The sequence below is a fragment of the Pistacia vera genome, unplaced genomic scaffold, assembly GCF_008641045.1.
Source record: "Pistacia vera cultivar Batoury unplaced genomic scaffold, PisVer_v2 Contig150, whole genome shotgun sequence".
NCBI lineage: Eukaryota > Viridiplantae > Streptophyta > Magnoliopsida > Sapindales > Anacardiaceae > Pistacia > Pistacia vera.
This window is the reverse complement of record NW_022195577.1, coordinates 44009-103696: the sequence shown is the minus strand read 5'-3', so window position 1 is coordinate 103696 and position 59688 is coordinate 44009. Positions and strand designations below refer to the sequence as shown.

The following is a 59688-nucleotide window of genomic DNA, read 5'->3' as shown; positions in this document are numbered from 1 at the left end:
ATTGTGTGATAGGAGCCATTCGGTAGCTCAACAATTGGGTTAGGCTGTGGGATTTTCATGGGTTTGGATAGAACTCTCCTTAGAGGATTGACTTGTCAAGGGAGGGTGCTCAACCCTTATAACCCATATGCCCACACCTTTTACTTTCAATGTGGGATTTTAACATTCCATCACGCTTTTGCAATTGATGTCAATGTCATCCTCTTTATCCTTGTCAGCCTCTTTATCCCTTGGATGACTACGCACATCCCTTTTTCCTCGAGCCTCTATGCCCTTTCTCATGATAGCAACTCGGGCCCAAAGTCAGCTGGCCACATGTGCGAAGGATCATACTCTGATACTAATAATAATTGATAAGAATTCTTGAGGTATTAGCCTGGGCCCAAGGTTAGGTTGTCACGTGTACGCATGATCATGTTCTAATACCAATTGATTGAAACCTATTTGAATAACTTAATAATTGGATTGGATCATGGGTCTTTTATGGGATTAGATAGAACTCTTCTTGGAAAACCAGTTTGTTAAGGGAGGGTGTCCAAGTCCTTATAACCCACATACCCACCCCATTCTCTTCCGACCTATTTAAAAACTCAAACAATTGGGCTAAGCAGTGGGTCTTTTGTGAGTTTGGGTAGAACTCTCCTTGAAAAACTAGTTGCCTAAGCCTTTTATACCCCCTGCCCCTCCCTTCTTTTTCCCTTCCTATGCCGGATGTTAACACTGTGCTTGTTAAGTTGATATTTAATTATCTTTGCATAGTGAAAGAAAGGTGATTTTATTTATTTGATCAAAAACTTATTCAATCATTAGCCCTTGGTGCATCATCGGGGGTGTCACGCCCCTTGACAGCGCCAGCACACCCCCAGTGCTTGCTTGTCATGACAGCATCCTAGGCCAACAGCAGGTGAGGTGAGGTGAGGGCGCCCACAGACTACGGTCCGTAGAACCAAAACAAAGCACAATCGTGTACGTTTGCTATATGCAGGCATGGAGGAGACTCTGGATTTCTCGCGTCTTTACTACTCAACTACCTCACACGTGAGTTGATTGTCAGGTAAGACCATGTACTTATATTAAATACAGCACTTTGACTACAACACAGCACAATAATCTTTGATCTTCCGATTAGAAACAAATTGAAGTACAGTCAACACTTTGAATAATCAAGAAATGGAAGAAGAGGGAAAGAAGAAGGTGATGGTACAATTGATGAGAGCGATTGTACACTACGCTCTCAAATGGGCTCTTGAAACTCTCGGTTACCATCTCCAATTCTCAATTTATCTCTTCACCGCACAGCCTGCTGATTATTTATTTTATCTTCCACTTACGGTGCTGCTCGTACGTTTTTCTCTCTCTCTCTCTCTGTCTCTTGCGTTGATTTGTTTTAATTAAGTATGCTTTCAAATGATTCTGATTATGGATATTTACTGGGGATTTTGATTCTGTTTTCTCTTCTTTTGCAATAGTTATAATTTTTGTGAATTGGGGAGAAAATTTTTATGATCCAATTTCATGTCTTTCAGCTCCGGACTTGATAACTTCGATGCAAGAAAATCAAAAGAAGGTGCAATTGCTCTACTCAACAGAGCGAAGGAGATCTGCACCACACTGGGGTATATATTTTTTACGCTGACGCTTGGTCTAAAATTTTCATGTTGGATATGATGATGAACTCTTGTTTTTACAATTTTATGGTTGTTTAAGAATGAGAATTGGCAAATGTAATGATCCTGGAATGGTTTTAGCAAAACATTAACAGAAATTGATTACTTACTATAAATTGAGGCGAGACATTGACAGAACCTGGGAATCCAAAGAGTAATTTGTGCACTGCTGAAAAGCTCAATGTCCAATTGCTTATAGTAGCAGCCACACCGTGAGCAATAAAGAGTTAGTCTTAACACTTAGGAATCAATCGCTATCTCAATCGTGGCATGTTGTGTTCATCACAATAGGATTAGTATTCTAATGATAAATTTTCTTGACAATTCTTATGGGCTAATGTGTGTTCATTGGGACAGGGCTTTCCTGGGAAGTGTCAGCAATTACTGTGTTCATAATGCTAAGTGCCCTGTACTTGGTGGTGAGGAACCACTTGAAGATTAAGAAGCACTTTAAGAGCTGAAGCTCATGCAAAACAGCTCAACTCCAGTTCTGAGAAGATCAGAAATCGCTGTGTTTTCGATACCTACTTGTTATTTGTAAGTAATTGTTCAAAGCTGTTTGATATGTTGTATAAGTTCTGTAAAAAGAATTGAATTTGTAATGATAAAATAAGTTAATGTGGCTTCGTCATTTTATCTTCCTCACTTTTAACTTCATCTTCTTCAACTTTTCTGTTCTCAATCTCAACAATAAGAAGAAACTCCCTCTTTAAACCCACGTTATCATCATAATAGATCAATCGGCCCTTAATTCAAATAGTAAATGTAAATCTAAGGCTATCATTATCATAATATTAAAAACACGAAATTTTTTGTTCTTACAACCAAAGATCACAAAATTGGCCATTTCAATTTGACACACAACTTGTAGTAGATGGTAATCAATTTCAGAAATAGGGTTCTGATTTGGTTACTAATGTTTCCCCTTACCTTTTCCCCTTTTCTTTTTCTTAGCTTTCTTTTTCCCATCCCTTTGTTTTTAATTTCCTGATCCGGACAATTGGCTTGTTTGGATTGGGAACCAGAAATTATAGGAACTGCCAAACCCTCCATCTTACTGTCAATGTTTCCCTCATACACTTTCCTTCTGATGCCACACCCTCGCAACGCCCACGGCCGTCTCTGTTGCCTTGCCTTTAACACTCCTACTCTACTGCAAGAATAGCTGATTCAAGTGAGCTCACGGTTTGCCTTGTTGATTGCATCCTCTTGCAAAATTCTCTAACTGAAAACTGGGCATGCCATTGCTGCAGAATAACGACTTGCCCCCCAACCAGGGTCCATCCTCTAACACTTGGACACTGTCTTCATCCCGAAACTGGAGATTAGAAAACCCTCGACCGTAGACTAACATCTTCTAAGCCATAGGTTTTCCATGCTCGCAAGGCAATAGACTTGGCGGCATGGAAAGCAAATGTAGCCCGAAAAGAAACCCAAATGCACCGGTACCAATAAGCGGAACTCTCAGCAATCAACTCATCTGGAATCAGTGTATCGGCTCATCGCCCACCACGTCAATGTTCACGAAATCAATCTGAGCAGGTTTCTGAGTTTGTGATTTCCACCCTATCAGCCCAAGACGAAACAGGTGGAGGACAACCTGTTTGTCATCCCCCATTGGGGTTCTAGAAGCGGGACCCTCAGCCGGGCGCCTCTGACCATGCGGTGGCTGCGGCGGTAGACAGACGGCTGCGTAGAATGCAGCAGGGGCTGCCTGCGGCGATAGTTGGCAACCTTGGTCGTCTTGGCAGGTCGGTACCCATGGCGACTGTGGCGGCGCGGCGGTTTAAGAGAACAGCGTTTAATAATGGAGAAACTACTTCCCACCCATTTCACTTTAAGATACTTCCCCACCCGAAATGTTTCAAAACGACACTTTCCCACCCAGATCTGTCAGTGAAAATGTAAAATCCATTAACCCATGTAAACGTACAAAGACAAAATAGGATTTTCGTCTCTTTTCTCTCTTTCTCCTTCGCCACCTCTCTTCTCCTCCTCTTTTCTTATTCCTCTCTCTTTTTCCCCCGCAGTCTTTTTGGCTATATTTATTTGGCTCCGATGACCAATTTACCTTCAAAGAAGACATTTTGTTTAAAATAGTTTAATAGAGTCACCTCTTTTTTTATGGTTTACATAACAAGCCAACATTCCCATTCAAATAAATAACTACAACAGGGACATTATGTTTAAAAGTAATCCGTAATTATGCCTGTTTCTATACAATGATCACCATAGCCTATATAAAGATATATGGCGGAGCACCAGAGCAAGGAAGATGTTTATCTTACTGACTTGTTTCCCTATCCCAAACAGTTTTGCCTTAAGTCAGAGCAATTTGTAATCACTGTCATTCTTTGTAACACCAGCTGTAGGGAGAGGGAAAAAGAACAAGAATATTGAGTTTTGTAAATAGTATAACCATAAGCAGTATCACGAATTTTTTCATTTATACTTAGCCAAATTTGATTAGCATTCCAAACAAAAGAAATTTGAGATTTCAGTTGGGACTTTCTGTAAATCGATTCGTAGATACACTAAAATTTAGTATCTCCACCAGCTCCAAACCTGTCACCATGACCTTCACCCCTGCCTCCAGTTACTCCTCTGCCACCTATGCCTCCACCAGCTCCACCTTCTACACCCCCAACAACGCCAAAGCCACACCCATGTCCAGATCCTTCACCTAATCCACCCCCAAGTCCCCCAACCCCACGCTCAAGAATGGCCTTGAGAAGCTTCAACATCGAAACATAATCCTAATATCTCCTTACATCTGCTGGCTTTCATGTCAACAAAAACTGCATCTTGACACCTAAATCTTGAACAATTTCCCCCCAACTCACAATTACAAGTAGATTCCTGATCTTTTTAATGCTTCGGCAATCACATTAACACTCAAGAATTAGACCACCACCATCTTCTGCAAAGGAATCCACAAATTCCCGAGGCAGTTTTTGTAAATATTGTTCCTGCCAAGCAAGCCAAAGAGCAAATTTTCATAGTTCCCAAATTTCAAATGAGCAAACACACTATTACAACCAATCTCAAAACAACAAATAATGATAATGTTCCACACTTGTATGAGAGTTTCTGATCCATTCCATTGTGTCCTCCTCATGGTAGAACTGCGAAACAATGTGGACAACAAAGTCAAGTACATGTCTCAAGGATTGTTGCACATCAATCTGTATCTTGAAGCTGGTGTTGTTTTCCCCTCCTGGTGATAAGCCAATCCACAAAATGACTGTGTGGTCAAGATATACCCGTGCCGCTGGATGCTAACAACATAATCAAAACCGCTCAATAAGATACAGAAAATTAGAAGGTGATATATAGCCTATCCCCCAGTTGGCATCATAAATATCTTTCAAGCCCCCAAAGAACTTCTGAACAAGTTCAATGTTATAGCATGATCCCATATTCCCAGAGAGGCTTTCTACAAATTTCTTCCATGGTGTATTTTCATTAAAACTTTTTGCAACATTCTCAAAAACCTCATTATTCGGCTTACCAGACCCGAGAATCATAACTACCACACTTCCAATCTGCCCATAAGATAACTGACTTCTCAAGCCAATATTTTGAAAAATAACTTCTTTAATTATATTCCTACAAGTATCAGTTCCTCTCAAAGAAATCACATTCCCTTTCAGTGATTCTCGCCAGTCTAGAGGAAATATGATAGTTCAACAAAACTTTGTAGTGCCTCAATATCATAATACTGGTGATGCAGAAATTTGGAATTCAAAAGAGATTTTGAAACTTCATAGATGTAAGTAGAACTTCTAACTTTGCAGAACACAGACGATGAATTCTCAAATGACTGCTTACGAAAGGCATGTAGATTTTCCAACACCTTCATACCAACAAAAAGTAACTCTGAACTCCAATAACTTTGAGCAGCAGAGACAAGCTTGCTGACATCAATTGAAACCAACTTCTCGCATGTTTGAGCACACCTTTTGTCCACCTCTCTAATCCACTCTGCGTTTGGGTTCAGCAAAAGATACTTGGTACCAAGATTGCTGTATTGCCTCCATACACTAAGGTAGTTCAAGCAGAAGTCACCATAACTTCTGCAGTTGTTAACATCTCGTGTTTGCAAATGCTCAAGATACTCAAGTATCTTCACAATCATATTGTTCCAGCAATTCCAAAAGTAGACAAGGGTCTCAACAGAAACTTGGTTTCTATGAATTGTGTCTTTTGAATATGCTACGAGATCAGAAACTAATTCGTCTTCCCAACCATATTCAGAGGTGCTTAAATGAAGATGGAAATCCAAAATGGTTCGGACAGATAATATTTCACCTCTGATACTCTGATGTCTCTTCGAAGCATTAAATTGATGACTCAGCATGAATAGGTTGCACTGCTCATTTGATAAAATGTCAGCTTCATTTCGAACAAATTCAGAAAATTGGTTCGAGTCATTCTCCGCTAATGACTTGGCTTTCCCCAAAAGCTCCTCCTTTTCTCTAAACTGCTTCAAAGGCCAGCCTTTGCTCCCCGGTGACCATAGAGAGTTGGAAAGCACGTAATGAAGTATAAGTGCAGATGCTTCTTTGAAATTCCCAGCTTTCTGTAGCAAATCAGCTGCACGAAGAATATCTCCTCTCATTTTTGCAATATTTGCAGTATCCACAAAGTTTCCCAACTCTTCTTCCAGCAATAGAAGTTCATTAAAGCAATTCAATGACTTCAAAAAGTTACGTTTCAAATCCATTGAATGAAAAGCTTTGACAAATTTCATCATGGATTTGCTATCTTTGAGCTCATGATGATGAAAAGCGCACCTCTCCAGAAAGTCTTGTACAATTTTGTTCATTTTTTCACTTCTTTGGACAGTACCAACATCTGTACTGGCATGTTGTTTCCAATAATGGATGTACTGCAATCCAACATCGAAAAGCTTTCCTTCAAAGCAAACAGTCAAACAATCTAGAAAAAAATTGCCCCGCAAGCTCATAGCATCCTGCAAGACAAAAACATTCCCCCGCCCTTTCCAGCTCTGGTTCCTCACATTTTTGAAGGTGATTATAGCCATAACCGTTGGCATCATAAAATCTTTCAAAGCCCATTCTGAGATTTGGTTACTAATGTTTCCCCTTACCTTTTCCCCTTTTCTTTTTCTTAGGCTTTCTTTTTCCCATCCCTTTGTTTTTAATTTCCTGATCCTGACAATTGGCTTGGGTTTGGGATTGGGAACCAGAAATTATAGGAACTGCCAAACCCTCCATCTTACTGTCAATGTTTCCCTCATCACATTTTCCTTCTGATGCCACACCCTCGTCAACGCCCACGGCCGTCTCTGTTGCCTAGCCTTTAACACTCCTATTCAACTGCAAGAATAGCTGATTCAAGTGAGGCTCCACGGTTTGCCTTGTTGATTGCATCCTCTTGCAAAATTCTCTAACTGAAAACTGGACATGCCATTGCTGCAGAATAACGGACTTGCCCCCAAGCAACCAGGGTCCATCCTCTAACACTGAGTGGACACTGTCTTCATCCCGAAACCGGAAGATTAGAAAACCCTCGACCGTAGACTTCACATCTTCTAAGCCATAGGTTTTCCATGCTCGCAAGGCAATAGACTTGGCGGCATGGAAAGGCATAATGTAGCCCGAAAAGAAACCCAATATGCACCGGTACCAATAAGCGGAACTCTCAGCAATCAACTCATCTGGAATCAGTGTATCGGCTCATCGCCCACCACGTCAATGTTCACGAAATCAAGTCTGAAGCAGGTTTCTGAGTTTGTGATTTCCACCCTATCAGCCCAAGACGAAACAGGTGGAGGAGCAACCTGTTTGTCATCCCCCATTGGGGTTCTAGAAGCGGGACCCTCAGCCGGGCGCCTCTGACCATGCGGTGGCTGCGGCCGTAGAACAGACGGCTGCGTAGAATGAAGCAGGGGGGCTGCCTGCGGCGATAGTTGGCAACCTTGGTCGTCTTGGCAGGTCTGGTACCCATGGCGACTGTGGCGGCGCGGCTGTTTAAGAGAACAGCGTTTAATAATGGAGAGAACTACGTTTTCCCACCCAAGGTTCACTTTAAGATACTTTCCCACCCGAAATGTTTCAAAACGACACCTTTCCACCCAGATCTGTCAGTGAAAATGTAAAATCCATTAACCCATGTAAACAGTACAAAGACAAAAATAGGATTTTCGTCTCTTTTCTTCTTTCTCCTTCGCCACCTCTCTTCTCCTCCTCTTTTCTTATTCTCTTCTCTTTTGCCCCTCCGCGGTCTTTTTGGCTATATTTATTTGGCTCCGATGACCAATTTACCTTCAAAAGTAAAGAACATATTGTTTAAATAGTTTAAATAGATTGTCACCTCTTTTTTTTATGGTTTACATAACAAGCCAACATTCCCATTCAAATAAACAACTACAAAAGGGACATTATGTTTAAAAGTAATCCGTAAATTATGCCTGTTTCTATACAATGATCACCATAGCCTTATATAAAGATATATGGCGGAGCACCAGAGCAAGGAAGATGTTACTATCTTACTGACATTGTTTCCCTATCACCAAACATGTTTGCCTTAAGTCAGAGCAATTTGTAATCACTGTCATTCTTTGTAACACCAGCTGTAGGGAGAGGGAAAAAGAACAAGAATAATTGAGTTATTGTAAGATAGTATAACCATAAGCAGTAATCACGAATTTTTTCATTTATACGTAGCACAAATTTGATTAGCATTCCAAACAAAAGAAAATTTGAGATTTCAGTTGGGACTTTCTGTAAATCGATTCGTAGATACACTAAAATTTAGTATCTCCACCAGCTCCAAACCTGTCACCATGACCTTCACCCCTGCCTCCAGTTACTCCTCTGCCACCTATGCCTCCACCAGCTCCACCTTCTACACCCCCAACAACGCCAAAGCCACACCCATGTCCAGATCCTTCACCTAATCCACCCCCAAGTCCTCCAACCCCACCGCTCAAGAATGGCCTTGAGAAGCTTCAGACATCGGAAACATAATACCTAATATCTCCTTACATCTGCTGGCTTTCATGTCAACAAAAACTGCATCTTGACACCTAAATCTTGAACAATTTCCCCCCAAACTCACAATTACAAGTAGATTCCTGATCTTTTTAAATGCTTCGGCAATCACATTAACACTCAGAGAATTAGACCACCACCATCTTCTGCAAAGGGAATCACAAAATTCCCGAGGCAGTTTGTTGTAAATATTGTTCCTGCCAAGCAAGCCAAAGAGCAAATTTTCATAGTTCCCAAAATTCAAATGAAGCAAACACACTATTACAACCAATCTCAAAACAACAAATGAATGATAATGTTCCACACTTGTATGAGAGTTTCTGATCCATTCCATTGTGTCCTCCTCATGGTAAAGGAACTGCGAAACAATGTGGACAACAAAGTCAAGTACATGTCTCAAGGATTGTTGCACATCAATCTGTATGCTTGAAGCTGGGTTGGTGTTCCCCTCCTGGTAGATAAGCCAATCCACAAAAGATGACTGTGTGGTCAAGATATACCCGTGCCGCTGGATGCTAGACAACATAATCAAAAACCGCTCAATAAGATACAGAAAATTAGAAGGTGATATATAGCCTATCCTCCAGTTGGCATCATAAATATCTTTCAAAGCCCCAAAGAACTTCTGAACAAGTTCAATGTTATAGCATAATCCCATATTCCCAGAGAGGCTCTCTACAAATTTCTTCCATGGTGTATTTTCATTAAAACTTTTTGCAACATTCTCAAACACCTCATTATTCGGCTTACCAGACCCGAGAATCATAACTACCACACTACCAATCTGCCCATAAGATAACTGACTTCTCAAGCCAATATTTTGAAAAATAACTTCTTTAATTATATTCCTACAAGTATCAGTTCCTCTCAAAGAAATCAAGTTCCCTTTCAATGATTCTCGCCAGTCTAGAGGAAATATGAAGTCAAAGAATTGCTTCGTTGATAGTTCAACAAAATTTTGTAGTGCCTTAGTATCATAATGCTGGTGATGCAGAAACTTGGAATTCAAAAGAGATTTTGAAACTTCATAGATGTAAGTAGAATTTCTGACTTTGCAGAACACGGATGATGAATTCTCAAATGACTGCTTGCGAATGGCATCTAGATTTTCCAACACCTTCATACCAACAAAAAGTAACTCTGAACTCCAATAACTCCGAGCAGCAGAGACAAGCTTGCTGACATCAATTGAAACCAACTTCTCGCTCGTTTGAGCACATCTTTTGTCCACCTCTCTAATCCACTCTGCATCTGGGTTCAGCAAAAGATACTTGGTACCAAGATTGCTGTATTGCTTCCATACACTAAGGTAGTTCAAGCAGAAATCACCATAACTTCTGCAGTTGTTAACATCTCGTGTTTGCAGATGCTCAAGATACTCAAGTATCTTCACAATCATATTCTTCCAGTAATTCCAAAAGTAGACAAGGGTCTCAACAGAAACCTGGTTTCTATGAATTGTGTCTTCTGAATATGCTACGAGATCAGAAACTAATTCGTCTTCCCAACCATATTCAGAGGTACTCAAATGAAGATGGAAATCCAAAATGGTTCGGACAGATAATATTTCACCTCTGATACTCTGATGTCTCTTCGAAGCATTTAATTGATGACTCAGCATGAATAGGTTGCACTGCTCATTTGATAAAATGTCAGCTTCATTTTGAACAAATTCAGAAAATTGGTACGAGTCATTCTGCGCTAATGACTTGGCTTTTCCCAAAAGTTCTTCCTTTTCTCTAAACTGCTTCAAAGGCCAGCCTTTGCTCGCAGGTGACCATAGAGAGTTGGAAAGCACGTAATGAAGTATAAGTGCAGATGCTTCTCTGAAATTCCCAGCTTTCTGTAGCAAATCAGCTGCACGGAGAATATTGCCTCTCATTTTTGCAATATTTGCAGCATCCACGAAGTTTCCCAACTCTTCTTCCAGCAATAGAAGTTCATCAAAGCAATTCAAAGACTTCAAAAAGTTACGTTTCAAATCCACTGAATGAAAAGCTTTCACAAATTTCATCATGGATTTGCTATCTTTGAGCTCATGATGATGAAAAGCGCACCTCTCCAGAAAGTCTTGTACAATTTTGTTCATTTTTTCACTTCTTTGGACAGTACCAACATCTGTACTGGCATGTTGTTTCCAGTAATGGATGTATTTCAATCCAACATCAAAAAGCTTTCCTTTGGAGCAAACAGTCAGACATTCTGGCAAAAAATTACCCTTGGCATACACCTCTACTGCAAGCTCATAGCATCCTGCAAGACAAAAACATTCCCCCGCCCTTTTCAGCTCTGGTTCCTCACATTTTTCCAAATAAATCCTGCCTGTACGAACAAGAAATTGAAATCTTAACGTCAAATTTAGTAACCTCAAAGTGGAACATTATATAACATCTAGCACTTTTTGCCATTGACTACTATAACAAGGGCGAGAAGTTCCTGGAGAAAAAGAAAAAGAAAAAATTTATTATGGAAGAATATTATTGCAATAGGTCACACTCCGAAAAACTGGAAATAGGTCTCCAGTCCATTTGGAGCTCTCATCTTGGTGCAGAAATGGAACTAGCAATAAAGAAAGCTTCTAAACTCATTTCACACTAAACCTTCTGATAAGACTGCAACAATTTTACAGTAGATTGCATACCAAAACCTTCTTATAAAACAACAACTGCATCTGGAGAACATCTAAAAGAAATCTATGGTCTACTCTCAACAGTAGGTATGCTAAACATATCAAATTCCTGACGTCACAAAATATATCAGCAACAAACCATCAGATAGGAGAAACTTCTGAGATGATATCTAAATTTTCACAGTAACGATAATTAAGTAAAGAAGTATATCCACAACACTGCAGCACATAAAGACAGCAAGTTATATTCCATCAAAATAATCAATATCCAATTCATACCTGCTCTTTCATACTCTTCCAGCTCATAAAAACATTTGGCAGCAGAATTGGCCTTGTGTATGGCTTCAAATTTTATAGCAGCTTGCCTTAGTTTATTATTAGCCTCTTCAGGCTTCAAACTGCGGATGCGGTCAGCGTCAGCTTTAAGGGCAGTAGCTTTACACCTTTCTACCCAGTAAAAATCTTTAGCTCTTTCGAAGCATTTAGTTGCCATTTCATAGTTACGCTCATGAAACAGCTGGAAGTAACAAATAATTGCCAAAAGAGAAAAAATAATATTTAGTATCACCAAGAAAATTAAAGTGGCTCATGACTGAGATTTTTCGATGCAGCGTATATGATGCAGTCTATATATGAATGTCAAATGGCTCAGCTAGGAAAAGGGTACCAGAATTGGAGAGATGAAGATGAAAATAAATATTGTTAGCAGTAATGGAAGAGCAAAACGTATCAAATAAAAAGGTTTCACAATTTAAAGCGTGGCACTGACAGTAGACAACAACGATGAAAAAAAAAAAAAAAACCACCTTGATGCCCTGCGATTTCCACTCCTCTGGGGTACTCGCAACTTGCATTGCATGTGCAAATGAATCATCCAGCTGTTTGACTTCAACAAGAGACTTCTTCTTCCAATAGTCAAACATAGGTTTGGAGACTTCCTCCCTATCCTCCCAGATCCATAACCTTTGCCTTGTACGAGTGATGGCGACATACAGTTGCTTCAGTTCAGCACACAAGATGTTGTGTTTAGCTTCATTGAAGCTTGACCTAGGTGAAGTGGAGTCAAGCAAATTTTGTTCCTTCATATATTCATAAATCACTCTCCATTGATTCTTAAGATGTGATGAACCAAAAAAGTTGAATAACAGTACATCCTACGAAAGAAATAATACAAGTCATTAATGAAAAAAAATTAGGATTCATAGAAGTTACTGAAGAATAAAATAAGGACTTGGATAAATGAAGTGAAATCTTTTCAAACCAATCAATTTAGCAGTATTTAGCAATCAAATCCCCTCGTAAATTTTGAGGAGGGGATTTGATTCTAGATAGAAGTTCAATCTTATATTTCTCTAGGAATAGTTGCCAGAAGTCGCGATCTTATATTATTACCTGCATATGCCTTCTTACATTGTCCACGCTGAAGATGAAATGAAATGACAATTAAGGAAAATAGTCTGAAACTTACAAGTTTTAAGTTTTAACTAGATCACAAATGACCAATTCAGTAATAAGATCAAAACAGATTAGAAGAGTACTTAAGGGCATAGCATGAAGAATGGTATATCAAAAGCAAACTCTTTGTTTATTGCTCCAATAATAACAAAGACTTTTCAATAAAAATGAATCACCTGAAATTCAAGACCTTTGCTCTCTACTATGGTTAAAACAAGAGCTTGATTCCAACGCAGTCAAAAATAAACTTCTGAGCACAATCATCTCGTACTAATATCACCTGCTCTGCTCCAAAACCAACTACATCACCGCCAACATTTCCACTCTTTCCAAAAAATTTTATGATTGCATTTTCACCGTTGCCAGGTTTAAGCAAAATCGGAGATTCCCCATATATCATAGTAGTCTCAGGGTTTAAAACATCAACATAGGGACGGAAGAAACGGTAAAGAAGATCAATGATGCTCTGAGCTAACTTCAATACACCTGCATGGGTACGGAAGTTCTGGCTCAAGTTAAAAATATTTGAGAGTTGTCCTTTTTGTTCTCTGCCATCATGTTCATTGCTTCTTGTTCTTGATTCCAGTACAAACTTTTTGTAGAATAGATATCGTATATCTTCAAATTTGAAATCGATTCCCCTAGCAATTGTTTGTGCTGTATCACCAGAAAAAACAAAACCCTCTTCCACATTTTTGCAGATATATTTGAACAGAGCAATTTGACTCATTGTAAGATCCTGCATCTCGTCGACATAAACAAAATGAATTTGATCTCCCTTATATTTTCCTTTTTTAAGTCGATGATGAATATCAATTACCAGATCAGTCAAATCAAAATCACCATTTTTCATCGTCATTCTCTCATAGTTTTGAAATATCTCATATATCATCTCTCTCTGTTGCCTGCTCAAAATGGAAACTCTTCCCTCTGATAATTGGACATAAACTTCTCGACTCAGTTTACCGTCACCAAACTCCATGGATCGCAGGCCTCCTTTTATGTGAGATATAATCTCAGTGAAGACCCTTGAAGAATCAAGCTTCTTTGTTAGTTGTTCATTAAAACGTGGCCAGTAAAATGAACTAAACCTGTCATAACTAACTTCCTTTTTCCTCATAATTGTGTATAAGGAATCTGATCTTAAACTCTGACTTTGGGCACCAGAATGTTTCCTTTTGTCTCGGAATCTCTCAAAATATGAATTGCCTATTGTACCATCCAGCATCATCAAGAACTTATGAAATGTTAAAACAAGAGGGTATGACTTAGGCAGAATGTCTACAAAAGAATTTGGGATATCTTTGAATTGCGCTGCATCATCAATATCATCCATGTCAAGTAAACTGCCTTCTACTAGAAACTTCTCACCCAGGGCAGAGCTGCACGCATTACAAGTACTATCATTAGCCACAAACCTTAAATGAAATGAGAAAAGCAGACTGCAAGAGCTATTCTTATGGAAAACCCACAAACCTTTTCAAGTGAGAAATGTGTTGCTTTACAGCAAAACACAGTTTAGGACTGACTGTCACAAAAAGTTGGCGCAAGATATCCGGTTTCTCCTCTCCAAGGCCCTTCTCAAGCTCATTTGTCTGGGTAGTATGCAGATGCTCATGATAATCAACTCCATAGAATCCTTTAGTTGCCATGTGATGTAGTTTTGCTTTCTGAAATAATTTCATGGTCAACACAGTAGTTTTCCCTATACCTGACCGACCAAGTATGAAGGTGCTTTTAGGAAAAAGAATCATCTCCAACTGTTCATCTGTTACTTCAAATGGAAGATCCAACTCTCTACCATCACGGTCGAAAAGTAGGTGGTTCACTACACCTGATGATAAAGAGTAGAATTTCATCAACAACAAACTATCAGATTACCTTCGAATTCTCAACATAACTCATACTATCTGAAGCAGCTCCACTTAAGTCACTTCCACTCTTAGTGTCAGCAAGATTCTTGAAATGAACAATTTCTGAAGAGCCTGCCCAAGTCTTGGGAACTTCCAAATTCCTAGTCAAAAACAAAATAATAAATAAAGTCAAATGAAATGTTTGCCAGTCAGTATAAGAGGAAACAAATATATTTCTTCAACAGAACTGAAAATAGTAGACATACCTTTTAATATATTTCTCTTTGCAACGGTTGATGTAATCATTAGTGTACCTAACAAATATATCATCCAAACGTTTTACCAATTTTGAAACATCCTCCAAAGGCAATATATCCTAGACTTTCAGAACTTGCATGTAATTTGATTCCTTTACTATGTCAATTGTGCAAATTGTATAGAGACCTTCAACTTTGAATTGCTTAATAATGTGCAAAGAGGTTTCGCAAACAAAATCTATGTTCCTCCTCTTAGGTCGCCAGCCACTTAAAAGTTTCAGTAGAAGGTTAATAACTGATTTCTTTTCGCGGTCTGACGTCATTTTTTTAAAGGATTTCAAGAAATTATCACTAAAAACAACCTGAGAAATAAGAAAAGGATCACTTAAAAATATCAGCACTAACCATGGTAGGAAAAATTGAATGACAAAGCAAGTAAAGCGATGGAAATTATATACCTTCCACTTTTGATCTCTGTAAAGTGTACTATCAGCATTCAGCAATTCATCCAACTCATGAAGCTCTTTTTTGGCCTATAATATAGCTTTGGCCATATCCTTATCTTCATCAACATTAAAGAAACAACACCGGTCCTTAGCATCACGGATTAAGATTTCCCAAACAGATTCACCATGAGTTAAGGTTCTTTCATTCCCCAAAATCCATAAATAGTGCCTAGAGAAAGGGATAGTAGTTATTCACCGTAGTTAGTAAAATGAAACAAACACAATGAACAATATTTGCATATATACCAAGCCCTAGTAAGTGCAACGTTGATTCTCTGTGGCTTGGACAAGAATCCAATTGATCCACTTCTGTTACTTCTCACAGTGGAAATTATAATAATGTCCTCCTCTCCTCCATGAAACCCATCAATTGACTTCACTTTTACAGTAAAGCCATCACTGTTCTCATACTTGCCTCCCAAGTTTTTCTTGAATTGCTCCTACTTGAGCGCTGTAAGGTGAGACTATGCCAATGCTCAGCTTCTGGTTTGAGCCATTCCATGCAAACGCAAACGCAAACGCAAACGCAAACGCAAATGCAATGAAGAAAACGAGGAATCTGTAGTACTTCCACTTCAAAAGAATCTAGCACATTTACCTTTGCTTTTTCTTTGGGAACTCCATGCAAATGCAAATGCAATGAAGAAAACAAGGAATCTGTAGTACTTCCACTTCAAAAGAATCTAGCACATTTACCTTTGCTTTTTATTTGGGAATATTTCTTAAAGCAAATTCAAGAGACCAAAAGTCTCCTAATTCTCTTTCACATAATTAATTCGATTCTGACATGTTCATATTCCGAGAATAAAGATAAGTTAAAAATTGATTAAAAGAATTATTCATTTATTATCTTTTTTATATTTTACTATTAACAAATTCTCATTTTAAGTCAAGATTTTTTTAAGTAGAATTATAAATGGGAACGAACTATTGACATATTTTAGGACCCCTTTGTCGAGAACTAATAAAAAAGATGGTAATTGATTTGTTGTTTTGAGTTTTTGAAAATTATTCTTGAATCAGAGATCAAATCGGCCCTTAATTCAAATAGTAAATATAAAACTAAGGCTAGCATTTATCATGAAATATTAAAAACACGAAATTATTTGTTCTTACAACCAGAAGACTCACAAACTTGGCCATTTCAATTTCACACCACAACTTGTAGTAGATGGTAATCAATTTCAGAAATAGGAATTCTGAGATTTGCCTTACTCAATAGCTGATTCAAGTGAGGCTCCACTGTTTGGGAATTATAAGTTATATAAGATACTCCCCATCTTACTGTCAATAGCTGATTCAAGTGAGGCTCCACTGTTTGCCTTGTTGACTGCAACCTCTTGCAAACTTCTCTAATTGTTGAAACGTTGTTCTTCACTTGCTGACCACTGAAATTAATTATTTTTTAAAAAAAAAATATTAAGTGGTTAAATGGGTTTAAAATAATCTAACCACGAAGTAAATACAAATGCAAAATGCCATGCAACAACTTCGAGTTATAACCAGCAATTGGCAAACAGATGCCAAAATTTGGGATGATATTGTAAAAACTAAAGCACCATATTTAAACAGACCTTCCATCTAATACAGCATAAAGTTGCTTCAATTCTTTAAGCATGCTGACTGCTTCATCCATTTGGCTTTTCAAAGGGTTCTTCTGAACGTTTCCACATTCCATTGCAGCAGTTAAAAGGCAAATACATTTGTCTACATCCAACTGTAAAATCACAAAATAATAAATCCAACGCTCATCATTCAACTGATGTGAAAAAAGAAATTGCACTACCTTAACTCTTGGGGCATTCAACAAAATGCTCTTTTGATCTTCTGCATTTCCTATCAAATCTCACACTTCAAGTGTTTCCGAGAAAACTCCAGGGTCCATGAGCAGTTTATTCTCATTTAGGGTCTGGGTGATTGAATCCTTATCTAGAAGGACAGAAGAATTGAACTCTTTCCTTGGCCACGACAGTCTGATGAAGGGATATTCTTGTGAAAATCAGCAGCTTTCAGTTTAGCTCCAGAATGACTATTAGTGTTTAGTGCCGGTGAATACTAAAGAAAAGATGAAAATGAATTTGAGTTAAGAGAAAGTCTTTTTTCATTACAATGCATATTACAATTTATACAACCAAAAGGTTACTGTTACACCAACTAAAACAGACAATTGATCAGATTTGAAATTTAAAACTAAGGTTTATGATATGAATGAACACCTGTGTGCTCTGCTCACGGTGCAGATCCAACCCTCTCTCAATTCAGGGTATTGAGAATACCAAACGACTGTTAGCAAAACTCATTCAATGCCTCTTCCAAAACAACTCATGGTTCCATATAGGCAACCACGTACAACCTCGGAAACATGCATGTCCCATAATAATGAAAAACATTAACCATGAAAGAAAAACAACCAAACAGAGAAAAGTAAAATAGCCAGTAAAACAATAAATGATAATGAGATCAAATCTTGTGAATCAAGCAACGTAATCGGCCAACTTAATATTCGGTTTGCTGGTTCTTGTGCTTCTTCTATGTGATGTCATGACCTCTTCTATATTCGTATCATTCGCCCCCCCTGTGAGAATAACCTTGTCCTCAAGGTTGGAAGTTTGGAAACTGCTCTTTAATAGTAGAAATGGGCTCCCACGTAGCATCCTCTTCAGGTAATGTAGTCCAACGAATTAAAACCTCCCTTACTCTGCCACTTGCACTTTGAAGCCATCGTCCACCCAAAACAGCATCCGGTTGTAACAATGGTAAACCATCATCAGCATATGGAGGTAAAGTTGGCTGCACAACCCATGGTCCCCTAGTCGACGCTTCAAGAGAGCAACGTGAAAGACATGATGGATTTTGGCATCAGCAAGCAATTGATGTCAATAAGCAACATTACCAATACGTTCAATAATTTGATAAGGACCGAAAAACTTGCTGGCCAACTTTTGATACAGACGTTTAAGAACAAAGTGTTGGCGATACGGCTGTAATTTTAAATAGACCCAATCTCCTATCGAAAAGACTTTTCACGTCGCCCTTTATCAACCTGTTGCTTCATCCGATTGTGAGTAATGTCCAAGTTAACTTTGAGTTGGTGAAGAATACCATCTCTAGAAAGTAAAGTGCTATCAACCTCAGTGACGGCACTAGAACCAGGAACATATGAATTCAAAAAGGGTGGTGGACGACCATATAACGCTTCAAAGGGTTTCATGTGAATGGAGCTATGGAAAGAAGTATAATATGAAAATTCAGCCCAGGCAAGATAAGCTTCCCAACGTTTCGGCGTTGCATGAACAAAGCAACGGAGATATTGTTCTAAACATCGATTGACAACTTCGGTTTGGTCGTCCGTCTCAGGGTGATAAGCAGAACTGGTGTGCAATGTTGTACCTTGCAATCGGAAAAGTTCTCGCCATAAGTGACTCATGAAAATTCAATCACGATCGCAAACGATGGATGTAGGAATGCCATGAAGCTTGATGATATTTCTAACAAAAGCATCGGCTACATCCCTAGCACTGTAAGGATGGGCATGTTGATGAAGATGATATTATGCTAGAAACTCATGAAGTTGGTTACATTTTTGTAATACTGGAGCTGCATATTCTAGCTGCAAAAATCTGGTGTTCTGTTGCTGTTAGTTTCTACTGTAATGCACCAGCATGTCTTTAATTATTATAATGTATATCTTAGGTGAATTCAGCTAAAAATATGTTGTTGATTAGGTGTTAATGTAATGTGATGTGTTTGTAGTAGTTAGTAAAGTATGGTTGTTTAATTTTGATTGTAAGCCTGTTGTAGAGTAGGTGTAACAGCAGTGCAAACCATGTTTTATATTCAGCATTTTTTGTTCAATGAAACAAAATTCCCGCATGCAACATTCTTCAGTGTGTGTGCCAACATAACAGCTACATTTTTCCTTAGAATTCTCCAGCTCCAAAACCATCAGGGCAAGAGCAATGAAATGAGCATACTTTGTGAGACGATCAACAACTACAAAAATAGCATCTTTGCCAGCTGACTTAGGGAGACCAACGATAAAATCCATAGACACATCAGTTCATACACCCGAAGGAAGACGCAATGGCTCAAGTAGGCCAGCAAGGGAGCGAGTATCATATTTGTTGCACTGACAAGAATCGCGCTGTTGGACATGTAATTTGACATCTCGTTTCATACCCCTCCAATTAAAAATAAAAGACAAACGTTTATAGGTGCGAAGAAGGCCAGCATGCCCACCCACTAGGCTTTCATGAAACTCATGTAAAAGAGATTGCTTAAGAGCTGGAGAATCAGGCACCATAATTCGCCCTGCACGCATGATACAACCATCCTTCAATACGTGGCCCTCTACAGATAATGGATCATCTTTCAGTTGCTACATAATAGGACCCAAAACTGAATTACGTTTGGTAGTAGCCCTTAATTCACGCCAGACTTCCCAAATAGGACCAGAGATGGCATGTAGTTCAGATCCCACCCACTATGAGATAGTGCATCCGTCGCATTATTTTCTCTCCCTAGTTTATAAATAATCTCGTAATCAAATCCCAAAAGTTTAGCAATCCATTTTTGTTGCTCAGGAGTAGTAATACGCTGCTCAAGCAAATGATGCAAACTTCATTGATTAGTGCAAATTTTAAACTTTCTTCCTAACAAATATGGTCTCCACAACTTAATTGCCTCCAAAATCGCCAACATCTCTTTTTCATATGTAGACCACGCTAATTTTGCAGGTCGTATTGCCTTACTAAGAAAGCAATCGGTTTTCCATTCTGAGAAAGCACCGCGCCCACACCCAATCCAAAAGCATCTATTTCAATTATAAATTCTTCCAAACAATTAGGAAGTGCCAAAACTGGCGTAGAAGTCATAGCATTTTTCAAATTATTAAAAGCATCTTCGGCTTCATCATTCCATGTGAACTGCCCCTTCTTTAACAACTGAGTTAATGGCCAAGCAATAAGACCATAATTATGCACAAACTTATGATAATATCCGGTAAGGCCAAGAAAACCTGGCAACATAGTAACTATCTTGGGTCGTGGCCAATGAATCATAGCTTCAATTTTTTGTTGATCGACTCTCACACCCTTTGTGGTAATAATATGACCGAGATACTCGACTTCAGTTTGGCCAAAAATACATTTCGATGGCTTTATATAAAAAGAGTGCGCAACCAATATATCCAATGTAATCCGAAGATGTACAAGATGATCCACCCAAGATTTATTATAAATTAAGATATCATAAAAAAAAACTAAGATAAAGTGACGTAAGTGCACCTTAAAAATGGAATTCATAATGGCTTGAAAAGTCGAAAGCGCATTGCACAATCCGAAGGGCATTACTAAATATTCAAAACGGCCATGATGAGTCCAGAACGCCGTTTTGTGAACATCGTTAGGATGAACACGAATTTGGTGATAACCCGCTCGTAAATCAAGTTTGGAAAAATAAGTCGCACCAAACAACTCATCCAACATATCCTCAATGGTTGGGATTGGAAAATAATCTTTGATAGTCGCCTCATTCAGAGCTCGATAATCTGTACAAAACTGCCACGTACCATCTTTTTTTTTTACGAGCAAAAATGGCGAAGAAAAAGGACTCGTATTCGGTCGAATCAACCCTGTTGCTAACATTTCCTCAACTTGACGTTCGATCTCATTTTTTTTGGAAATGGGCGTAACAATAAGAAGCCACATTCATGGGAGTAGACTCATCCTTTAACAAAATTCGATGATCACATTCACGCATTGGAGGCAATGTTTTTGGGGTCTCCAAAACTTGGGAATATTCTGTTAATTGATGCTTGATTTCATCGGCAACAACTGGTATACTAGATTGTTGAAATTCAGCTTCACCCTTAATAGCTGTTAGATAGAACATCTCGGCACCCTGTTTCCATTCCTGCAATAACAAATTAGCATCGACCAACCTCGAAGGCCCAACTGATTCGGCCTTAATGACATATTTTTGATTGTCCACTGTAAATTGCATAGACCGCTATGCATAATTATGCCCCACATATCCCAGCCCTTCAAGCCATTGATAACCCAAGATGAGATCCAAACCTCGGATAGGAAGTCCGAATAAAGCAGTTTCAAAATCAAATCCTTGGATTGAAATCGGCACCATATCATATCTCACATGGCACTCTAATTTATCACCGCTAGCAATTCGAACACAAAATGGAATAATAGGAGTAACCGCCAGATTTAATCGACTGACCACGAATTGGTTGATAAAATTATGGCTTGAGCCACTATCTATTAACGCATTAAGTTCTTGGTGATGAATCACATCTCGAACCCACATGGTACGATTGCCCAAACTCCTTGATATAGCATGCAAAGAAATAAGGGGATTGGTTGGAAAATCTATAGCCACCAATTCTTTTTCAGCTTCAGCTTCCGATGCCAACAGAATTTCTGCCTCAATTAAACATGTCTAAGCTTGACACCTATGGCCAGTGGTAAATTTTTCATCACAGTTAAAACAAAGATTCTTCTCACGCTTCACTCTCATCTCTTCAAATGATAAACGCTTTACTGTCGAAGATGGTAAAGGCTTTACACTAACTGGCGCAGGATTGGACGTAGTTGGAATTGTAGGACTCGGAATACGATTAGTATTATGGAAATTTCCCACAACCTTTTTTGTTTTCTGCAACTTCTCATCTTGATGTTTAGCCAAGTCTATAGCCCTTTGTAAACTCTTTGGTCAAAACATTCACACCTTAACTGCTATTGCCGCCTTTAGTCCACCCATAAAAGCACCAAGAGGCGCTTTCTTTCGACACCCTGTCACTCGGTTAGCCAATTTCTCAAACTCCTACAAATACGCCCAGAAAGAACCTGTTTGTGAAATCTTACTGAGTGCTTTATCATAATCTTCAAAATCAGTTGGCCCTAAACAACGGAGAATTCCTTCCTCAAATTGACGCCATGAAATGGTCTTCCATAGTGGGAACAATTATACCATTGCCACCATTGATTTGCCTCACCTTCTAAATGAAAAAAAGCTAACACCACCTTCTTTTTACCCTAAATCTCCTGAGTAGAAAAATACTGCTTCGTACGATCGAGCCAAACAGTGGGGTCTTCTCTTACAAATCGTGGAAAATCAAGTTTCACCCAAGAATGCATTCGTAGGGTCTGGGGCTTATCTTTCTCTCTGACGTTACCCTCCTCTGAACTTGTATCAGATGCTTGACAGGAAAAAGATATTTCACTCTCATCCTCAACAGAATCAACTTGCTCAGAATCCTCAGAGTTCGAAAAAGATGATCGTGACCTTTTGGAAGACTTACGATGAAGCCCCTACGATGACGATCATTCCAACTTGATGATCGGGTGTTGGATTTAGTCAACTCCAGGAGAATGGACTGATTCGTTACACTCATCTCTTGCATAATGAGACGTAAGTCGAAAACAACTTCTTCAAGTTGCTCCAAATGAACCTTGTTGGTCTTTGCTGGATCAACCATTGACAGCGGAAGAAATGAATCATAAATGCTCTGATACCAATTGATATGTATGACCACCTATGTGCTCTGCTCACAGTGCAGAACCAACCCTCTCTCAATTCACGGTATTGAGAATATCAAACAACTGTTAGCAAAACTCATTCAATGCCTATTCCAAAACAACTCATGTTTCCATATAGGAAACCACGTACAACCTTGGAAACATGCATGTCCCATAATAATGAAAAACATTAACCACGAAAGAAAAACAACCAAACAGAGAAAAGTAATAATAGCCAATAAAACAATAAATGATAATAAGATCAAATCCCATGAATCAAGCAATGTAATCAGCCAACTTAATATTCGGTTTGCTGGTTCTTATGCTTCTTCTACTTGATGTCATGACCCCTTCTATATTCATATCAGTTTACAACAAATACATCCTTAATCTTAGCTGATTGCACCTAAACATGTCACTAAAAATCAACCACCATAGCAACTCCATTCATGGCAGACAGAGGAGACAGCAACAGTTCTTTGGTGCCAAAAACTTATTCAAAAACAAATTGAATTTCCAACCAAATTTCCTGCAAATTATCCCTGTTTCAACACTCCTCCTTGATAATTTTGCTGGAAACACCAAGTCTGAGCCTAAAGTCTTCAAACTTGGTTTTGGATAATCCTTTAGTCAAGATGTCAACCACTTGATCATCACCACTACAGTGAACCAGTTTAACTTCCCCTTCTTGTTCAGCTTCTCTCACTACATGGAACTTGATCTTTATGTGTTTAGTCCTTCCATGATGGACTAGATTTTTAGCCATAGCCACAGCCGACTGGTTGTCACACATAATTACAGTAAGATGTCTCTACTTTAATTTCAAATCTTCTAAAAATTTTCTCAACCAAATAGCTTGGTTCACAGTAGTTGCAGCCAAAATGTATTATGCTTCTGCTGTGGATTGTACCACAGTTTCCTATTTTTTTGAAAGCTAGCAAATTGCACCATAATTCAAGAAGAAAGCATACCCATAAGTGCTCTTCATGTCTTCCATAGAACCACCCCAATCACTATCAGAAAATCCCTTTAATCCAAAGTTTTCTAACCTCCTAAACCACACTAGAAAGTTGGTGCTCCCTTTTACATATCTTAGCACTCTTTTTGCAGCTTTGAAATGTGTTTCCTTGGGCTGATTCATAAACCTGGACAGTAAACTTGTAGCAAACATGATATTAGGTCTAGTTGCTATTAAGTATAGCAAGAGCCAACCAAGCTCCTATACTGCCCTTCATCAACATTTTTTGCATCATCATCCTTTGACAGCTTTTCATTAGGAACCAGTGGAATGTCCATTGATTTGCAATTCTCCATATTGAATTTCCTTAGAACTTCAATTTCATACTTCTCTTGATTAACAAAAATTCCAGCTGAGCTTTGATAAACCTGCATCCCCAAGAAAGAAAGCCATTTCACCTAAATCTGTCATCTCAAACTCATCAAACGTGGATTTCTTGAATTCCTCCAGCTGAGTTGGTTTGCTTCCTATCAGAAGTAGATCATCAACATACAAGGAGATAATCATCACATCTTCATCAATCTCTCTAACACAAAATGTGTGCTCATTTGGACTTCACACAAAATCCAAACTCAATAGGTGATCATTGATTCTGCTGTACCAGGCCCTTGGTGCCTATTTCAGGCCATACAAGCCTTCTTTAGGAGATAAACTTTATCTTCTTTTCCTTTGATTTTGTACCCTTCCAGCTATTCAACATATATCTCCTCATTTAGCCATCCATTGAGAAAGGCTAATTTGATGTCTAACTGAAAAATTTTCTATGCAAACTGTGCTGCCACTACAAGTAACAACCTAATTGTGTCATGCCTTGCAACTGGTGCAAAGGTATCCAGGAAGTCAACTCCATACTGTTGAGCAAAACCTTTGACAACCAGCCTAGCTTTGTGCTTAAGGACTGAGCCATCCGGGTTGAGCTTCTTCTTGAAAATCCATTTAACTTGGATTACTTTTGTTCTGAGGTTTGTCTACCAGGTTCCAAGTTTGGTTCTTCTCAATCATTGCCAGCTCCTCCTTTATGGCAGCTCTCCAAACCTCTGATTTTGCGGCTTCAAAGTAACATGTTGGGTCAAGTGAAGCCATGTTACATCTCTTATAAACCTCAACTAAAGGTCTAGTACCTCTAACCGAGAGTTCTTCTTCTGCATCACTCTTATCATCCTCAATAATCTAAGCACCTGCAGCTTCTGTCCATTTTGGTTTTGTCTCCACATCAGCTCTATTTTCTTCCTAATTCCAAACTCCATCCTCATCTATTTTGACATCCCTAGAAATCTGAATTTTTTTTGTTTCTAGAACATACACCCTATAGGCTTTTGATTGACTACTATAACCAATAAAAATGCCAATTAAGGTCTTCTCATCCAGCTTGGATCTTTTTGCTGCTGGAACCAAAATGTAACATATGCTTCCAAATACTTTGAGCCTATCTACTGCTGGTTTAACTCCATACCAGGCTTCATAAGGTGTTTTGCTATCTAAGGTTTTTGTGGGAAGCCTATTGAATAGGAACACTGCTGTGTTGACAGCTTCTGCCTAAAAATTCTTTGGCAACCTCTTCTTTGCCACCATACACCTTGCCATCTCTACAACAGATTTGTTCTTCCTCTCACTAACTCCATTTTGTTATGGAGTGTAGGGGCTGCTATATTGATGCCTAATTCCAGCTTCCTTGCATACTTGTTCAAACTCTTGAGAAGTGTATTATGTACCATTGTCACTTCTCAAGATTTTTATAGTTCTTCCAGTTTGGTTTTCCACCAGCTACTTAAACTGCTTAAATACACCAGCAACCTCTCCTCTTTGCTTCAAAAAATACACCCAACATATCTTGGACCAGTCATCTATAAACAATATAAAATACCTACTTCCACTCAATGACAAGGTTTCCATAAGACCACACACGTCTGTATGAATGAGCTAGAGTTTTTCAACTGCTCTCCAGGCTTGGTTTACAAGGAAGGACTACCTACTCAGCTTGCCGAGTTGACAAGCTAGACATACAGTTTTACTTTTCTCTATTTTAGGCAGATTCTGGACCAATTTCTTGGTCTGATTTCCTTGAGACCTTGATAATGAAAGTGACCAAGTCTCTTATGCCATTTCTCAAGCTCATCTACCCTTACATTACAAACTCTATTTTCAGTTCTTTTCAGCTTAATGGGGAAGCTTTTCCCCACCATTTTAACTTTCATCAGCTCACACCCCTTACTGTCCAAAATTTGATACATTTGATTCTCAAAATGCAAGACATAATTGTTTTCTAACATTTGTCCTACACTTAAAAGACTTTGACTAATTTCGGGTGCATAGAGTACATTAGAAATGAGTAATGTACCTGTGAAGGTTTGGACTGCAACATCTCCCTTTCCCTTTACTTGTACACAGTCACCATTTGAAATCTTTATCCAAGATCAATGTGCTGGATTTAATTTGACAAAATCCTGCAGGTGTGGGGTCATATGGTTTGTACATCCACCGTCAACCAACAAGCCTTCATAGCTTGTTGGTGTTGCACTGTAGGAGGCTACAAACAACTGTTATGTCCCTTGTTCAGGTTGTTGATCATCTATCACCTGTGCTTGCTGTTGGGGCTGCTCTCCTTTATTCTTGCAAACCCTCTCCATATGGCCAAATTGTTTGCAGGCCCTACACTGTATCCCTGGCCTAAACCAGCATCTTTTCTCAGAATGCCCCTTCCTTTTACAATGAGAGCAAGGCGGATATTCCTTCATCCCACCTGGTTTTCCCCATTGACCATTGCTTATTTCTTTCTCCTTCTTATCACTAGCATATCTCCTATTGTTCCCCTGAACTGATTTACTTTTATAAGTTGTCACCATTGCACCCTCACCTACATCTTCTTGCCTCAAGAGCCTTCTTTGCTCTTATACTTGTAGCGTATGAACCAACTCCGTAAGAGTAACCTGCCCTATTGTTAGACCGATCGTCACAGTCTAAAAATTAAACCTAAATACCGTAGTAGCGGTAAGCAGGATCGAATCCACAGGGAGCAAGACTAACAACCTAATGTATTTTAAGTAGCGGAAATGAAATTGGCAATGGATTTATGAAACTAAATAGACTAAATGCAAATAATGAAATAGTGCAATTAAAACTAATAAAAACTTTATAATAAAAATGTTGCCGTTACGGTTTTGGTTCGACACAAGACCGACTCACACAATTCTTCTCCACCCTCTACGATCCCCTAAACCTACAAGGCAAGGTAAATCAATGAAATGGTTTCCCGACACTCTAGGTATAATCTATCCTGTCTCACCCGATCACTCAAGTTCGATTGGTTAAAGACTATCATTGAACGTCGATAAACGCTACAAGGCAATACCACTAGTTGGTACGCGATTAACAAATACAATTTGTCAACACGTAATATCCAATCAACCAACTTCACAATAAACGCAACAATAGTAGAAATTAAATTAAATCCAAACACAACTCAATTACAATCGATGCGAAGTAATGTAAGCAATATTCATCATTTAATTATTCCAAACCAACGTTTATCATTCAGCAAGTTCTATGAAAACATTAAATCACAATGGACAACAATATTCATCACAAGTTATGCCCAAATCATATTAAAGTATCGAAATCAATCATGAAACGAAAACAAATATAATCCGAAGCACAATACTACCAAATGTCCTATAATCGGGCTCATCCAACTAGTCGAGAGCTGATGAGGAGAGTCGTGGAGTCAATCCCGATCTCGCCTATGCCGTAACAGACAACCGGGAGCTTAGCCGCTCATGGTGGTGATGACGGAGGCCGAAACGGTGGAAACGGAGCTGACCATGGCGGAGAGGAGGTAACCGACAGCGATATGGTGCGAAAAAGGGGCGAAAACGACCAACGGACAGCCCGGAATACGAACAGCCGCGGTTCGCCGGAAAACGTTAATTTTCCGGCGGGTCTCTGGAAAACGGTGGCGGAAATGGGATCCGAAGGTACCGATGGAAAGCTCTGGTGATGGGGAGTTCAGATCAGGTCCCGGGGAGGTGAGAAGTCACCGAAAATGAGCAGGATCTGGCCTGGAAGATGAAGAGTCGCGACGGCAAAACCGTGGATTTCGGCGGTTTTTGCGGCGGCTGAAGCTTGGAAATGCTGGATCCGGCTATGGGGAATGAAGATCTACCCTTGGGGAGCTGGAACGTCACCGGAAAACGGCCAAAACTGGCCAGGAAGACGAAACGACGCGGTGGAAGACGAAGCGTCGTGGCGTGGTGGTTCTCGGTGGTGGTTTGCCGGGATGATGATGATCTGTGGTCGAGGAAGTCGAAGAGTCGCCGGAGGTGGAAGACGAAGGGTCGCCGGAGGTGGAAGACGAAGGGTCGCCGGAGGTGGAAGACGAAGGGTCACCGGAAAACTCTATGGATGGCAGCCTACTGTTCACGCGATCTGCACTTTTTGTTTTATAGAACACATTGCAAAATTTCAGTTTAGTCCCTGCATAATTGAAAATTGACAAAATCAGCCCTTTAAAACATGACATTTTACCCCCTAAACAGCATAAATGAGACAAAATCACCCTTAATCCATAAACCACAACCTAATATCAACTCATATACTTTCCAAAATCATTCCAAACATGTTAAATTCATAAGAAAAATATTAGGAAGTGATTTTCATGAATAAATTCATAAATTCTTTAATTGTCTCAATATACTTCAATTTAATCACAAATGGGGTATTTTTATCACCAAAATAGAGTCACTTTCATGACTCTAACACCTATATCCCTTAAGTCCTCAAGAGAGGAGATTTTGGACTCAAATCTTTCTGGCAAGCTTTCCAAGACTTTCTCCACTACTCTCACGTTAACTCCACTCCCAGGAGCCTTATTTTGTTAACAACACTCATTAACATTACAACATAATCCTTAACCTTCTCTGATTCTTGTATCATCTGCATCTCAAACTCTCTTCTTAAATTCAACACCTGCATATTCCTTGTTGTGTTGCTTCCCATATATTCCTCTCTCAACTTATCCCATGCCTCCTTTGGAGTTTCATATGCCATAGTCCTTGTGAATACAAGGTCTGTTACAGTAGCATGGATGTGGGATAGGGCTCTCGGTGCTTTGGCAGCTTCTTCCTTATGCATTCGCACCTGATTCAAAGTAGGATTTGATCCCAACAGTGGTGGCTACCTATTTTCTTCCACATACTACCACAGCCCCTGACCCTGGAGAAAAGCTTTCATTTTTATAGCCTATATATGATAATGTTCCCCATTAAACACTGGAGGTGACACCATGGCTGGTAAAGCAGCCATTGATTCAGTTTAGATGTTTGAAGCAAGAAAAATAAGAAGGTTGGAACAGAATGTTCTTGAGCTGAGATGGGAGGTGTTCTTGAGCTGAGATGGATGATTGACTGCAGGAGAGATTTTAAGTTTTTTAGTGTGGCTCTGATACCAATTGTTGGTGTTTAGTTCCGTTGAATACTAAAGAAAAGATGAAAATGAATTTGAGTTGAGTAAAACTCTTTTTTCCATTACAATGCATATTACAATTTATACAACCAAAATGTTACTGTTACACCAACTAAAACAGACAATTCAAATTTGAAATTTAAAACTAAGGTTTACAACAAATACATCCTCAATCTTAGCTAATTGCACCTAAACATGTCACTAAAAATCAACCACCACAGTAGCACCATTCACGGCAGACAGAGGAGACAACAGTCGTTCTTTGGTGCCAAAAACTGATTCAAAAGCAAACTGAATTTCCAACCAAATTTCCAGCAAATTATCATTGTTTCAACAATGACCTTGAGAAGCTTCAGGCTTTGGAAACATGACACCTAATATGACACGACCCGCCTCGACCCTCCCTACCCCATAAGCTCCGGGCGCACCTATGAGACTCGGGCGGCCGAGACATGCCATGTGGGAATCTAAAAAAAACCTGTATTCTAAATACGTTTTTCATAAAAACATTCGCTTGGATTCGTTTTGAAAGCATAAACACATAAGATATATATATGTATACATTTGAAAATCTGAAAGCTAACTTGTACGTTCATAAAATCCAAAAACGGATGGTATCAGATATTTATATCTTTTATAATCAACACAGGAGATAAACATAAGGATAAAACATAATTCTGTAACGGTAACAAGCATGACATTTTTACACACATGATGAGTCGATGACGTAAGGGCCCAACCTCGAGAGGAATCACTCCTCAGCATGACTCTTCCTGTGAACCTGGGGAAAAGGGTCTAAAAAGGGGTGAGCTGAAATACTCAGTGAGTGGGGGATTGGGGAGAGTTTGCAAAACATTCTTCAACAATAGTCATGGCATGCAATAGTTCTTATGAAATCCAGAAAACAACATGATTCTATGAACGTGTTATGGAAGTAACTAAATCATTCCTGTATGCATGTATAACTCGTTTTCTAAAATTGTTCTAAGTACTGTAATCTCATCATTTAAGCTGAAAACAAATTCTGAATTATAGCTCATCATTGAATGCTTAAAATTCTTTTACTGGAAACTTAAAACATAACTGTAAGTGCTTATGCTTCTGGGAACAATATTTCCTATAAGTCATGCTGCAACCATCTATGTCATCACTCAAGAATGCATATGATTATGAAAATAATAACTCTACTAGTCATGCTACAAACATCCAAACCATCATTCAATGAACACTCAAGAAAAACAAAACAAAATCTAGTAACTAAATTTATAACTATTGTGATGATATAAAATTGAAGACTGATTTTTCTGAAGCTATGCACTGATAACTGATTTTGGAATACTGTAAACTTTATGCTAATAACTGAAATTTAAACTGGATACTGTAGCTTTTACTGATACTGAAAACTATAAGCTGATATCTTATCTTAAAACTATGGCTAATATTGAAGGCTCGCTTAACATTCTTAAAACTCATATTGAGGCTATCGCTCGTAGCAGATACTAAAAACTGAATGTGATTTTTGAACATTCTAAAACTGATTCTAATGTTAATACTAGAAAACTCTCACCGTAACTAGTACCCTCGGGGAAATCTGTCTTTCCTGGTGGGCGTCCCACACACAGGCAGAGCAAGGGATGTACCTGTCATACCCGGCAAGATCTGTCATCGCGCGGGCAGAGCCATTGAAACTGTCATACCTGGCGGACCACTCGACCACTCAACGCCCAGGCAGAGCCAATAAAATCTGTCATACCCGGCAAGATCTATCATCGCACGGGCAGAGCCACTGAAACTGTCTTACCTGGCGGACCACTCAACGCCCAGGCAGAGCCAATAAAATCTGTCATACCCGGCAAGATCTATCATCGCATGGGCAGAGCCACTGAAACTGTCTTACCTGGCGGACCACTCAACGCCTAGGCAGAGCCAATAAAATCTGTCATACGCATGCGCAGAGCAAAAATCTGAAACTGTCATACCTGGCGGAATCCTGCATCGCTCAGGCAGAGCCAATAATCTGTATCTCTGGGGGATGGGTACTTCGTAGGGTGGTTTGAAAACCACTTTTACTCTTATATATAGTCTAACATGCTTTTCTTCATGAAAAATGCATAGTTTGCTTGAAAAATATGATATTTATGCCCAAGGGGAGAAAATATAGATTTATGAACATGCCCCAAAACTGACAAATCAACCCTTTTTCGTTTCTCATTTAGTATATTTATCAAAATCACTAAACTCTCATTTAATCATGCATCTCATGTTAATCTCAAGTAACATATATAAGTCAAGAACATACCACATATGTGCTTATAAATCATGCATATATGACATAATATTCAAAAATCACATCCAGGGGTGAAACTGAAAATTTCCAAACATGTTTTAAAACTGACAGTTTAACCCAGATTAAAAATTACTTTCAACATCACATTTCCATAGCATATGTCCATCACTAATCATAAGATATATACCACATTTCATATAAAAGTAAATCATGCCAAATCGTATGAAATTCCATGCAAAAATGGGGGTAGAATGCAAGTTTTAAAACATACTTTCAAAAACTGACAGAATGCACCCCTTCTCTTTTTCTTTTTACCAAGAAACCATCTACCAAGATCACGAACCTCAACCCGTATACAATTCAACAAGTTCTCTACTCTCAAAATTTTATTCATATAGCGTGAATACATATAAATTCTATATACCAAACTTCATCAAAACATTTAAAATAAAATCATAAGTTAACATGCAAACATGGATTTAAGCTTTTGGAAGAAGATTTGGTTTAATCCACTCACCAAATCAAGCTATAATTTCAATGGGGCATTCAAGACAAAAATATGTTGATCCAGTAATATTTTCAAGTCATTTCAGAGTCAATAACTATTTAAAACACAATTTTCTTCAAACTCATTTAAATCTGCCAACTGTTTCCAGAATTGAGGTTACTGACTTGTAAAATTCATAACAATTCAGCCCTTAATCTAAACCTCATGAAACTCTCCAGAATTAAACTAGGCACATATAGGATTCACCAGAATTTAAAATCACTCAATTTGGATAAGTATAAGTGCATTATTTCAGTTCTGAAAAATGCATGCTCTACAGAAAACATGAAATTCCAGAATTTCATAGCAGAATTCAAAATTCATTAAAAAATCCAATACTTCGAATTTTGGGGTGAAATCAATTTTCAACCAATCTCTAATAAGTCTAAAACAAAATACCTGAAATTTAGCTTCATTTGCAAACCCGAAACATATATAAAATTTTCAGAAGTTCGGACTGTCAGAATTTCACAGCATAACTTTTTATAACCAAAAACATACTTTAATAACTCTTGGTTCTTTAGGATCAACATATATGCTCTACCCATATAAAACCTATTGCATTAAATCTCCAATTTCAGTCAACAACACAATTCAGCCACCATATCCAACATACTGCTTCCCATAATTTCTGTTCTATCACAAACATTGTGAATATGCATAAAAATGCACATATGCTTGTGAAAATTAATCAATATATGAAATCCATAATTTCCATACCCTTCATTCCAACCATTACTGCCACCAATTAATTTCCAAACAAACCAGCCCTACCAAAATTAGCTGGAATTCTCAATCATCAACCAAATCAAACAGGCGGAAACACAAATTCTGCTTTCCATTCAACAACATCTGGTATAGGCATAATTATTTATACATGCATGTCCACACTTACTTCCAAATTTCATTATATATAAAATCATTCACATGCATGCCAAAGATAGTTTACAGAAGATGAATATAACCATATCAAAGCTTAAACAAATTTGAAGGTAAGGCATTTATGCACAAACATAGAAATCATTTCACTAAAAACATGATTTTATGCAAAGTTCTACTATTCCACTTACAAACATCATGCTTGTAAGGATTTTCGCAAAAGCAAATGGACGGTAGTAAAAGGAAATCAACATGCAAGGGCATAAGCTTAAGTTTTTAAGGAAAATAGTTTAGATCCACTCACAATTCTAGCAACCGAAGCTCCCTGCACTCTCCTCCACTCTTCTCTCTCACTCTACCATTTTTCAGCCGCACCCATTCCCCTCTCTTCTCCGTTTTCTTCTTTTCTTCATCTGGGCGAAAATCAGCCTCCCTTGTTTTTTTTAAAATTTTTCTTTTTCTGCTCTGCTCCCGCTTTCTCCCTCTGCTCTCGTCTCCTTCTTCATTTGGGCCAAAATCAGCCCCTTTTCTTTCTTTTTTATATCTTTAATCTTTCTAAATTTATGCTTCTGCCCCTAGGTTACAGGTAATCCTGCTAAACCCCTACCACATCAGCATTTCTTTTGAATAAACCTCCAGGTTTTGCCCCTTGTTACATGCAAACCCAGCAGCTTCCTTATCTTGCAATTTCATTCCCAATAAAACTTTTAAAAACTAACAGAAATCCCCTTCCATAAAAATAAAATCACACAGAATATTTAATATGTATTAGGATTAAAAACGGGGTTTCACAACTTTCCCCCCTTAAAGGAAATTTCGTCCTCGAAATTTACTTGCCAAACTGAAAAAAGTATGGATAATGAGTCCTCTTATAATTCTCACATTTGCGTATTACTCTTCAATTGCATGCTCATTCCATGGCACTCTAATACAAGGATAAATCTTATACTGGCCACTTAAAGTCTATGATCTAAAACCTTAATCGACCACCCTTTATACATCAAACCCTCTCTTAACTTTGAATTTCAAGCTCTCTCTCATACGTGTTGTATTATTGTCTCTATCTTCAATTACCTTCAATTTCCCTTCGATAAACTCTTTCACTAAAATCGTCTGTCATGCAATGCTTATTATCTTAGAAACTTTTCATTCAGTTCTTCTTCATCAACACTCAACATGAACATGTATTCTTTATAAGGGTTATGGGCCCACTACGCTTCTGCTGAGCCACTCTGATCGACTAATCCAAAACATAGCTCATCCATAATTAAAACTTATGCCTGAAACCCATGAATTGAGGTGATGTAATAGGTCCTTCTATCCTCTCATCTCATCTGTATGCTCATTTTTCTTTCCTTATACTTTAGGAGCTACGAATTCTATCACAGGACTCATGTGAGGTTGGCCACGTCGACTCATGCAGATGCAATTAAAATCTCTTTCTTAAAAACAACAACACTCCATGCAAATAAATTTTCCGTCTTTCCAAAAATGCAAACACCTTTATGCATGCATCATGAAAACGTCCGAGAATCTAAAACCTTTGCTCTGATACCAAGTTGACACGACCCGCCTCAACCCTCCTTACCCCATAAGCTCCGGGCGCACCTATGAGACTCGGGCGGCCGAGACGTGCCGTGTGGGAATCTAAAAACCTGTATTCTAAATACGTTTTTCATAAAAACATTCGCTTGGATTCGTTTTGAAAGCATAAACACATAAGATATATATATGTATACATTTGAAAATCTGAAAGCTAACTTGTACGTTCATAAAATCCAAAAACGGATGGTATCAGATATTCATATCTTTTATAATCAACACAGGNAACAGTCATCTATATGTAAAATCCAACCACTTCATACCTCCAGCACTGGTTATCAGTTCGTCCAGGCAATGCAGCAGCAACCTTGGACCAGCTATATCCATGTTCTTCCAATGCAGCTTCCAACATCAAATCATCTTCTTCAGTCCATTCACCTCTATTCACAGAAGGATCCAAAGAGTTGACCCATCTGCTAGCCAAATGAAAAGTTAAATTTTGTCGAATAAAAAACTGAACTGAATCTGAGACTATTTTTGGATACCTCTCTCTACACTGCACTTGAGTACGACCTGGCACAAATTGAGCTATTTTCTTCCAGTTCTTGGGCCCAAAAAGAATGGTAGCTACTGTCAGGCGTTTATCTTCATCTGGGGTCCATCTCCCAATTCTTTGCCTCGTAGGGTGAAGCGTTTTCTTCCATCTGCATATAGACCATCCAAGTTATTTGACAGGCTGATTTTAAGAGCTATAATGAAAAAACTACTAGTATATTCTTTCAGTAAAAGAATAAACCTGTTAGTTCAGATTGTTAACTGGAGAGTGTGAAGTGAGAGTGTTTTGCAATGGAAAGAGATGACTTAAGCTGAAAAATATGTGCTTAACTTCATTCATTGAACATGGGATACATTTATACAAAACAGCCCACTGTTCTTGCCTAAAACAAACTACTGCAGTGGATTAAATATGTTACATTTGAATTTAAATAAAAAACAAACACCAAAACATGTCCTAATCTCAACTAAATATGTCATACAACTGTCACTCCACTGTGCCAAAATCTGCTGCATCAACTACTGCATCCTAACCAAAACAGAACACTTGGTGCCAAAAATATTGTTTGAAACCTCAGCTGAATAATGTTGCATTTCCAGCAGGTTATCACCATCTTCATCAAAACCAAAGCATATACATGGTAGACAATTATCAGCACGGGACTGCTTAAGCGACACAAAGGCTGAATCATTACTAACGCTTAACGATGTTACTATGCTGATACATCTAAAACAATTATTTTTCCCACATTCACGCCCTAATATACAATATGTATAATAAAACCTCTATGAATTGTTATAAGTAAATGATGGATAGATTAGTAAAAAAAAAGGGTTTCACTCCTTCAGGTTTTCTGTATTGCCCAGCATATAGATGACAAATCATGTAATTAGATCATATATCATTCAAGTCATTTCCTTTGAAGAAGATTCATTGTTAATTCTTCTAATGTTAGTTCGTGCATCATTTATTACAAGGCTTCATCCGAATAATATATGAACAAAAGTTAGTCTTTGAAACAAGTAACTAACCTATTAGAACATTGAGTACCAGTCCGTCCTTCTAAAGTTGAAGCTACACATTGCCAGTTACTCTCATGGTCTCACCAAAAACTTCTACAGCCAAGCACAGTTGTTCATCCTCATCCTCAGTCCATTCCCCTTTCAGTATGGAAGCATTCAAACTTCTCTGATAACGAGCCAAACATTGAAATGGGGTCCTGTTAGTCCCTAATGAGACTGAAATATCAAACCAGTTACTGATCCCCTTTTCTTGAATGATAAGCAAAAGATTCTTATCCTCTTTGTAGGTATTTTGGCCGGAGAATTCTAAGGAAAAGAAAGAGAGAAACTGAAATAGAGAGAAGGTTCTTACTAATATTTCATTAAGCTTTGAATTTATACAAGAAGACACCCCAAAATATCCACTGTTACACCAACTTTTGCAGGGATATTTTACATATTTGAATTTAAACTTAAACATCCAACTAATACATGTACAAAACCTTTCAATTACAAGTCTTAATTACACCTAAACATATCAGCAAAATATACCAAATTCAGCAGCTCAAACACGTCAGGTTGCACTGCAGAAACAGAGAACATTTGGCGCCAAAACTTTTCAAACTCCTAACTGAAATTTTGTTGCATTTCCAGCAAAATATCACTGCATCAACACTCTTCGACAGTCCTTGGATTGTGATTAATAAGGGCATCTTCAAAATTCAACCACCTGCAGGAGTCAACCATAAAAATAAGACAGATGCAACTAAATTGGAAAGCTTGAAAAAACTTCATATAAAATATTAATGGTAAGGTAATACTTACTGTGCTTCAAATTCTCCACCAGAACAACCCTCAACATACATGGAAGCTAACTGATTCCAGTCAACTTTAGAAAGAAATTCCCTAATCATTTCTGGGGTGACATCAAGATCTTTTATTGATGCAAAAATGTTATCCAAACCATTTGCATCTGTAGAAAATCCCTCTGAACCACTGCCAATTTAAAGCAGGCCCAGAAAATTATGCGTAAGAAGTAATGCAATCAAAACACAGGTAACAAAAATGATATGTACAGCAAAGTTTAAAAGCAAAATAGATTCGAACTTTAAGTTGTAGCGTCAAAGGAGAAATTCTATAATAAATATTGTTTTCACCTAGAAGCTTAAAGATGCAGGACAACCAAGACCCTCGAAGGTTTAATGTTACATCTTTAGACTTAATTTTTTTTCCTAATTTGTTTTATTTCCTTCCTAGTCTAAATAAGACTGAAGACTTCCTCATATTGGGTTGAAATACGAATTGATAATAAAGATGGCTTTCTCCCCAATTTCTATGTTTCTTTTCTAATTCCTCTTGTTTCCCATTTCTCATTATATCTCTCCCCTTTCTTTCTGATCTGTACCATCCCTTCTGATCACTATCATAAGAAGGGTTAGACTATCATGAGAATACCAAGAGAAGAAACAGAGATATTGGGGAGATAATAAAAATCTTTATTATCGATTCATATTTCAGGAAAGACTACAATTGTTGGTTTCAAGCTAGAGTATTCTAAGGAAAACGACAAGGAAAACAAAATACGTAATTGGCCTCCATGTCATTAAGCAACAAAGGCAAATAATATACAAAGTTTACATCACTGTTGTACCTACTTTGCAACAGGTTTTAAAATAAAAAATCATCAGCCATACTTTGCTAACAACTACTAACACATCACATTATATAAACACCTAATCAACAGCAGATTTATAGCTGAATTTACCTAAGTTGTACATTATATTAAGAGTAATGCTAGTCTTACTCACTTCTCTTATTCACCTTTTTTAAAATGTTAACCTTATCCACTTTTTCACTTTTTAACATTTTAACAAAGGTGCGTAAGAGAAGTGAGTAGGGGGAGTGAGTAAGGCTAGCATTATCCTTATATTAATCAAAGAAATTCAGCTCCACTAAATTACAGTAAAACCAAAAATAGCAGTTGTTGAACTTCAAACTTTTGCTGCCAAACTCCAAAACGTGATCAACTTCATGAGTTTCTAGCATAATATCATCTTGATCAACACTCCTTGATATTTATGCTGGAAACTCCAAGTTTGAGTTTGAATTCTTCAAACTTGGACTTGTTCAATCCCTTGGTCATAATATCAGCAACTTGGTTCTCTCCCAAGTAATGAACCAACTTGATTTCCCTATTTTGCTCAACCTCTCTCACAGCATGGAATTTAATCTTGACGTGCTTAGTTCAACTATAGAGAATAGGATTCTTAGCTATTGCAACAGCAAACATGTTATCATAATAGATAGTAGTAGGCTCACCTTGGTTCAGCCTCAAGTCCCCCAAAATCTTTTTCAACTAGATTGCCTAGTTAGTAGCAGCAGCAGTAGAAATGTATTCTGCCTCAGCAATAGATTGGGCTATTGTCTCTTGCTTTTTGGAAAGCCAACTAAAAGCACCATGATTGACAAAGAAAACATACCTAGTAGTGCTTCTCATGTAGTCAACTGAGCCTACCCAATCACTGTCTGAATAGCCAACTAAACTGAATTTTTCAGATCTCCTGAACCAGATTCCCAACTCAGCAGTGCCCTTAATGTACCTTAGCACTCTCTTTACAACCTTGAAATGCACCTCACTTGGCTTGCTCATAAATCTGGATAGGAGGCTGGTTGTATACATCAGATCAGGCCTGGTTGTTGTCAACTACAACAAGCAACCTATCAAGCTTCTATGGATACCTTCATCCACCTTTTCTGCACCATCTTCCTTGCTCAACCTTTGGCTAGGAATCAGAGAGATATCAACTGGTTTACAATTATTCATATTGAACTTCATTAGCATACTTCTTTTGACACAAATATACCATTTAAGCCTTGGTATATTTCCATGCCAAGAAAGTAGCTCATTTCTCCCAAATCAGTCATATCAAATTCCATCTCCATTGCCCTTTTAAATTCTCCCAACTGATTGAGCTTGCTTCCAGTGACCAAGAGGTCATCAACATAGAGAGAAACTATTATCACTTCACCATTTTGTTCCCTTACATAAAGGGTGTGCTCATTTGGGCTTCTAACATATCCTAGCTTGCACAAATGGTCATTGATTCTATTGTACCAGGCTTTAGGGGCCTGTTTGAGGTCATACAGGGCCTTCTTGAGCAAATAAATCTTCTCCTCCTTTCCCTTGACTTCATACCCCTCCGATTGCTGAATGTAGATTTCCTAATCAAGCCATCCATTGAGGAATGCAGACTTCACATCAAGTTGGAAGATTTTCCACTTAAATTGAGCCGCTAATGCAAGGAGAAGCCGAATGATGTCATGTCTTGCCACAGGTGCAAAAGTTTTTGAAAAATCAACCCCAAATTGCTGCGCAAAGCCTTTGACAACAAGTCTGGCTTTGAGTTTATTCACTTATCCATCATAATTTAGCTTCCTTTTAATTATCCATTTGACTTGTATCACTCTCCTGCCAGGTGGCCTATCAACCAGCTCCCAAGTCTGATTTTTCTCCATCATACTTATCTCCTATTGCATTGCAGCCTTCCAGGCCTCAGATTTTGTAGCTTCAACATAACTTGTAGGCTCCAATTCAACTACATTGCTCTTTTCATATATGTCATGCAGAGACCTGGTACCCCTGACAAGTATTTCATCCACTTCTTTTAGGTCCAATTCTTCGTTTTGGTTATTTGGATCTTTGTCATGATGGATGCTTGGCCTTCTCTCAACTTCCCTTCTTTCCCAATTCCATGTAGCTCGTTCATCTACTTTGATATCCCTACTAATCACAATCCTTTTAGTGCTTGGATTGTAGATGCTGTGGGCCTTAGATTGACTATTATACCTAATCATAATACTACTTTAGCCTTCTCATCCAATTTGCTTCTTTTGTTCGCTGGAACAAGAATATAGTACACACTTCCAAACACCTTCAAGTGGTCCACATTTGTCTTGACACCATACCAGGCTTCAAAAGGAGTCTTGTTGTCTAAAGCTTTGGTTGGTAATCGATTAAGGAGATAGATCCTAGTGTTGACTGCTTCTACCCAGAAAATTTTTGGTAGATGTGTCTCAATCATCATGCATTTTACCATCTCCATCACTGTCCTATTCTTCCTTTCACTCACTCCATTTTTTTTTGTAGAGTGTATGGATTGCTGAACTGATGCCTTATTCCAGCCCCTTTGCATGTTTCTTCAAACTCATTGGAAGTATACTCTGTACCATTAGCACTTCTCAATGATTTGAGTGTCAAACCTATTTGGTTTTCAACCAACAAGTTGAACCTTTTGAACACAGTAGCTAGCTCACTTTTTTGGTTCAAAAAATACACCCATGTCATCCTAGAAAAGTCATTTATGAATAGGGTAAAGTACCTATTTCCACTTAGGGAAGTTTGCTACATTGGACCACACACATTTATGTGTACAAGCTGGAGTCTCTCACTTGCTCTCATTCTTTATTTACAGGGAATGGTGGCCTGCTATGCTTACGAATTTGACAAGTTTTGCACAACCCTTCACCTTGGTCAATTTCAGGTAAGTTATAGACAAGGTTTTTGTGTTTGAGTTCCTTGAGGGCATGATAATGGAAATGTCCAAACCTCCTATGCCATAACTTTGAATCATCTATCCTAGCTGAGTGGTTTTGAAAGACAAGTTTTCCCTATTCTATAAGGAAGCTTTTTCCCTGCATCTTAACCTTCACAACTCAGTCCTATCACCCTCTAAGATAACACAACTAGAGTCCTTGAAATGCAGAGGATAATTTTTCTCTAGCATTTGTCCTACACTAAGTAGGCTTAAACTAATTTTAGGCACAAACAAAACATTTGCTATATGTTTAATACCTGTCTTAGTTTGAACAGCTATGTCACCCTTACTTTCACCTCCAACAACTCACCATTTCCCACCTTCACTTTGGATTGATAGTCCTAATCCAGGTTCACAAAATTGTCGGCATTTGGTGTCATATGGTTGGTGCAGCCACTGTCAATCAGCCACACATCAGGGCTGCTTGCAACCATGCATTCTGAGACCACAAACAACTACTCAGTACTCTCTTGCGTCTGTTGGGAATTTTCCACTGCTTGAGCTTGCGGATCCTGCTGGTTCCCTATGTTCTTGCACACTTTTTCAATGTGCCCAAATTGCTTGCAAGACCTACATTGTATGGCAGGCTTGAACCAACGTCTATTTTCAAAGTGGTTCTTTTTCTTGCAATGAGGACAAGGAGAAAAGGTTTTTGTTCCGCATTCTTTCCTCCTTGGTTGTTAACTTCCTCCTTTCCCTTCTTCTCTCCAACATACCTCTTGTTTTCACCTTGAAATCCCCTCCTTTTTTGGCTTGCTAACATAGCTCCCTCACTTGAATCTTCCTGCCTCAACAACCTCCTCTGTTCTTATGCTTGAAGAGAATGCACAAGTTCTGCTAAGCTGATCTGGGATAGGTCTTTGGAGTCTTGATCTTTTCCTTAAATCTCTCGGGTAGGCTAACTAGAACCTTCTCCACAATTCTCTAATCAGTCAACTCCTCACCAAGTAGATTAATCTTATTCACCACATTCATTAGTCTATCCACATACTCCTTGACATTTTCAGTTTCTTGCATTTTGAGCGTTCAAACTCTCTTCTTAGGTTTAAGACCTGCATGTTTCTGGTTTGACTACTTCCCCCAAACTCCTCCTTGAGCTTATCCCAAGCTTCTTTAGGAGTATCACATGCCATAATCTTGGAGAAAACCTGGTCGATTACTACTGAATGGATGCAAGACAGTGCTCTTGGAGCCTTTGCTAACTCTTATTCATGAATCCTTATCTGATTCAGTGCTAGGTTTGCTCCAAGCTAAGGGATTTGTCTCTCTTTCTCCACATATTGCCATAAGGCATGACCTCTCAAATAAGTCTTCATTTTGACAGCCCAAACATGGAACTGCTCACCATTGAAGATGGGTGGAGAAAGAGGAGCTGGGTTTGTTGCCATTAAGAAAACCTTTAAAGGAGTTGAGCTGAGTTATAGAATTGTGTTTTGGCCCTGAGAATCATGGTGGCTTTGATACCAAATGTTGGTTTCAAGCTGGAGTATTCTAAGGAAAACTACAGAGAATTCAGCAAAGAAAACAAAATAGTAATTGATCTCTATGTCATTAAGCAACCAAGGCAAATAATATACAAAGTTTACATCACTGTTGTACCTACTCTGCAGCAAGTTTTACAATAAAAAATCATCAACCATACTTTGCTAACAACTACTAACACATCAGATTACGTAAACACCTAATCAACATCAGATTTACAACTGAATTTACCTAAGTTGTACATTATATTAATCAAAGAAATTAAGCTCCACTAAATTACAGTAAAACCAAAAATAGCAGCAGTTGAACTTCAAACTTTTGCCGCCAAACTTGTAGCTCCAAACTCCAAAATGTGATCAACTTCATGAGTTTCCAGCATAATATCATCTTGATCAACAACAATGATAATATTTAGCCATCAATTAAGTCAAATCCTAAATAGAAGATGGACACAAATAATTAGTAAATAAAGCAATCTATAGGATAACAAGTTGCATATCTAAGTTGTTAGATGAGTAAGCCATCACCCATACTTATTTACATGAGTTCAAAGGATATATAATGCTGAAAGCATTTGTTTGGGCATACCTTAGTCTATCCATTGACACTTGTAGCACATTTCTTGAAATTGCTGCCTTATTCCCTTTCCAAGATTTTCCTTTTCTGTCTTTGACCATTTTTCCGATGCAATGAAAGTGGATATTTTGACAAGGCCTTTCTGTGGTTAGAAACATGATAATTTTCCGATGGGCCATACTGGATAGCAGAGGACTTTTTATCAATAACCTGCAGCAATTGAGTTTATCATCAGTGAAATTTAAGCCGCTAAATGTCAAACCCAAAAAAAAAAAAAAAAAAAAAAATGATTAGCTAGACATCTAATCTGAACACCTTGGTAAGCCTGAAACAAGTTCTAAAAGCCACATAAATCCTACAAATAAGTTAGGGTTATATGATGCAATCAATATTTGATATACAACCTTACTTTCAAAATAATATAAAATTTGCATTGCTGACTTAATCATCAACTAATTGGTATGGGCTTAATAAACTATAAATAAATGGGACAAAGGGAATTGAGGTCATTTTATCACCTTCAATCAATTATTCCTTCAGAGGAGTTGCCAAATTCAAAACAAATACAACCGTGTTTGGATTGTGATTAATAGGTGCGACAACCTTACACATTTGCCATACATTAAACAAATTATTCAATATTATTAAAACACAATAGTTTATTATCTTCTTTGCTGTATTCACAACATTTCTCAATTTTCACTTCAGCTCTTCAAAATGTTTTGTTGTTTTTCAATCATTAGAAGTATCTTATCAAATATTGGAGGAAATTATGACAAAATATAAGGCCCGTTCAGTTGGTTGAAGGACGAGGACAACCATGTGAATAACTCGATAGTTTATATTAAGAAGATAGCTATTATAAATTTTGTGCAATGCATGAAAAGAAGAGATTGGACACATTCTAGTTGTTTTGCTTTTTACTTTTTTTGATGCCTCTTTTCTTCTATCAAGAAATACATATACATTTTTCACTCAACAACAAAACATCTTTAAATGTAAGGCCGTGCTCTCGTAGAGAAAATTACATTCTAATTCTTCATCTTTTGACATACGAATATCTTATATCTTCAAATAAACAAGGGGTGATACTTTTCCTGCTTTACTTATTTTCCCTTCTTGTCTAAAGAAGTTTTGGGTTCTTGGATACTTTTCGTGCCTTACTCATCTCCTTTTCTTGTTAGACAAGTTTTTTGGATTCTTTTCGTGCTTTACTCATTTCCTCTTCTTGTTAAACAAGTTTTTTTGATTCTTTTTGTGCTTTACTCATTTCCTCTCCTTGTTAGAGATGAAGCTGATTTCACACCTATCTACACAATCATCTTCAAACTAGCTTATTCTCACTCTCTTCGTTTCTTCTGAGAGAAAATGGCAGAATCAACTCTATTTTCCATTGCAACTAAAGTTCTGACGACGATAGGCTCTCTTGTGAATCAGCAAGCATCCTTGTTGTGGAAACTTGAAAGTGATTTAAAAAGCCTTGAGGGAACCCTGAGCTCTATCAAAGCCGTGATCTCGGATGCTGAGAAAAAGCAGGCACAAAATGATCAGCTGCGTGACTGGCTTAGGAAGCTTAAAGATGTTCTCCTTGATGCTGAGGACGTTTTAGAAGAATTTGAGTTTCAAGCTCCCAGGGGAGAAGTGGTGAGACAAAATAGGAGCACAATAAGAAAGGTACGTCAATTCTTTTCAAGCTTTTATCCTTTTGCTCTTCGATATCAAATTAGTCATGAAATCAAGGAGATTAGAGAAAGGCTAGATCAGATCGAAAGTGATAGGATAAAATTTTCTCTTACTGAGAGTACTCCTACTGAAGTTAGGCATGAAATTCCAAAGGAGAGAGAGACTGATCCCTTCTTGGGAGCTTCTTGTGTTATTGGAAGAGAGAATGATAAAGAAAAGATCATGAGCTTTTTAATGCAACAAGCCAACAATGTCTCTGTCATTCCAATAGTTGGAATTGGGGGTTTGGGTAAAACCATTCTTACTAAAATGGTTTACAATGATGAAATGGTAGATAGGTTCTTTCCATTAAAGATGTGGGTTTGCGTGTCAGATGACTTTGATGACACCAGATTGATGAAAGAAATTATTAAATCTGCAACGCGTGGGGATTGTAATCAGTTAAAAGCAGATGAAATTCTTGAGCGTTTGCAGGAAATTTTGACAAGTAAAAAGTTTTTGCTTGTCTTGGATGATGTTTGGAATGAGAAGCCTCAGAAATGGTTGAAATTGAAAGACATACTGATGAGTGGTGTCAATGGAAGCAAAATTATTGTGAGCACACGAAGTAAAAGAGTTGCAGAAATAATGAGCACTGTTCCCTCACATTTTCTGCAAGGTCTTTCCAATGAGGAATCCTTGTCATTATTTAAGAAGTGTGCGTTCAAAGATGGAGAAGGGAAAGATTTTCCAAAGCTCATTGAAATTGGAAAGGAAATTGTGAGAAAATGTAAAGGAGTTCCGTTGGCTGTGAGATCTTTAGGGAGCTTACTTTATGCAAACGAGGATGCACGTGAGTGGTTGAAAATAAAAAACAATGACATCTGGCAACTAGATCAAGATAGTGAAGACATCTTACCAGTATTGAAATTGAGCTATGATCATTTGCCATCTCATTTGAAGCAATGTTTTACTTATCTTTGCTTGTTTCCGAAGGATTATCGTTATCAAAATTTTTATGTGGCTCCATATTGGATGGCGCTTGGACTTCTTGAAACCTCTAACGAAAATGAAGAGCTAGAAGATGTTGCTGATCAATATATGAAAGTCTTATGGTCAAGAGGTTTCTTAGAGGGTTTGGATGATGATTATTGTTGGTCATTTAAAGTGCATGATCTTATGCATGATCTTGCAATATCAATGATACAAGGTGAGTCGGCATTCATAAATTTTGGAAGCATAAAAGTTGATGGGAAATTTCGGCATTTTTCACATGGTGACACAGAGTTATGTGGTGAAGAATTTCTAAAGCTCATGGTTGATAACTCAAGGAGTGTTCGAAGCATTGTCTTTCCAGCAGCAGAGAGATACGGAGGTGCGCGTATTATTGGATCATTTATTAGTAAAGATATATCCAAATTCAATTACCTCCGACTACTACTCTTGTATGGTATACTTTTTGAAGTGTTGCCAAATTCTATCGGTACATTGAGACATTTAAGGTACCTTGACCTAGCTCAGAATTCTTCATTGAAGAAGATCCCTAGATCTATTTGCGAGCTTCAAAACTTGCTAATGTTAAGACTTCGTGGCTGTTATCAGCTTAAGAAGTTGCCTAATAACATACGAAAGATGATCTCCCTTAGATTCTTGGAAATAACCACACAAGAGGAAGTTCTTCCAGAAAATGGAATTGGATGTTTGAGTTTCCTTCAATATTTGTACTTATTTGGATGCTCCAATCTAGTACGTTTGTGTGAAGGGATGCAAGGTCTAAAAAGCCTCCGAACGTTGCATATACAAGGCACTTCTGTGATCTCATTACCATATGCTCTCAAATACCTGACAAAATTAGAGATGTTAGTGATTTCGTATTGCTGCAACCTTAATTTGAAGATGGAATTGCAAGCAAACGATCTTGAGCTGAGGTTGAGTCTTAAAAAATTCATAGTTTATCGTTTACATTCACTGGTGGATTTGCCCCAGCTTCTTCTTCAAGCATCTGCTAACACTCTGGAGTACATGCGGATTGATGAGTGTGACAACTTAGAAGCACTACCGGAGTGGTTCCAAAATCTCAAATCACTTGAAAAACTTCAGATTTTAAGTTGCTCGAGAATATCATCTCTTCCAGAAGGGATAAAACGCCTTACTTCCCTCAAGGAATTGCACATTGCACGCTGTCCTTCTCTGACTGAAAGCTGCAGAAATGATATGTCGAAGATTGCTCATGTTCAAGATGTTCGTCTTATTTAAATAAAGCCAGTTTTCTGCAATCACATTTATGGTGGTACCAGCTTCTCTTGTTAATGCTTGTTTGTTTTTATGGGTGGTGTGTTGCTCATTTCTTTTCTTTTTTCATCAACATTAGTCCCAACTTTCCTGTTTCAATTTGGTTGTATTTTATTATTTCTTATGCTTGGATAATGTTGTATTTTTTATATTAAATGTGTATTTGTGTGGCTTTTATTAATAAATTTCCCTCATACTTTCGAGCTTTTTTTTTTTAATAATAAATTTCTATTCACTTTTCTATTCTCATTTTGTTTGTAATTATAATTAAAACAGGAAATGAAAGTTATTTTAAGAAGCTTTCTAGAGTTAATTCACTTCCAAATTCTCTCGTGTTTCAAAATCATCCATTTATTTATTTCTGTCAACAAAATTGCAGCCTTCCAGCTATATCTCTATTTTTTTCCCTCAATTGATTCTCTCTTTTTTTTTTTTGCTATAATTTTTTATTTTCTTCTCACTGCAATAAACTTGCAAGAATAATAGCACTACCTATAAAACTCACAACAAGATTAAATGGCATCTACAATGAAATTGGGGCTCGGATCTAAATCACCTGTACATGTTATTTGGAAGGCGTGTGACTCCAATTTCTGCTTTTATCAAACAATGGTCGTCTCTTCTTTACTTCTATTAAGCAAAGCTAGAATAATTTCACCAGCTTCATCATCACCTTCCAAATTAATGCTCATCAGTTTCGTCACTGGTCCTTCGGAGAGTTCCACTGTTGGTTTAGGTCTCAGCTTTACCATTTTGCATGTATGCTGGCATTTGATCTTCATTGCTGTATTTATCTACCGATTTGGAAACCAACATTGACTCACAGAAAGAACCAGCTTCAGCAGATTTAAGCCTTCTCTTACTTCAACTCATTACGAAGAAAGCAAGCAAGTGTTACGTCCTCTCCATCTGATGCTTCTAAAAGGTGTCCAGAATAAGATCTACTTGAAGCTTCTGATTTTTTACATCCATCTTGCTGACAAGAAGTACTTGCAACATCCTAGCGTTCCCCTGATGGCTCATTACTTCTTTTCCTTTTGTTATTTTGCATTACAGCCTCACGAATACTCTCCAAAGACATCTTTTCGCCTCCATTCCTCTCCTTGCCCAATTTCATGCATAATTTCTTTTTTGGTGGCAGTTTAAGAGGCCTCTTCTTCATGGAAGCATCAATCCCACCCGGTACATCACCCTCTACATTGTTGATTATTGTTGACAAAGTTGAATCCAAATAATCTGAGTGATTACGAATCAATTCAATATCATCAATAGTTCCCGACAAAATGCCCACCTCAGAACAGCAGGATGCATCCTGCTCTTCACAAGATATAGAGCATAAATTACTCGCAGAATTCCAATTAGGATCTCTCCTGTTGCTATTTGACACATCATTGTTGCCACAAGGAGTCATGCTACTGTCACCATAAGTTGTCTCCGGTACCAAACTTTCAGGGGTGGAAAAAAAATACTCATCTCACCCACTTCTGCATAAGATGGCATCTTTGAACGTCTTTTAAAAACCGTCTTTCCGGTATTGGGCTCACTATTCACTTTTTTCTTTCCTGAACGAGGCTTCACAATTTTCTTCTTCGGAATGACATCATGCTGATTAGAGGTTTTAGTCTCATCACCATAAGTTATCTCCAATACTTTCTCAGAACAAGCTTGTGTCTTGTTTCTAGGTCTGTGGGATTTACTTGTTTTCTGACTATCGCTGCATTACATTAAAGAAATTAAAATCAGAAGCATGATCAAAGTACGAAACAGCTGACACTTGAAAAATACAACCTTAAATTCTCTAAGAAGTACCCAAAACCGAAAATTTCTCAAGTTCTAGAAAAATTCATATTTTTGAAAAGTTCACGCATGATCAAACCATGTCAATGCTGATGGCATAAAATCATTTGGACCAAGGGCAGGGCGCTCCCGCTCCTGATCTACAAAGTTGCTTATGAAAGCAGCGTTTTGCATCTTTTTATGTGCTAGCTTGAAGCACGGGTACTTCATCTGGATGCAGATACTTCCATCTCCTATTTATAAGGGCAAAAAATAGGTGCAATCAACATGAATTTCAAACATGAAGACAAAGAAAATGATGTAAAGAAAAAAGATAAGATATCAGAATCAACTCCTNTCCTAAGAAGAGTTGGACTATTATGAGAATACCAAGAGAAGCAACAGAGATATTGGGGAGATAATAAAAATCTTTATTATCGATTCATATTTCAGGAAAGACTACAATTGTTGGTTTCAAGCTAGAGTATTCTAAGGAAAACGACAAAGAAAACAAAATACGTAATTGGCCTCTATGTCATTAAGCAACAAAGGCAAATAATATACAAAGTTTACATCACTGTTGTACCTACTTTGCAACAGGTTTTAAAATAAAAAATCATCAGCCATACTTTGCTAACAACTACTAACACATCACATAACATAAACACCTAATCAACAGCAGATTTATAGCTGAATTTACCTAAGTTGTACATTATATTAAGAGTAATGCTAGTCTTACTCACTCCGCTTACTCACTTCTCTTACTCACTTTTCTTTCTCACCTTTTTTAAAATATTAACCTTATCCACTTTTTCACTTTTTTAACAAAGGTGAGTAAGAGAAGTGAGTAGGGGGAATGAGTAAGGCTAGCATTATCCTTATATTAATCAAAGAAATTCAGCTCCACTAAATTACAGTAAAACCAAAAATAGCAGCGATTGAACTTCAAACTTTTGTTGCCAAACTTGCAGCTCCAAACTCCAAAATGTGATCAACTTCATGAGTTTCCAGTGGTACTTCATCTGGATGCAGATACTTCCATCTCCTATTTATAAGGGCAAAAAATAGGTGCAATCAACATGAATTTCAAGCATGAAGACAAAAAAAATGATGTAAAGAAAAAAGATAAGATATCAGAATCAACTCCTGTCCTTAACAGTCATCTATATGTAAAATCCAAAACTTCATAACTCCAGCACTGGGTTATCAGTCCGTGCAGGCAATGCAGCAGCAACCTTAGAGCAGCTAAATCCATGTTCATCCAACACATCTTCCAACATCAAATCCTCTTCTTCAGTCGATTCAGCTCTATTCAAAGAAGGATCCAAAGAAATGACCCATCTGCTATCCAAATGAAAAGTTAAATTTTGTCGAATAAGAAACTGAACCGAATCTGAGACTATTTCTGGATACCACTCTCTACACTGCATTTGAGTACGACCTGCCACAAATTGAGCCATTTTCTTCCAGTTTTTGGGCCCAAAATATCTTCATCTGGTGTCCATCTCCCAACTCTTTGCCTCATGGGGAGAAGCGTTTTCTTCCATCTTCATATAAAGCATCCAAGTCATTTGAAAGAGGCTGATTTTAAGAGCTATTATGAAAAAACTACTAGAATATTCTTTCTATAAAAGAACAAACGAAAGCATATACATGGGACTGCTTAAGTGACACAAAGGCTGAATCATTACTAACACAAAACATACAGACAAGATGATACTATGCTGATACATCTAAGAAAATTATTTTTCCCACATTCATGCCATAATGTACAATAGTATAGTGAAACCTCTATGAATTGTTATAAGTAAACAATGGATAGATTAGTCAAAAAAAGATTTCAGTCCTTGAGGTTTTCTGTACTGCCCAGCATATAGATGACCAATCATGTAATTAGATCATATATCATTCGAATCATTTCCTTTGAAGAAGATTCACTATTAATTCTTCTACTGTTAGTTCGTGCATCATTTATTAGAAGGCTTCACCCGAATAATTTATGAACAAAAGTTAGTCTTTGAAACAGGTAACTAACCTATTAGAACATTAAGTACCAGTCTGTCCTATTAAGTTGAAGCTATGGACTGCCAGTTACTCTCACCAAAAGCTTTTCCAGCCAAGTGCAGTATGGAAGCATTCAAACTCCTTTGATAACGAGCCAAACATTGAAATGGGGTCCTGTTAGTCCCTAATGAGACTGAAATATCAAACCAGTTACTGATCCCCTTTTCTTGAATGATAAGCAAAAGGTTCTTATCCTCTTCGACAGCCCATGGATTGTGATTAATAAGGGGATCTTCAAAATTCAACCACCTGCAGAAGTCTGCCATACAAATAAGACAGATGCAACTAAATAGGAAAGCTTGATATATGAATTGATAATAAGACAAATAACTGGAACCTATTTTAGATGTCCAAGCTATACTTATTGAAAGTATTTGAAACAGATGTCATGTAGTATAACTGAAAAGACAAACTTAGAATGTCAACTAGATAGAAAATGAAAAATTTACCTCTGAGTCATTAGAATTCCTTAACTTTTGCGATAAAATCATTTGGGCACGAGGATCCTTCTTCTGAGATAATGGTCGACCAGTTATTTTTCTGTAAGAAACCTGAAAGTCTTTCAGAATTTTTACACGTTCTTTCAATTTCTTGTTCTCCTCTATTCTTGATTCAATCTGAGTCAACTTACTTCGGATAAAATTCTGATAGGACCTATTCTTCTTAATGGCATCAATAAACACCTGAGCAGATTTTGGGAAGTTAGAATCCTTTTGTGACACAATAGACATATTATATTCTTCAGACTGTTGCCACTGAATGGAACAAGAAGGCAGTGTCTCCACATTGTCCTTCAATAAATGGTGGTTGTTACAAGCTTCTTCAGAATCTGGACACCATTCACAAGCATTAATTCTATTTACAAATAAATTATTGGAAGTCTCGTTCTCTGATGCTACACTAGATGCAAGAACCTGATTTGGAGTCTGTAAAGAATCCCTCCTCCTGCTTTTTGTAGTATCTACATTAAAATTTTCAACAACTGGTGCAAGGGTAAAGGAATTTGAGGAGTTTAAAAGTGGTCATATATACTGTTATAAATTCCCAAGTGCAAATACACACAAAAAAACAAACATACAAGGAGGGAGAGAGTATCTCTTATTGAGAAAACAAATCATAAGAAACTTGAACTTCAGCTAACCATGAAAACTACAATACACAAACAAAAGTGAAGGAATAAGCAAGGAACATAATCTAGTTTTATGGCCTCGATTAGAAATAAGGCTATATACAAGGCTGATAAGCTGATAATTTTGGCATAGATATTTTAGAGGCTTTCTCAGTGTGGTCTTTACTTCGTTTCGCTCAGTCACATTTCCAAACTTTGTGACTAATAATTAGCTTCATAAAATTCTACTTGGCAGTCTTATTCCTGTTGTAATTATAAAAAGAATAATACCACACATACAAACTCTTGTATACAAATTAATGTGGCACACTGGGAATGAAGAAGTAAGCTCAACAAATATGGATAAACTCATAAAAGAGTAATGCCTTGTATATGTGGCATTACTCTTCAAGAAGCCAGTAGCTTAAATAAAGTGCATGCGAGAAAGATAAAATAAAGATAACCTCAATTTTTTACTTGAATGTCTAATTACTTCTTCTTTATTTACCTTTCCTTTATTCGTTCACTCCTATAATCAGCCAAGAGAAAACATGAAAAAACTATTACCAATTCAACTAATGCACAAAATAAAAAAATAAAAAAATACGCCTACTAAAACATATATTTAAGAACATTCTAAGCTTACCAGCTGAATAATAAGCTGAAAAGCGCCGCTGAATAACTTGAAGAGTCCCGAAATCATCCTCTTCATCATCGTCCAAAAGAACCGGTGGAAGCGTACACAAAGCCTTCAAAGACAAAGGTTGGCACGAATCATCCATAACGCCAACCGGTTCTGAATTTTCCGGACCGATTCAAGATCCTCTTCGCCATCGGAACTCCAGAAACCAATATCGACGGCGCCGAATGAATCAGCTCCGACAGACAGCTGAAGTTTGTCGGTGTTATCGAGGTCGGGTCGGCTAAAATATACCGGTTACTTATTCGGGCGTTCTGTTGGGCTCGATCCTGGGCATGCTAATTCTACATTTGATATCAGGCCCATAAACTAAGGGCTTGTTTTTTATTGTGCTTTAAGTTTTAATATTTGAAAATTTCTAGACAGCCCGAATGTTTGAGAAAATGAACTCCTCAGTCCTCATCCATTAGTATTACTTTTCCTCTTCTTTCTTATCACTTTTTCTTCCACTTAACAAGATAATCAATTAAATAACAAAGTAACAACCCAACCAGTGACTGCACAAGGTGTGAACAAAAGACCAAAATTGAGACTACAATGAAGAGTTCATCAAAGTGGCAAGCTTTCGGTGCCAATTAATAAAGTTATTAATAAATAAACCTAATAAGGTTTAGCTCACTTGACTCAAATCAAGTTTAATATTAGACAGATACAGCTGGAGGAGTAAGTCACAAGTGCCGATGGTCGATGGTGCGATTCTCACATGGATTGAGTTTCAAAAATTAATATTTAAGTCGCTAGTGGCAGTTAATAAAATTTTATATGTTCAAGAGTCCCAAGCATCACGTAAATTTGAGATTCTCATACCTACTCAAGCACTAGAACAAATTTTTTATTCCTTGATGCTGACTTTTTGATGTTTTATGTTAGCGGTATCGCTAGATTTGAGATTCTCATACCAACTCCAGCACTGGAACGAATTTTTTATTCCTTGGATACTGACTTTTTGAGGTTTTATATTAGCAGTATAGCTAGAGTAGGTGCATACTTGTAGATGCAAAAAATCTACCGTCATGAAAATAGGGTGTGATCCCGTGAGGTTGAGGTCACTGACAATCCGTTAGACCTGCACACATGAAAGGGTAAGTGTGAAGCTTCCGGAAAACACCGAGGTGGTGTTTGCCGTAGGCACTCTGACGCTTAAGTCAGCAAGGCTGAAAGAGATTTAATAAGAATTAAGGAGAAGAAGAATTACCAGGAGTCTTGTCGGAGGCTAGGACTACGGCGGAGGTGTCGGGTTCTTGGGAGCAAAAACTTAGGAGCAAATAGATGGTTTTGAGTGGTGTAGATTGACTGTGAGAGATTGCATGCTTAATGAGAGGGCGAGCCTCTGTTTTTATAATGAACCCAAGGGGTTGGAATCCTAGTAGGACATTGAGTCCTCTTTTGAGAGATAATCCCTATCATAAAAGAGATATGATTTCTTAACCTTATCAGATTAAGTTTAATAGTTTAAATAAGAGTTGGAATCTTAGTAGGACACTAAGTCCTATTTTGGGAGATACTCTCTATCATGAAAGAGATATGATTTCTTGACCTTATCAGATCAAGTTTAATAGTTTAAATAAGAGTTGGAATCTTAGTAGGACACTAAGTCCTATTTTCGGAGATAATCCCTATCATGAAAGAGATATGATTTCTTGACCTTATCAGATCAAGTTTAATAGTTTGAGTGAGATTTGAAATCTTAGTAGAAGAGGAAATAGAATGAGATTCTGATTTCCTATTTATACTCTGTTGCAGGCTAATGGGTTGAAATCCAGTTTAGCTTAACTTATAGGATAGCCCAACTCATAGAGTGGGTAAGTCGCAAGGTGATTTTAAGCGTAGGCCCAATCGAGATTGGGTTGAGGCCTGGGGCCGTGACATGTTTATTTCGTTATTGGGCCTCGTCAAGCCCAAGACGATTTTTGGCCCTAACAATACTAAGCATCCATTAATTCTCAGCTAATTCAGTTATCTTCAACTAGCTTACTCTCTCTCTCTCTCTCTCTCTCTCTCTCTCTCTCTCTCTTCGTTTCTTCTGACAGAAAATGGCAGAATCAATTCTATTTGACATTGCAACTAAAGTTCTGGAGAAGATAGGCTCTCTTGCGGGTCGGCGAGTGTTCTTGTTGTGGAATCTTGAAAGTGATTTAAAAAGCCTTGCGGGAACCCTGAGCACTATCCAAGCCGTGCTCTTGGATGCTGAGAAAAAGCAGGCACAAGATCATCAGCTGCGTTACTGGCTTGGGAAGCTTAAGGATGTTTTCCACGACGCTGAAGACGTTTTAGAAGAATTTGAGTATGAAGTGATGAGACAAAAGAGGAGCACATTAGGAAAGGTATGTCAATGCTTTTCAAGCTCTAATCCTGTTGTTTTTCGATCTGAAATTAGTCATAAAATTAAGGAGATTAAGGAAAGGCTAGATCAGATCGTTGGTGATAGGAGTAGATTTTCTCTTATTGAGAGTACTCCTGCTGAAGTTAGGCATGTAATTCCAAAGGAGAGGGAGACTAATCCCTTCTTGGGAGCTTCTTATGTTGTTGGAAGAGAGGATGATAAAGAAAAGATCATAAGCTTTGTAATGCAACAAACCGACAATGATGTCTCTGTTATTCCAATAGTTGGAATTGGGGGTTTGGGTAAAACCACTCTTTCTAAACGGTTTACAATGATGAAAGGGTAAATAACTTCTTTCCATTAAAGATATGGACATGCGTGTCAGATGACTTCGATGTCACTAGATTGAAAAGAAATATTTATTCTGCAACAAGTGAAGATTGCAGTAAGTTAAAAGCAGATGAAATTCCTAAGCGTTTGCAGGAAATTTTGACAGGTAAAAAGTTTTTGCTTGTCTTGGTGATGTTTGGAATGAGAAGCCGAATAAATGGTTGGAATTGAAAGACTTGTTGGTGAATGGTGTCAATGGAAGTAAAATTATTGTGACACGCACGAAGTAAAAGAGTTGCAGAAATAATGAACACTATTCCCTCATTTTTTACAAGTCTTTCCAATGAGGAATCCTTGTCATTATTTAAGAGGTATGCGTTCAAAGATGAGAAGGAAAAGATTTTTCGAGGCTCATGAAATTGGGAAGGACATTGTGCGAAAATGTAAAGGTGTTCCGTTAGCTGTGGAGTCTTATGGAGCTTACTTTATGCAACACGGATGAAAGTGAGTGGTTGAAAATAAAACAAAATGACATCTGGCAAGTGGATCAAGATAATGAAGACATCTTACCGTTATTGAAATTGAGCTATGATCATTGCCTTCTCCCTTGAAGCGATGTTTTACTTATCTTTGCTTGTTTCCGAAGGATTATAATTATGACAGGGATTACGTGGGACAATTTTGGATGGCACTTGGACTTCTTAAAACCTCTGGTAAACATAAGAGCTAGAAGATGTTGCTGCTCAATATCTAAAAGTTTTATGGTCAAGGGGTTTCTTGGATGATTTCCAACAGTATGTTTTTTATTGGTCATTTAAAGTACTGATCTTATGCATGATCTTGCAATATCAATGACAAAGGGTGAGTCTGCATTCATAAATTTAGCAAGCCAAAAAGTTGATGGAAAATTTCGGCACTTTTCACATGGCGACACAGAGTTATGTGGTAGAATTTCTACAACTCATGTTGTTAACTCAAGGAGTGTTCGAAGCATTGTCTTTGCAGCAGCAAGAAATACAGAGATGCGCCTATCATTGGATCATTTATTAGTGAAGATGTATCTAACTCAAGTATCTCCGACTGCTACACTTGTGCCATAACGTTTCGAAGTGTTGCCAGATTTTATCGTACGTTGGACATTGAGGTACTTTGATCTAGCTTGGTTATTCATTGAAGAAGATCCCTGATCTTTTGCAGCTTCAAAACTTGCATATGTTAAACTTGAGGGGTTGTCGTAAGCTTAAGAAGTTGCCTAAACATACGAAAGATGATCTCCCTTAGATACTTGGAAACACCCACACAGAGGAATTCTTCCAGAAAAGGAATTGGATGTTTGAGTTCCCTTCAATATTTGCACTTACGACTGCTCCAATCTACTACGTTTGTGTGAAGGGATTCAAGTTTGAAAAGCCTCCGAACGTTGTTCTACGAAACTGCTCTGTGATCTCATTACCAACACTATCAAATACCTAACCAAACTAGAGATGTAGTGTTTGGTATTGCCCTGACATTAATTTGAAGATGGAATTGCAAGGACAAGACTGTGATCTGAGGCTGAGTCTAAAAAAATTCATAATTCATGGTTTAGAATCATTAGTGGATTTGCCCGAGGTTCTTCTTCAAGCATCTGCTAACACTCTAAAGTACATGGAGATTAAAGCGTGTGAAAGGTTAGAAGCACTACCGGAGTGGTTCCAAAATCTCACATCACTTGAAGAACTTGAGATTGCAACATGCCCCAAATTATCATCTCTTCCAGAAGGGACAGAACACCTTACTTCACTCAAGGAATTGAAGATTACAAACTGTCCTGCTCTGGTTAGACGCTGCAGACATGATGGGTCAAAAATTGCTCATATTCCGAAGGTTCATCTTATTTAAATATTGTAAGTTTTCTGTAATGACATTTATGGTGGTACCAGCTTGTTTTGTTAATGCTGGTTCGTTTTCATAGGTGGTGTGTTCTTCTTGCTTTCATTTTCATCCGCTTTCAATTTGGTTGTATTATATTGTTTCTTATGCATGAATGATGTTGTATTTTTACTTTTGAACCATCACTTTTTTATATTAAGTGTATGTTTTTGTGCTTTTTATTAATAAATTCCCTTGTACTTTCAAGGTTTTTTTTTTCTAAAAAAAATAATTATCATTTTTGTTTATTTTTCTATTCTCATTTTGTTTGTAATTATCATTAAATGGGTAATGAAAATTATTTTAAGATGTTTTATACAATTAATTCACTTCCAAATTCACTAGTGTTATTAGTTCAAAATTATATATTTATATATTTAGCGATGGCTAATTTTATTAATGCAATTATGTAAACTAAAATGGTTTAAGTTATGTAAACTTTGCTAAATAGTTGTCCCAGTGTCTTCAAAAGCCAAAAATGGGTAAATCCTTCTATTTGGAATTTTCATGTTCAACTTTCTTTATTTTACAGTTTTTACCAGAACAAAGTTGTGGGCTTGTGGATATGATATGAGAAGAAAATTGCTGAAAATTTGTGGGTTAAATTTCAAAACTCTCCACAACACCATTGAGGATGAAGAAAACTGTCTATTCAACCTCTTATCTTATGGTATATCTTGCAATTTCTAATAATTTTGAGGTAGATTTAGAGTAATATAAATTCTTATGGAAAATTTGTAATTTATGTTGTAGCTAGAATTTCTTAGTGTGTTGAAGAGACGAGCAAATAAATAAATCATTAATCTCTTTATACGGAAAAAAAGGAGTATTGCTACTAAATTTAACCTAAGAGGGGACCAAATAAATTCTGATGCAAAACATCAAATTTGTAATATATCTCGATGGTAGGACAGCTAATACATTCTAATAATTGCATTTTGTGCCCAAGAGTTTCACTGAATACATGAATGATTAGTTCATATATATATATATATAGATATATAAAAGGAGTAATATTACACATACATCATTTTCATACAACATTATATGGTAAAATATGATTGACTAATTTAAAGTTCAAATTAAACTTTCACCTAATCATATCTTGTCACATAATGTTGTATGAAAATGATGTATGTGTAGTATTATTCATATGAAATTTGATTTGGTACATTGAGTATGAAACTCTGTTTTACCAAACTAGAATTGTAAAAGTAATACATACAAAATATTGGAAATCTAACATCATTCTTTCTGTCAACAAAATTGTAGCTATATCTCTATTTTTTTACATTTTTATTCCCTCAATTGATCTTCTTCCTTTCTTTTTTTTTATTTTTTTTTTATTTTTAACAATAAATTTTTCTTTTCTTCTTACTGCACCAAACTTGCAAGAATAATGACACTACTTGTAAAACTTACAATAAGGTTAAATGGCATCTAGAATCAAATGAGGCTCGATCTAACTCACCTGTACGTGTTATTTGGATTATGCATTTAGCAAACAATGGCCGTCTCCTCTTTACTTATATTAAGCAAAGCTTGAATAATTTCACCAGCTTCATCATCGCCTTCCAAATTAATGCTCATCAGTTTCGTCACTGGTCCATCGGAGAGTTCCACCGTTGATGTACGTCTCAGCTTTACCATTTTGCATGTGGGCTGGCATTTGATCTTCATTGCTGTGTTTAGCTACAGATTTGGAAAGCAACAATGACTCAGAGGAAGAACCAGCTTCAGCAGCTTTAAGCTTTCTCTTCTTCAACTCATTACGAAGAAAGCAAGCAAGTGTTACGTCCTCTCCATCTGATACTTCTAAAAGGTATTCAGAATAAGATCTACTTGAAGCTTCTTATTTTTTACACCCATCTTGCTGACAAGAAATACTTGCAACATCCTGGTTTATTACATGTTTTTGTTGTGGACTTTGTAGCCAGTATGTGTTTTGTGGTGAATAGAGTTTGTGTTGGATGATGAAGAATGATAAAGGTTTTTGTATTTTGTTTTTTAATTTTCTTTTATTTTTGCTCATTTAATGATGTTGGGCAACCTTTTAAAATGGTGGAAGGTTAACCGTTGAACTTCAAAGCATTGGTCATATTCCACGTAGCAATTACTAATTTTAAGAGGGGCAAAATTGTCATCTTAATTCTATTATTATGTTCCAAATTGTCCTAAGAAAAGTGCTGCAACTCTTTTCTTTGCTTTGAAGAGGGAATATATTCCTATCACTAAAATATTCTATTATTATTTCGTTCTTTAATTAATTTATTTTTTTGTGTCAAAATCACTTTCATGAGCAACTCGCGCAATGCACATGCCTTTCAACTTGTTAAAAAATAATTCCCACGATGAAATTTAAACCTAGTTGGTTAGGGTGGGGATAAGGGTCGCTCCTTCCTGACCAAGGTAGGGATGAGGATTCGCCGTCATCCCCGTCCTAGGGGATGAGGCGGGGATAGGGATGGGCTTAGGGGGCCCGGGACGGGGAATAGGATCCCCGCCCCTATTTAGAAAGGATCTCCAATGTTGCTCTAGCATGCTCTCTTTACCAGGCTTCACTTCTTCATCAACCATGATTGGCATTAAAAAGTTAAGGGCTAAATTAATATCTCTTGCAAGGTCAAAATATTAAATGCCATCTCACAGACAATTTAATCAACA

At 37.6% G+C, this 59688-nt stretch overlaps 4 protein-coding genes and 2 long non-coding RNA genes across 7 annotated transcripts; 1 reads left to right on the top strand and 5 right to left on the bottom strand.

Moving 5' to 3' along the window:
• Positions 1–7356: 7356 nt before the first annotated feature.
• LOC116124172 lies at positions 7357–15888 on the bottom strand. Its single transcript, XM_031409887.1, is given in 13 exon segments — positions 7357–7759; positions 8471–8540; positions 8666–11008; positions 11595–11832; positions 12122–12469; positions 12947–12996; positions 12999–14152; positions 14247–14440; positions 14652–14784; positions 14890–14999; positions 15114–15242; positions 15339–15413; positions 15802–15888. Coding segments are annotated over 13 exon segments (5334 nt in total).
• Positions 15889–16660: 772 nt separating this feature from the next.
• LOC116124147 lies at positions 16661–17260 on the bottom strand. The gene is made up of 3 exons (XR_004127174.1): positions 17173–17260; positions 16961–17103; positions 16661–16774 (listed from the first exon to the last, which is right to left on the bottom strand). It is a non-coding gene; the product is annotated as an uncharacterized LOC116124147 (long non-coding RNA).
• A 17683-nt stretch (positions 17261–34943) lies between these two features.
• Positions 34944–36808, bottom strand: LOC116124171 (myb-like protein L). The gene is made up of 4 exons (XM_031409886.1): positions 36758–36808; positions 36283–36554; positions 35194–35352; positions 34944–35121 (listed from the first exon to the last, which is right to left on the bottom strand). Exons 1-4 carry the CDS (start codon positions 36806–36808, stop codon positions 34944–34946), a joined length of 660 nt encoding a protein of 219 aa, XP_031265746.1.
• A 28-nt stretch (positions 36809–36836) lies between these two features.
• Positions 36837–37630, bottom strand: LOC116124214. Its single transcript, XR_004127176.1, has 3 exons — positions 37363–37630; positions 37031–37201; positions 36837–36935 (listed from the first exon to the last, which is right to left on the bottom strand). It is a non-coding gene; the product is annotated as an uncharacterized LOC116124214 (long non-coding RNA).
• Positions 37631–44226: 6596 nt separating this feature from the next.
• Positions 44227–46776, top strand: LOC116124169 (putative disease resistance protein RGA3). The gene has a single exon (XM_031409885.1). It carries the CDS (start codon positions 44227–44229, stop codon positions 46774–46776), a length of 2550 nt encoding a protein of 849 aa, XP_031265745.1.
• Positions 46777–50717: 3941 nt separating this feature from the next.
• LOC116124213 lies at positions 50718–52751 on the bottom strand. 2 transcript variants are annotated; one of them, XM_031409917.1, is made up of 3 exons: positions 52407–52751; positions 51102–51613; positions 50718–50911 (listed from the first exon to the last, which is right to left on the bottom strand). In XM_031409917.1, the coding sequence occupies exons 1-3, from the start codon at positions 52540–52542 to the stop codon at positions 50894–50896; spliced, it is 666 nt and encodes a 221-aa protein (XP_031265777.1). In that variant the 5' UTR covers positions 52543–52751; the 3' UTR covers positions 50718–50893. The 2 variants fall into 2 exon arrangements, with proteins under 2 accessions (XP_031265777.1, XP_031265778.1); XM_031409918.1 differs by having other exon boundaries at positions 50718–50901.
• Positions 52752–59688: the final 6937 nt, after the last annotated feature.

Bases quoted from the DNA above. Each gene is read 5' to 3' on its own strand.
- LOC116124169 (XM_031409885.1), top strand. From the start codon at position 44,227: ATGGCAGAATCAACTCTATTTTCCATTGCAACTAAAGTTCTGACGACG.
- LOC116124171 (XM_031409886.1), bottom strand. From the start codon at position 36,808: ATGTTCTCTGTTTCTGCAGTGCAACCTGACGTGTTTGAGCTGCTGAAT. The intron at 35,353-36,282 runs GTAGCTTCAACT...GTCTATATGCAG, and splicing joins ATGAGAGTAACTGGCAATGT to ATGGAAGAAAACGCTTCACC. The intron at 35,122-35,193 runs GTATCCAAAAAT...TTTGGCTAGCAG, and splicing joins CAAGTGCAGTGTAGAGAGAG to ATGGGTCAACTCTTTGGATC.
- LOC116124213 (XM_031409917.1), bottom strand. From the start codon at position 52,542: ATGGATGATTCGTGCCAACCTTTGTCTTTGAAGGCTTTGTGTACGCTT. The intron at 51,614-52,406 runs GTAAGCTTAGAA...ATTTTAATGTAG, and splicing joins TTCAGCTTATTATTCAGCTG to ATACTACAAAAAGCAGGAGG.